We start from the raw sequence: 72,089 nt of genomic DNA, 5'->3' as shown, positions 1-72,089 counted from the left end.
TCTATTTATTTCCACCATATAGTCCATAAATTGCTTGTGTAGTCATATCCTTCAGATTCCATGTAGTTCTATAAAAGAACATACATAATGTAACTGACTGATAACATGTTAAATATCGAACTATGATTAGCTCGTGCCCTTTCTTTAATTTCGGTCCAGAGTTCTTCACAGTGTTGTTCATGAAATTATGCTAGTTCGACGGAAGCAAGTGAAATGTTTCCTCTAAATATGTACTTCCTCCATTCAGTTTTATGTGAAACTTTTCGCATTTCAACATTCAAACAAGTCTATCTTTAACCATAATTTTTCATAGATTCTTTTAACATTTTGATTTATCAATTATGGATACTTATAGTATCTTTTACGTAGTTTACAAATATATAAATTTCATTTCAAAAAACATGAAATTTCATACGCAAATGTTCGGTCAAAGTTAAACTGTTTGACTCGAGAAAAACAAAAAGTACCACATAAAATGGGACAAAGGGAGTTATAGGCAAGGTACTACCAGTATGATGTTATGTCACAAAGCAAGTTTCTGTTGGAACTAGTTTAATAATTTGTGCAGAAAAGTCATGGAGGTGTTCTGATCCAACCTTCTTCAAATAACCAATATAAAATGGTAATTCTTTAGAAAATACAGATGTAAAGGCTTCTGCCACCCTAGAAAATCCAAAAAAATAATGCACTGCACAGTGCTCCTAAAATTGACGCAGTGTTTGTGCAGATGATGTGAAAGAATCTCCACCTTGAGAATGTCATGACCATCAGGTTGTTTATTTTTCTAATATTTGTGTAGTTCAAATAGTCGAGAGTTTTCTTAATTCACATATGGCAGCTCATGTTTATGTAATAAATCTTTTAAGTTTACTTTACTTGTTTTTACAATTAACATCGTTGCCTTCACAGTTAGTGAAAATAACTTCTTGGAAGAGTTAGTATGGCTAGTTTGATTTATTTGCAGAATCAAATAGATGAATTGAGGTTAGACATCAGCCTTGATTATTTTGTCTGTTAACCACATTTTTTTTACCTTTTGTAAAAATGTATAGCTCTTATTAGTTGTATATGCCTTTTGGTCTTCTTCTGTTTTATTTTACTTGATATCCTTTATGCTTGGCTCTAATCTTGTTGACACAGGTTTTAAGTTCTTTGCCTTGTTCCTTGGATAAAATGTTGTAAAAGAAACTACAAGGGAAAAGCATAATAACCAAAACATTATGTAGATCAGGGACAACCCAGAAAAAACTATCAACATCAGCTTTGCAATCATTATCTCTTGAAAAGCTAAGTTGCCACATATAGGGTGTCTTCAGTAAACCTTTGGATAATTACCTAGAATTTGGTTAAAGGCTTGCCTAATTTTACTCTTGCCATTGGTAGCTATAACACCCCTCAAATGATTTAGGTGAAGCTAAACACTAACATGATTTTCATGATGGTCAAAGGTCCTAAAATGATTTATACTGTGATAGAGTTTAGGTGATTTGGAAGTGAAACCTCAAGAGACGACCAAGACGTTTGACGGCTAAGTCACCTATGTGCCTCATATGTGTTTTATGTGACTAATTGTGTATTTCATGTGTTAATAAGTCCTTAAATGATTTATTATGGTGTTTATAGAGTCTATCAATTTTCGTGAAGTTTGGAGGTCAAACGTCCATGACGTTCGAAAGGTTTGCCTTGAAACGACCTTGTCTGTCTTGGCATGTTTCATCAAGTTTTACATGTTTGTTTTGGATGAAATTCATGTGAGAGGTCCTTAACTAGTATACAAACATATTCGGGTTTGAAAAGTTTGGGTGGAAGTCCCGAAGGACCAAACAAGGGTCCTTGAGGAAGGACCCTTTCCTGGAAGCCAAGACTGCCTAGACAGCCCCAAACGACGGAGGCAGTAGAAGGCTCGTGGTCCAGTCGACGCCCCGTCGATGGGTGTCATTGGTCAGTAATTAGTCATGGAGAAGGCCAAGCCAACGACAAGCCTCAGTCCTAAACCACGGACCAACAAATAGTCTGTTGGTTGAGGGACGGTCCATTGGTGGCCATCCATCAATGGTGTTGTCTCGTGCGTGCAGTTCATTGTGAAGTTAGAGGTGAAGTTGTGAATTCACCACAAGTCCAAATAAGATAAAAGGTTGTTACTTAGTGGTCTTTTGGGTATTTTAAAGTCACTTAACACTAAGAAGATTTCATTCTTCAAAATTAAAACCCGAATTCCCTTAAAAATTCTCTAGAACTCTATTGGAGCCAAAACTCAAGGAAGGGCTTGGATTGGAGAATTGAGTGGGCATTATTCATCAAATTGGAGGATTAGCTTTATTGAGGCGCCTAACTTTCAAAGAAATTTTCGAATGTTTTCAAAGATGAATTATCCAATTTCATGATCTATCCATGGGTTCTTGCATTAAAGGTTTTTAAGAATTGCATGTTTATTGAATTGTTGTTAATTAGATGATTTTAACTCAATTAACCTATGAACACATGTACTTGATGAGCCCTAATTTTTGAGTACTTTATGGGTTAAGTGATTTGGACTTAATGCTTATGAATTCTAATATAGATTTCTATGGGCTATTGGTTAATGTAATAATTGAAATGAATTGACATCTAGGTTGTCTTAGATTGATGAATCTATATTGAATTGACCTAGTTTCATTGAGTATCATAGTTTTTATATTGAATTAATGTTCATGGCCATGGGTAAGGGCATTATGGTATTGAATTGGATTATTTGGCATTTGATTGAAGTGCTGAGAATGGAGTGGTGGTACGCTACCCTATTCTCTTTATTTTATGTTAATTAGACTTTAATTATGTTGTGATTGGTATGGTCCACTTATGGTGACAATGTTATGTGTTTTACTTGCAATTGATGTGTCCTTTTCGGTGTTACTTTATGCATTATAATGATCATGGCCTTGTCGGCACTGCTTGAAGTATTATGATTATTTGTGTAGTTGACTTAGGTGAAGTATGAGCATATCCATCTACATGTGAAATAATGTGAGAGTATTTGTTCTTTGTATCTATATTAGGACATCATGTTAGACTATGACTATGTGCTTATGTGCGTAGTCTTAGATGTTGAGGCATGATTGTTCCTACTTGACTATATGAGTTGTGATGGTTCAATTGATGATGATATGGTAACATATAGGATGACATAACGATGATAAGGTTCATTCCTAAATGATTCAAAGAATGATATGCTATGTTGTGATAAAGTAAAGAATGTTGTGTCTTCTTTTGATATACTTGTGTCCATTACTTGATATATGTATGAATAATATGTGGATATGAGATGTGTTGACTAAGTAGGCTTAGTGCACCCTTTTTCATGCATGCATGAATGATATGTGAGACTTTAAACGATGTTAAGAAGGTCATGTACATGGAACCTTAAACCTAGCGCTAAGGTTATGAATGTTAAAGTCGAGAGTTGTAATGGTATCCTTCATGTGAAGGAAGGGTGGACTTAGGGTTGATTGGCTGGAACGACATCATATCATCCTTATGAAAGTCATGATGAGCTATCTATGTCGCCATTGTAAAGTAGCCCTAGTGCACCTCTTTGGTAGGGTAAATGTGATTGAGTTATGAACTACATATGGAACCCCTTTGTATGATCCTTTGATGTCAATTACTGTATGAGAACAAAAGGCTAGCACCAAGTGATTATGTCGTGGGAAGTATCTCTACTTGATAAGGAGACTAGAGTACAATGTAGCGACTTGAGAATGAGACTAGAGTGCATAAAAGCTATTCATATTCCTTAACCATGTGCCTATAGGTTAGAACTCTTGATTCCATGTCTAGCAATCATGGTCTATGTCGGTTATTTCCTATTCTCATCATATGGGATACCTACTAGCATTAGAGAAGTTTTATGAACTTTAGGTGGTGGTATGGGACACTATCTATACATTGTACAATAAACTTTGAAGGTGTAAGTTAAAGTCCCTAGGTCTTGTCAAAGACCATTACTTGAATGTCCTTGTGTCATAAATGACTCTTAAATGAACTAATGAATGTAATGACTTAAGTTAAGAAAGCATGTTAAATTAATAAGTACTTATCTTTAGTAGTTCAGGGTTGTCTAGTTAAGGTGTGAATGGGGCATAGGAATGATCACTTCGTATCTTAGCCCTACTAGCGTAGCAAGTCTGGTCGCTGGTGTGTTGTTCGTTCTAGCGATAGGCTCCAAGCGCGATTCTGATTCTCAATTTACCTAGATAATTCTTATGAATGAATCTAGTTGGGAAGATGGTTGATGATGTGGACATGATATAAGCCTTAGGTAGTCTTAAGCATTATTTAGGTAATCTTGAACATGTCAATCAATGATATTTTTTTTTCTTGATTTACTTAAGTAAGTCTTTTGATAGCCTTTGGAAGGATAATGTCATATCCTTTATATGTTGTTGTATTAAGTGAGAAGGATTCTATCTTAGGAAGTCTATAGGATCTCTTAAGTGTGCCTGTAAGGGACTGTGTGGGCGGTCGCTTTACGACTCATTCATGTGAGATTTAGAATCACCTTTGGTAGGAGAAATCTCATGTTCTTATGTTGGTGTATTATGAGTGTGTGTAACTCATTTAAGGCAGTCTTAAGGATCATTTAGGTGTCCATAGAGAGGTTGTATGGGTGGTCTCTGTTTATATTACTTAAGTGAGTCTTAGGATAGCTTTTAGTGAGGGCATTACATGGTAGAATGTGTCTAAAGTGAAGACAACGCACTTCACTGTACAGTGAAGGAACCTCACTGTAACATTGAAATTGGGTTCACAGTAAAGTGACCTTAAAAATGTATTTGGCTTCTTAAATGTTATCTTATGTGTTTCTAAGGTGTTAAATGTTATTCTTTAGATTATGATATGATATTTAAATCAAAAGACACATATTTCTAATAAATTTCCATTTTCATGATTTTATCCATTATGTCAATACTTAGTACATGTGGTTTTACTAATTCCATGTTTTTATCTATCTCTATAGTGGTTGGTAGGTGAGGAGCATTTGGGAAGCAAGACTTGGATCATAGCATCATTCAAGTGAAGTTGAAGTATATCCTCATTTGACTCGAGGGCATAAATATATTTTATATTCTTATTGAAGTATTGTAATAGACTAAGTATTTCTATATTCGTATTCTATAGGCAGTGTACCAAAGTAATCTTCTGTCAAAGGCTTGATGAAATGAGACTTCGAATTTCTATGAGTTTTATATGAAAGACTTTTTTAAAGACTTATAGAATGTGTATGATAAGTTTTAATTTCATATTACTTTTAATATGTTTATATGCGATGAATGATACAAAAGGGTTTGTACAAGACCTCCGAGAGGTCAAGTATGCGGTTGCACTCCGACAGTGTCATATCTTCTAGGGTATGGTCTCAGGATGTGATAGTAGCATTATGAGATGTTTTTATATTTAATCAACATGTGAGTACTCCCAAAAATTGATATATGTATTTTAAGTTATTAGTTATTCAACTTTCTCTAACTAATTGACCTCAAATTGTTCTTTTAGCAGATGAAGAATTTGAAGATTAAAGAACCTGATGTGGAAGAATTGTTGAGCCTGATCAAAAGATTATTATATTTATATTGGTTTATTGTTGGTACAGCTACTACCATAGTCTGTATACCTATGCTATTATTTAATTTTCTTAATTATTAGGATTGATAAATTTCGATCATATATATTGTATGATAATATGTTGAACATGTATGTTAGTTAGATCTTATGTCTAACATGTATGTGTTTTTAGCAGTTAAATTAATGTAATTTTTTTTCTTTGTTAGCACTCAAATTTTATATCAAATTTTCAATTGCATGTGAAAATATATGAATTGACACTTCTTTATTTTGAACTGCTGTAAAAAATAATTTAAAAAATTGTTATTTTACAAGATTTTAACAACCTGAAACTGCTGGAAAAAAGAAGCACAATTTGTTGTTTTACAACAAAGTTTTAACAACCAAATGACCATCAGTGAAAGGAAATTTGGTCGTTATTAGTAAGTGTAACGATCGGAATAATAGTTGTCATTAAATGATATTTAAGACATGATATGCAATCCGGTCCTTACCCTCTTACGACGGAGCTTTTGACAACCGGTGACGACTAATTTTTTTCCGGTTTTTATTGGCCTTTAGACACCGGATATGGACATTTAACGACTGAATATCCTTTCGCTAAAGGTCATTTTTATCGTAGTGTAACCTACAGTTGAGTGTTTATGAATCGAAGCTAGTAAAGTGACACAACCAAGGGGTGGGTCGTGTCCCAAGGGAGTGGTGGTGAAACTTGTAGCTACTAAGAATTCTGTTCTAAATAGTGATAGCTTAAGACATTTTCGAGTATTAGCACAAAAAATTTTTAATTTCTGACACCTAAGTGTCAAATATAAAGAAAGGGTTTTTTGTCAAAGAGTAGTAAAATTAGTAAAAATAAAGGAGAAAATAAGTATGGGAGAGAGTTCTTGGGATGTGATGGAAATATATGTTGACACAAACTAATAGGTACATGCTTTTGATAAGAAAATTCGCAAGACAATGGTTACTAGGCTAAGCTTTAGGTGAAAGTAAGTTTCCTCGTACACAACTTACCCCATGTAGAATGGGCCAGCCTACGCCTTACCCATACCCTGACCATTTGCTAGAGAGTGCTTGGATATAACCACTCAAGCTTAACTTCATGTAGACTCACTCCTTAGGACATTAGTCTAGTGGTCTTGGTTTTGCGACCTCCCTCTCGGGAATGCCAAAAATACATGGGTGGTTTTGTATTTGAAACTACAAACCCATTAAATTAACCACAACTAGTTGAAATAACCATTGAAATGCATCTAATTTTATCAGCAAGCATCACCCAACAATCATATCAACACATATTTGCTAAATCACACCCCATGAATGGGGTTATATGTTGCCACACATCAAGCAATTATTAAATATACTTAAAATGATTAAGAAATCAAGTAGGTATAAGAGATTAAACCCTAAAAATAACAAAGGAAGGTAAATGGTGAAGACCAATTTCCAAGATTGCAAGAAGAACTTCTTTCTTAATGCTTCCTCCAAAACCTCTCTAAACTTGAGATAAAACATTAATACCGAGTTTCTAAAATAAATTATTTAGTGTATAATGTTTCACTCTATAAATTATTATCTCTAAATAGAAGAAGAGTTTGGTATTTATAGACTTGAAAATTAGTGCTGGTGGATCCATTCGGCTTGTTTAGTCGTGAATCTCCGAGTGTTTCGGAGAATCACCTTTTGTCTTGTTCGTCGCCGTTAGTGCCTTGCCTTTAAATCCATGCATGCTATATCATTGGGGGAAATAACTCTGCTTCACAGAACTATTCGGCAAAGCTCCAATTGCTTCTTCTCATATCGTTTTGATCTATTTTCTTCTGGGCTCACTTGTTGTAATAGAAGGTTGAACTTTGCTATATGACGTATCACTAAGTGTGCTTTGCGATTCACATTTTTAATCTTTAGCTCTTTTCTTCTGTTTGCTTCCATCTTGTGCCTAAGTGTTCATGCTCCTACCAAATCCTCAAATACTTGAAACTTAGAATTTTTTATCAGATATCGAGATAAAATGCAAAATCGAGGACACTGTTTGCATCAAAATAATGCCTTAGATGATCCAAATTGAGGACTAATCAGTGTGTCTATCACTTAGTTTGAGTTAATGACTCAAGTGTTGAGGAACCTTATATTTAGTTCACTTTTAGTCGTAAAAGAGTTTCCAAATGATCTTTCCGGAGTACCTCCTGTGAGAGATAGACTTTAGCATATATCTTCTTCGAGATACTCGTCCTATATCTATTCCACCATATAAAATGACACCAGTAGAGTTGAAAGCGTTAAAAGTTCAATTGAAAGATATTTTAGATAAAGGTTTTATTCGACCAAATGTCTCACCTTGGGGCTTTCCGGTCTTGTTTGTGAGAAAGGAAGAGGGATCCCTTAGGATTTGTATAGACTACAGATCAACTGAAAACACGTGACCGTCAAGAATAAATATCCTCTTCGTAGGATTAAGGATCTTTTGGATCAGCTTCAAGGTGCTTCTTGTTTCTTAAAAATTGACCTCAGATAAGGCTTTCATTAGTTAAGAGTAAGGGAATCTGACGTTCCAAAGAGAACTTCCCGACTAGATATCGGCATTATGGGTTTTTAGTCATGTCTTTTGTTTGTCAAATGGGCAAGAAATATTCATGCATTTTATGAATATTCTTCAAACCTTGTTTAGATGTATTTGTTATCATCTTCATGGATGACATACTAATATATTCAAGGAATGAAGAAGATCATTCTAGTCATCTCATAACATTTCTTCAGAGTTTGAAGGGTAGAGAGTTTTATGCCAAGTTATCTAAGTGTGAATTTTTTCTTGAGTTTGTGGAATTTTTTGGTCACATAGTTTCCGGTGATAGTATTAGAGTTGCTACCCAAAAAATTGAGGGACTGCAAATTGTCAAAGACCCACATCTCCAACTGCTATTAGGAGTTTCTTGGGTTTGACCGGTTACTATAGAAGACATGTAAAAGATTTCTCGTCCATTTTGTATCCTTTGATGAAGTTTACTCATAAAACAATCAAGTTTCAATGATATAAAGCTTGGGAGAAAAGTTTTTAGGAATTGATGAAGAGGTTGACTACTACCCCAGTTTTTACTTTACCGGATGGTACTCAAGCTTTTATGGTGTATTCTGATGCATTTAGACTTGGTTTGGGTTGTGTCCTAATGCGGAATGACAAGGTTATAGCATATGCCTCCAGACAGTTGAAAACTCATAAGAAGAACTACCAAACTCATGGCTTTGAGTTGGTTGCTATAGTTTTTGCCTTGCAACCATGGCATCACTATTTGTGTGGTGTTCATGTTGATGTATTTACTGATCAAGAGCCTAAAATATGTATTCACACAAATAGAGTTTATTCTCAAATAAAGGAAGGGGTTATAATTACTCAAGGATCATCACATGAGTATGTTTTACCAACGAGGTAAGACTAACTTTGTTGCTGATTCCTTAAGAAGGTTGTCTATGGGTATTATCACCCATCTTGAGGAAGAGATGAAAGAACTAGCAAAAGATGTATAGAGACTTGCAGGATTAGGAGTCCAACTAACGGATTCCACAAAAGGAGGAATATTGGTGACGAATGGGGCATAATCATCATTAGTGTCAAAAGCAAAAGAAAAGAGAGATCAAGATCCCATTTTCTTAAATTGAAGGAAAATGTTCATAAGAAAAGTGTATTCACTTCTGAACAAGGGGTGATGGTGTATTGAAATATCAAGGTAAATTGTGTGTACCTATGGTGAATGAACTCCAAAAGAGGATCATGGAGGAAGCTAATAGCTCTAGATATTCCATTCATCCGGGTTCTATAAAGATGTACTGAGATTTGAGAGAAGTATATTGGTTGAATAGTATAAAGAAGGGCATTGTTGAATTTATTGCTAAGGGCCCGAATTTTCAACAAGTTAAAGTAGACCACCAAAGGCCTAGAGGTTTGCCTCATAATGTAGAATTTACAGAATGGAAGTGGGAGATAATTAATATGGATTTCATCACAAGTTTACCTAGATCTTGCAGGCAACATGATTTTATTTGGGTGATTGTTGATAGAATGACAAAATTAACCTAGTTTTTACAGATAAGATTACCTATTCAACAGAGGATTATGCTTGGTTTTACATTCAAGAAATGGGTTTGGGTTCAAAGGTGAACTTATGTACTATATGTCATCCTTAGACTGATGGGCAAATAGAGCACACTATTTAGATCTTAGAAGATGTTTTGAGGGTTTGTGTGATTGATTTCAAGCGGAATTTGGATGATCACCTACCTCCCATTGAGTTTGCTTACAATAGTAATTACTATTCTAGCATCCAAATGGCTCCTTAAGATGATCTTTATGGGAGACGATGCAAATCTCTTATTGGACTGTCTAATGTTTGTGAAACAACGTTGATAGGAACATATTTAGTTCACCAAGCTATGGAGAAGGTGAAGATGATTACATAGAGGTTGAAAAAGGCACAAAGTCATAAAATATCCTAGACTAATGTGAGGAGGAAACCGTTAGAGTTCAAAGTAGATGATTGGATATATTTAAAAGTTCAATCCATGAAGGATTTAATAAGGTTTGGTAAAAAAAGGTAAAATCAGTCCCCGACATATTGGACACTATAAAATATCCAAGAGGATGGGCAATGTATGTTATGAGTCGATGTTACCTCAAGAGTTAGCATCAGTTTATCTGGTATTTCAGATCTTTTTGTTGAAGAAGTGCATGGGCGATCCTTGTTTTATCATACCAACTGAAAATATTGTGATCAAGCTTAACCTATGAAGAGATTTAAGTTGAGATTTTAGATTGTGAAGTTCGCAAGTTAATGACAAAAGAAGTTGCATCAGTCAAAGTCCGTTATAGGAACCAATTTGTTGAAGAAACTACTTGGGAAGCTGAGCAAGATATGAAAAAGAGATATCCACACCTGATGGAATTAATAGAAAATGCAGACCAATGAGTAAGCATGTTGTTTGTTGCATTTTCTTGTTGGGTGTTTAAACTAGATATTACTACCCTTAGCAATGTAAGAGCGACCTCATTCGAGGACGAACATTCCCAAAGGGGAGAAATTGTAACATCTCACAACTAGAAAGAAATAGAAGGAAGTATAAAATTTGGAAATAGTTAATTTTGGAAACTAAGGAAATCTGAAAATTCTAAGTAAAAAGTGATTTTTTTTTATCACTTTCAAATAACCATAACTTCTATCTTGGGATGAGTTAGAAGTACTTCCACATATTCTTGGAAATATCTTGAAATAATCTTTCTAACGTCGCCAAGTTTGAAATTTTGAGTTTTTGTGATTGAGTTCCACCCTTTGAAAGTTGGCTTATTGGATTAAGGAAATGTCCCAATCCAAAGGGTTTAAAGGGTATTTTAGTCTTTTCAGTGTCCTATCATTTTTATTCCTTTTAAGGAGTTTAATAGGGGTCAAGAATTAACTTGGTCAATTTTAGAATATGGAATTTCACGCTAGGGCAAGGAAAAAGGATGAGAGAAGAAAAGAAAAAGAAAAAGGGAAAATTCATCAAGATTGATCAAGATAATTGGGATTTTCTCGAAGGAGTTCTTCCTATGAGGTATGTTAGGCTCTCAAAACGTTGGGATCATTCTCCCACATGCCAAGCATGTTAATTTTAGTTTGGATTCGTCCTAAAAGCATTAGAATATGAATATCTTGATACCCATTCTTGAATTCATGTTTTGTTTTCGAATTAGTCTGAATTGGAACGTTTTGAATTTGTTACGTCAGGTTCTAAGGTGGTTTCTGGTTAGGTTCTTAGGTACACTTGTTTGGTATCTGTATCTAAAATTAATTTAAGGAAAAGAACCGAGCTTGGATGAATTGGGGAAGGAAAACAAAGAAGAAATTTCCACTGGAGAAATTTGGAAACTATAACGCGTCGCGCTACCGGATCCCAAAATTGGAAAGTGTTCTCCGCGTCATGCAGCTGACAGGAGGTGTACTGCCTCAGAAGATATTTTCGAAACCAGAATTTTAATATGCCTCTGCGTCACGGACCCACTTCAACATCTTGATTTTTGGTCTTTTCTCATGTTTAGTTATCTAAATTTACTTCTAAACAACAAGAGATCTTTCCCAACACAAATCTTAATCCTTGAATCCATAACTTCAAATTTAGGGAAAGTTAAGAGCCAAGTCTAGAAAATTCTTAGAGTCTTTTCAAGAAGTCTTTGCAAATGCTTTTCAGTTTTTTTTGAGACTTAAAGATCTGGTTGAGTAAAGAGTACAGATAAGGAGAAGAAATTCATTTCAAATTTTATAAGTCTTTTACAAACTATTTAAAATCGTCTTAAGACTTTTGTTTGAATTCAATTCACTTCAGAATATAGTGAAGTCTTTTCTTCAAAGCAATATATGGGGACTATGTATTCTCAAAGAAGTATAATATATTTTCACATTTAATGAGAACGTAAACTTAGATTTCCAAAGAGCCTTAGGAAAACAGCAATAAATTTCTAAATGAAACAAGCACGGAAACTTAGATTTCCAAGGTAGCCTTTGAGCTAAGTTTTGAGCACTAATCTCAAGCCACAAAAGTAAGAGTGTTTCAAAAACATAAGATCTAATATAATAATATTTTGGACTAGTATTGATCACCAATATGGGTGAAATTCATATAACTCCCAGCACCAAAAATCATTTAGCCACCATGCGTAGAAAAGGCTCATACTTTTTGGATGATTTCTTTAGTGCTTTTTAGCATAGACCAGTCGATCCACTTAGTAGTTCAAGTTCTATACCAATTGAAAGCTATACGATGTCCCTGTCATCAGGAGGAAAAATGTTGTATCATCACTCTAGCTATTAAGTGACTGTTACCGGTTAGAGAAACTTCTACAAAAGTTCAATGTATCTTATATACCCAGTTCATTATATTTTTACATACATCTCAGAGTTATATTGTATAGTTGCATACATGCAGAGTTTACAACATGTTTTGAAACATCTTTTATTTATATTGAACTTGTTTTAAATTGCTCTATATTTAAATGAGTTCAGTCTTGTAGAATTGAATTGAGCCAGGTAAGTTCTTCAGATTCTTCTACGAAGCATATGTTGTATTTTTTAGCATTTCAACTCGCATACTCATACATTCAATGTACTGATGCCAGTTGGCCTGCATCATATTATGATGCAGATGCAACTAACAAGGATCGACATCCAACGCACCATTGATCTAGTAGAGCACTCCAAAGACAGTTGGTGAGCCTCCTTGGATTCCAAACGACATCCTTTATTGCTTTCTAATTAGTTCATTAGGATGTTGTGGGGTTTGTCCCATTATCAATCTCAGTGATGTTATAGTATATATAGACAGTTAGTAGTTCAATAGTCTTTGCATTATCATTCTTAAGTTATAGACTTGGGTTGTAATTTTTGCCAAGTTGAATGTTTAAATCTTTAAAACATTCCAAGTTATTTTGTTATTCAGTTCAGTTAAGTTCTTTAATCATTATAAGCGTGATTTTTGTCTTCCACTAAGTTATGTAAGTCAGGCCAAGGGTCCGCTCGAGGCCAATAATATTCATCAAGTGCAAGTCCCACCTGTGGTGTAGATTTCGGCCATGACAACAAGTTTCAAAAGTTACCTTATTCAGAACCGTTCTCCTATATTTTGATTATTTACTTTGTATCTTTCCACTCGTTTTGAAAGGAAAATGATTGACACTTTTTTGCATGTTATTATAACTGGATTCTTCTTCTATTCGAACAAACTATTAAACTCTTTACCCCTAGAGACAATGTCTTTTCAAATGACTTATACATTCTTCAAATTTAATCACATAAGTATGATCGTCAATTTAGGACGTGGACAGTTTTTGGACTCAAGGTGCTCTTTTTAATTGGCCCAACACGCCTTGGATGTTGTGTTGTCTTCGCTAAATTGAGGGATTTAATTTCACTTTACGCTAGTTGAGTAAGAGTGAGGTTTATTTGAAATGGACAGGTGACTAAAGTTAACAACTTGGGTTTGGGCAGTTAGCCCGTTGCCATCCAGTGAACAACTACATTCCCCAAGGTATCCAGAGAAACAGTTTGGTTAATAAAAGATTGTGGCCTATATAATCGTACTTTAAGAGGAAAATGGAAAATCGTTTGAAAGAGTAAGTGATATGCATGCAATGACGGTTAATATACAATTTTAAATAAGTAAGACAAATGTAAGGCAAAATAATTTAAAAATTATTAACAAATATTCGAAAAGAGTCGAGTCATTATAGTTAGAACCTAATTAAAGTCTCATAAGAGTCTCCATTTCTAATATGTCGAAAAAAAACTTATTTTCAAAAATCAATTAAAATTTTAAAGAAAAATCAATTTTAAAAGAGAGTCACCACTTAATTATTTTATAATAAATTAAGAAAAACTTAATAATTTTCAAAAGACTCAAAGAGAAAAAATCATTTGAAAATAACAAAGGGGTTTAGCATCCAATTTACACTTCATGAAAGTGTTAGACACTTAAAGTGTCCGGTTACGCGTAGTTGACCTACGACTTGCCCAAAATATTTTGACTAACTCTGGATAAACACTCAAAGTATATAATGACAAATAAAAATCACTTGGAAATAAATTAACATAAAGCACTTAAAATAATTTAACAATTTATAAAGAATGTAATTCTTATTACAAAATGATCGGGTAAAGAGATAATAAGATAATTTAAATTATAACAAAGATCTGTAATCTTTAAGGGAATTTAATGAAGTTTATTAACATAATAGTTAGAGTTAAAATAAAATAAAAAATCATTACGATCAAATAATAAAGAGAGGGAAGAAGAATTTGGCCTTTTGGGCCTACTTCTGTGTAGAAACATTGGGCCAAAAAAACTACTGACTTTGGAATATGGCCCAATATTGATTTATGTATATAAAACGTATACTATCTGTAAATCAGTGTATATAAGTCGGTTTTTAACTCTTCAAATCTGTAATTAACTTTAGCCCTATATTCCGTTTCCGCTTCTTGAATGATTAAATTGACTTGATAATAGATCTTAACTAAATGAAATGCAAAGATTAGAGTCCATTGGACTAGACGAATATCATATGTAAACAAAGTAAAGAAAAACGATTAATATAATAAAAGGAATATAACATTCAAGTTTATCAGCAAGAAATTTATTACTACTAGTAAATAAGGGAAGCTGAAAACAAAAACTTAACTTACTCTTAAATAAGGATAGCAACACATGTAACAAATACATCAATTAATCTAGCCACTACCAAGACAAGACAAATCAATTTTTCTTTTATAAAATAAAATACAATCCATTAGATGTAACACAAGATGGACAACAACCGTATCTTAGAGCTTTTGAAAATATGAGAAAATATGGACAATTAATGGAAAAGATGCACCCTCATATATTATAAAGGAATTGAGATTACGTGTTTCACTAAGTAGTCTAAAAATATAATTTCAACTTAAACACAGATTTTACTCAAACATTAAATTCAAATGGAAAAGAAGAAAATTCGATCTGAAGCTACTAAACTTACACTAGAACAGATCAAATGTTCACAAAACCAGACCTGTCAGATGTATAAAGAAAGAATTTAAACTAAACTTGAGCATAAATAAATTGATATATGAGTACCATATTAAAACTCCAATGACTACATGCAGATATGAAAACACAAGAAAATATCTGATTGAAAAATAATGGAACAAAGAAACGAAAAATAGATTCAAAAAAATTCACCCAGACATAATTAAACGAGAAGTTATAAATTCATATGACTTGTTATTCCCAGGAACCAGACTTAACAGGAAAAAAATCAACAATCAACCTTGTAAATAGATCTTTACAACTTTCATGTTTATACTTAAATGGCTACAAATTTCTATAAACTTAATAGGCTATCCATGAGAGATTTAGATAATAATGTTAAAGAAAGAATTAAACCAAACAGTAAATAATGACTAAAGATTTAACTAAAAATGAGACTATGATTGGAGAAACTAATGAAGACTAAATAAAATGCACCTCAAAACACAGTACTTTAGCAGAAAACAAAGGATACAACATTCATAATCTTCAAGTCATATTACAAGGTATGACAAGCTATAAATCAACACTTAAAATTTCAAAGAAAATGGTCGACAGGCAATAACAAAACTACACACACGATTTGCTCATTGTATTGAATGTTTGAAGGAATATCCTTGGATCTTTAGTGGAGAATTAAGTTGGGTTGTGTATTGTAATGGGTCGGCTTTTGATGGATATTGAATTGGCTAGGAATAGTTGGATTTTTGAGGCAAAAAAGACTTGAAAAAAAATCCAAGAATGTAGTTAATTTGACATAAGAAAAATAACCTTGTGAATTGCAATTTCGATCATATTGAGGCACTTAGTTGAATTCAGCCCAAAAAAATAAAATGAATCGTTATTAATCAATTAGTGAACTTCATAATTTTTAAAAATAAAATAATGAACATAATTATAAGTCATTTAATTTAAAATGTACACCATAACTTAAACTAATCTAATTTACAAAATATTTAATTAAATAAAATCCATTAGAGACGATTTTCTAATATTCATGAAAAAAACTCTAATTATATGCATAACAATATAAAACATATATATTATTTAAAGATTATAAAAAAAGTGACAAAATTATTCAAACTAACTCGCAAACTATTTCAATTTTATAAAAACTAATTATTTTAAATCGTATGAAATTGAAGAAGTTTGAGAATTATTTTTTATCCTGGAGGGCCTAAATTGGGTGTCAACATAGTCCATAGGAATTACGAATGGAAGGTCACAACCGTAGGATCAATTCGATTGTTATTTTTAAGAGTATTTGATTTCAAGTCCTAAAACTACCCCCCTTAACTTCATTCCCCTAATTTTCCAAATTCTCTCCTAGTTTGTTCTCCAAAATTCTCTCTCTAGACCAAGGAAGAAGAAGTGAGGGTTCTTCAAGTTCAAATCTCCTTTCTTCATCACTACTTACTACTTCAATTAAGGTATGCAGGGAAACCATCAAGGGTGTAACACCTTGCACATAAAGAGGGATAACAAGCAAGTCCACAACCCCAAAATGAACCATGGACCTTTCAGGAAATCCTAATCGGTTTGTTTAGGGTTCCACAACCTGTTTAAGGGAGGTATCCCAACTTTTTAGGGCTTAAGTCACCTGGATAGGACCCTAGAAGGACCATGGGGACTTATATGACCTGTTTAGGGGTCTTTACAGTCACCCTTCAACTTTTAAGTTAACATCAATTCGTTAAAATATGGGAATGATTTTTTATATGAATTAAGGTCACTAGAATCTCCTGACACAAAATTGAGTTGAAAACTTTCTATACAATTGAGTTTTATTATGAAATTTTACTTGGGTCAAATCCAAATAACCATATCTGTCAGTACATAAAGAATTAGATGGTCCATGACCAATAAAATTAAGCTCTACGAGTCCCCTTTTCAATTGCACAAAGTTTACCCCTTTTTGTGTATGGGGTAAAATGTTATGCTCGTTTTATTAAGGCCCTTTCAAACAGTCAAAGTTTCATAGATGACTATACGACCAGTGATGTATTTCACGGACTGTGGAGCCCTAAAAAATCCATGAAGCCTTCTTGTAGGGGAACTTCATCAGTTTTAAAGTTAGGTTCATTTTGGTCTTTCACCTGTGTGTTTGGTACCGAAACTACTTTGTTCATAAAGCATTTTAAGCATAAACCACGATGTTTTATATCTATTTATGGGCTTATAGCTGGTAACTAGTTCATTTGCGTTCATTAACACTTCATGTCTTTAGAGCAAGGTTCGAAAAGGAGAATAATCTAGGATTTTTAAGCGTTCTTTGAATTTCATCGATTTTCCAAGATTTGTTAAATATAATGCAGGAACTCGAGGTGCTATCCCTTATTTGTTAAATTAATATTAGGAACGATAAGATTTACTTCGCATTTAGTTATAAAAGCATCTTATGTAGATAAACTATTCAAGCACTTTAAAATAGTTGAGTGATAGTGCATGATACTGAGTGAATATGTGTAAATCAAAGTATTTGTAATTCCATAGTAAAAAAAAGTATGTTGTGGGGACACAATCTTTGTGTTTTAATAATGAACTTTACATCTTATCAAGTTTAATTATCTTGCAATCTCCGTTTTAGTTTATACATTATAAATTACAAATTGGCTATAAGTACCTAATAGCTGTTCCCATTGCAAAGTTTAAAAGTTTTCCCATATTTTCTGTGGACTGTATCAAAATTTTATTACTGTTCTTGCATGCTACCACATTACAAAATTTAAAGGTGTATCTTAATCATATGATCAACAATAAGATTGTTGTTGATATGATCCAATGTTGTACTACATATTTCTCATATGAGTTACTTAATCTTGATTTTATCATTTTACTGCTTCGCTATAAATAGAATACATATATATTCTTGAATTTAACTTGACAGAGATAAAAACGTAAGCTATAATGAAGATCAAATAGAGTAGGATCATAAGCCCAGGAATAGGTAAACATTTTCTGTGTCTAGGATAGACGCATACCTTTAAAACCCTACTTGATTATTAATGGAAATTGTAGAAGTATTTCCTTAATTATCAGATGCATAAGAGATATAGGCGTGATATGAACACAAATACCCAATTATCATATGCATAAGAGATATAGGAGTGATATGAACACAAATACCCAATTAGTTATTTTAGAGAATCATATTCATAAGATTCACCCCATAAATTAATAACTCAACAATTGCAAGACAGAAAAGGTCGATAATAAACATGATTACTATATATGTCATAACACTAAAAAAATTCTCACATTATGATTAATAAAACTCTCAAACCTTTGAAACGTATATCAATTATAAAAAGTTCACAGAACTCTTTCTACAAAAAAATTCCGAATTTCATTATATCTCTACAGTCATAAGTCTCAAGGAGTCTAACATCTAATTATTTATACTCACTATAATACATGTGTGATCACGTACACTAACATCTATATTAGATTGAACAAGTGTCATAGTCAAAGAAGTATCATAGTTAAGACACTTTGTACTCAAAAGAAATTGTACCAAAAAAAAGAATTTGTAACATGATGAAATATGTTTGCTCGAAAATTGTAATCATCTCCCGAGTCTCAACCCGAGACATTTCCAAAATAATATATGAACATACGAGAACTCATAAAATAAGAGAATTACTTTTCAAATACTCAAAATTAGAGATGAAAATGTTAATATTACAATAATTGTTGCAACAAATACTTACTAGTAAATAAGGGGAACCTTAATACATCAAACATAAGACACACAATTGTTATTCTTAGAACAAAAGAGAAACTCTTTTTAGAGTCGCTAGAAAATGGTGATTCTATCACCTATAGGTACTTGGGAAATTTGAAGCGTGTATCTGCCTCTAAAAACATATTAAATTCAATGATGTGATGCCTACTTAGTTTCATTGTTTCCATAACACACTCCTCGGGCATAGAAACTGTCCCAAACCACAATTTATTGTCATATAATATTATACAACCCACTTTCACTTATACTAAAATTCTCTCATGGTACTTTTGATAGCTAACTTAGTCTGCATCAATGAAAGGAAAACCAAAACTTCCACTATTGTTATTCTGCAATAGAATAACTAGTTTCGTTCAATCAAGTTTGATTTCAAAAGAATTTAAAGTAACTTTACTTTTTCTTAACTCATTCAAGAGTTCATCACCGGTTGATAATGCCGGAGACTGAATAAAATCAATTTTGTGTCAACATTAGCCATTTTAATAGCTGGCATTCCAATCTTGTATGTATATTGATCACGGTCTATAGTTATAATATGCATAATATTTACACACATAGATCAATCATGTTCTACACATAATTTTGACAATATATTATACACCAATTTTAGTTGTTGTGATGCACTATCCTAGCCATCATCAAGAATTGTAAGGGTAGTAAGGATTAATTGATACATAATGAACACTCAAATTTCAATTGTCTTTTTGGCTTTTGTTATTTTTAAGAGTAATGCGATTTATTGTCTAGCTTCCAGTGAAGTTGCCATTATACACCTGGAATACGCATATTATTTTCCTTATCAGAAATATCCACTTCTACTTCTAAATATCTCTAAAATTCCTTATTTCTTTAATGTATCTGAGCTATATATTTATTTATCCGAGACAGTATTTAATGTATACGAGCTACACATTATACATCCTATTTATTTTATAATGTATCTGAGCTAGTTTTTAATAAATCTGAGCTAGTTTCTAATGTATCCAAGCTATATATTATATATTCAGTTTATATGATAATGTATCTGAGATACTCTTTAATATATCCGAGCTATATATTATGTATCCAATTTGTGTTACTTTTAAAGGATTAATGTAATTACAAACTAAAGAGGGATAGATTGTAAATTCATATTAAAATTATGAGATCTATGTAAAATACACATATTTTATTGAATCATTTTGACTCACTCAATTGCCACCCTTACTATATACTATTCCCTTCGTTTAAAAAAAGACACCTAGTTTGATTTGAAACGTAGATTAATAAAAGAAAGAAGACTTTATAATCTTGTGGTTCTAAATTAATGTTATATCAAATGTATCAAAATACACTTTAATTTTGTGATGGTAAATATGTCACGTGGAAAAACAGAAGTTTAATTGTATTAAAAACAAAAACGGAAATGAATAATTCCTTTTGAAACAAACTAAATATAAATAATTAGACCATTATTTGTAAACAGAGGGAGTACATACTACTATTTTTGTTAGAATGAATTTTTCTATAAAAATTAGGTTTAAGTCATATGCGGCCCTTTAAAGTTTTCTGCCTATTTCAGTTAGACACCTTAACTTAGGTTAGTACCTATAGAACACTTTAAACTTTAACAAATTTGTACCTATTAAACTCAAAATGAAAATGTGGTTAAAGATAGATGTGTTTGTGTCTCAAATACATAATAATAAAATGATGACACGTGACAATTAGATAAAAAGGAATTTAAAAAAATAAGAAATTATTTTCAATCAACCCAGGCCCACCCCTACCCAACCCCCACCCTCTTCTTCTTCGTCTTCGTTGAAATCTTCTTCCATTTCAAAGCTTTTCACCATTTTAGATTTATAATTACTTAATACCATATCTAATAATAGAATAACGACTCCAACTGAAAAAGTAATTAGTTTATATTATTTTTATCAAAAAAATGGAACGTTACTAGAATATTTGAGATTTATATGCATATAATAAAAAATTTTTAAAAATGAAAAAGAAGATAGTGAAGAAGAACATACAACTGTTTCATTTTAATTTTTATTATTTTTTAAAAAAGTTTTAAGTGTATAAGTTGGAAAAGAAAAAGAAAAACATAAAAATATGATTTTTTTTATTTCTATACGTGGTCAAGGAGTGTGGTACACACTTTTTTGTCATGTCCTCATTTTGTGTCTAATAGGAATGATTTTGAATAAATAGGGTGTTCAGTAGGTACAAGCTCAAGTAGAAATGTCCAAGTGATATCTGTGGATAATTTCTAATGGTCATAAATCACATAAGCAAAAAAAATTACTATGAGAAAGTGAAAAACATAAGGTCTTATGTTGGGTTGGAAAATGAAATTTATTCTTTTAAAGAAGATATGTGACAAAAGTATTGGCCTATCTACTGTTTTTTAAGGGTAATGCTAAATGGCCAGAAATAAAAAACAATTATTATATTTTGTTAAACTTTAAAATATAATATCTTTTTTATATTTTCAAATGTATTAAAGTTAAAAGGATAATGTTGAAAAAGTTTAAATAACATAAGTAGAATATCATTATGACTAAATTTAGACCAAATTTTCTGGCCAAAAGAATTTTTCTATTTTTTAACAAAGTGGTTATGAAATATATGTTTTTGATTTAATCAAAAACTACTTTGAGGCTTTACTAAAAAAAATTGGATTGTCATGGGTTAAAGTGATATTTTTTATTGTGAACTATTGAAGTTTATGGCTAAAACGACATTAACAAGATTTTTGTCCGTGAGACCGTGTAGCCTTCTCATTCGAGTTGTCCACTCGGGAACCTTGTGTCTAATATGCCAAAATCTTACAAAACATAAGATAGATTGAAGCCACCCTTTACTTAAGTCATACATGCATATACCTTTGGTAGATCAAACCTGGGTATTGATTCCACATTTAAGAAGCCCACCCTTATGTCGACGGGTTTCACGTACGACCAAACGACCAAAGAGCATGTTTTGTGCAAAGTGATAATATAGTCAGATCCAATCCTAATTTTAGCATAGTGAGTTTGGAAATTATGCGTTCATTTTTTTTATTTGTAGGATGAATTTAGTCCTCAAGTGAAAAACTAGTAATTGCAAGAAGGTAGGGGTGCCTCCCTATACTATTCAAGGTTAACCTAGACAAACATGTGATTAGAGAATTGATTCTGTTTTGTTATCCAAACCGTGTTATATTCGCATTCAAAGACATTGAAATAACACCTATATTGGAGGAAATATATTATTTCACAAGTTTGAAGTATCGAGGAAAGTGTGAAATTATTCCACAGAGTCACTTAGGGAAGAAATTTCTTTGCTACTTAGTACTGAAAAATGAAACAAAACTTCAATTCTTCGAATATAATTGGGTTTCTCTTGATTATTTATATGAAAGGCATGGATGATCGAAATGTTACAATGTGTTCAAGAAAAAATTATCTTGAACTCAAATTCATTGGAAAGCTAGACGTCCTATAACGTTTATTGTGGCTTTACTAGAGACTTTAGTGTTTCCACGAGAACATGGTCATATTAGCAACTGCATATGTTCTTTGCCTCGTGTACTTTATGAAGGTGTTAATGTCAAAGAACTCACTCTAGTTCCCATGATTTTAGTAGTAATATTTCAAGCTATTGGGAAATGTCAAACTTATTTTACAAATGTGGGCAATGGAACATTTTCACAAGCGTTAAAATATTGATGACATATACTTTAGTAACAGAAATCATATTGACAGTTTTTACAACAGGATGAGAAGGTACTAATGACTTGTAACATCTCTTAACTCGTACTATCCTAGAATAAGCAAAGATGACTTGTAACATCTCTTAACTCGTACTATCCTAGAATAAGCAAAGAAACTAAAATTTTTCACTTTTGGAAAGAAAGAGGAAATTCTGAAAAACTTTCCAAGTTAAGAAAGTGAAATTTAGTCATTTTCAAACGGCAATAACTTCTACCGAAAGATTAGTTAATGTTAGTTCTTTATATGATTGGAAAGACCTTAGAAATATCTTTTCAAAGGAGACAAGTTTGCTCGATTTTTATATCCTATGAGTCAAATATGTCTTTCGGAAGTTGGTTTATTGAGATAAGGAAAGTCCAATACAGATTTAAGGAAGGGCAAACTAGTCTTTTTACGCATTTATTTCCTCATTCGTTTTTTGGATTTAATAGGGATAAAATAAGTTTAAGTTCTAACTAAAAAAGTTCTTCCACGCTTAGTGTTTGGGAAAAATAGAAGAGAAGAAGAAGGTAGGAAAATCAAGATTTCATCAAGAACGCCAAAGGATTTTGAGTGGAATTCGTCGGGTGATCCCTATAAAAGTATGTTAGCCCTTTCGTGCTGGGTTAATTCATCCGCACATCAATATTGTTTTGGTTAAGAAGTTTAGAATTTTATTTCATTACCAAAAGTGAGTTCTTGACAATCTCGGCGAGTCCCTTCATGCTTGAATGGATTGAACACCCTTTGATGTTGACCAGTAATTTGCGATATTGTTTTGGTTTTAGATCTGATGGTTGCATTAATGATCCTTGGGGTTTGGAGATGAAACCATGCAGGTTGAGGCATTTAGATCTAGAAAACGAGTTGTAAAATTCGTCAAACACCTGGGAAAGGCACATTCATGTCTAAGATACTTCAACCCTCTTTTTCTTACTCGACTTACTTGTAAATCTTCTAGAATTAAAGGTTCTTTAGCATAATAGATTTCCTTTTCAACCGATCGAGTCAAACTATAAACAGCGTGATTCCTAAGGTTTGAGGATATGTAGGCAGGCTCAATGTTGAATATTCAACTGTATTATGACATTTTTTCTTAAATCTTATTTTCGAGTAATCCGAGCTCTTCATTATTTGATATCGAGATAATTTTTAAACCTTTCAATAATCCTACTTTAAATTAAGCTGTCAAACTACAAGTGACCTTAATTCTAATATAGCTCGTGATATGTAGGAAACATGATACCGAGGTTTATCCATAACGCATAAAGTCAGTACCAAAATCCCTTTCCTAAAGATGAAGATATGCTCTATCAAAATTTGATTTTGTTTAATCAATTCAAGTCAAATGAGGTATAGCTGTTGACACATAATTTTGAACCTCCACATTATAAATTAATCATCGAGCTTCTTCAATTTCAAACGATTTAAAATAATTAGTTGTTTTTCAAAATTCCAAAATAAATAAATAATAAATACAGTTTGAATGTTTTGTCACATTTTTTAATGATTTTTTAAATAATTTATATGTTTAATATAATTAGGTACATAATTAATGTATTTTTGTGAATATTCAAAAATCATCTCAAAAAATATTTTATATTTTAAATATTTTTTTAGTGATGGTTGTAATTTTGAACTAATAAGTTTATGAAACTAAAAGTACTTTCAAGTTATTTTTAAAGTATTTTGTCATTTTGATTAATAAAAATGTATATTTTTAAAATCATATTATATTATAAATATTTGAAAATCATCACAATAGATTTTACACTTTAGTTAACTATTTTTATTAATTTACTGGAAGATATAGTTATAATGAGTTATTAATTTATAATGGATTTATCTATTTTATTTTTATTAAGGTTAAGAATCTCGTTAGTTAATTCTATTAATTTATTTTATTTATGTTTTATCTAATTTATTACTTAAATTCATATTAGCTTAATTTCTTAATCCCAATTGGCTATAATTGAAATTCAAATGGTTATTTTCCTTTTTACAAATTTCCAGCAGCCTAAACTAACAAATTCTCGTCCGTATTTAAATTTCCAGATTACTAGGCCCAAACCCATTCCAATATAACAACATTAAATAGTTGTATAGAATACTAGTACACAACTCGTGCATCTTGTTCTTCTTCACGCACAGTCACATCCGACGAGCTTGCAAACCCAGAATCACACGCAAAGAAACCAGTATCCTCATCAAACTACCTTGAAGAACCCATAACCCTAGAAACCTAATCAATCAAATCGTTGTTCCCTTTCCCCCTTTTAAAGAGATCTTCAAATCTCATTCAGTATTGGGCTTGGAAAGGTGGAAAGAAATTAAAAATTTCTCCAACTGATTTCCCCCTAAATCACCCCTTCATCCCCATAAATAGCCCTCTAATTTCAATGATAAAGAAAAAGGTTTTGAAATAGGATTTTACGAATTTTGAGTTTAGTTTTGAAGAGATAGTTGTTTTACACTTGAAATTTTGAAACGATTCTCTAATCTTAAGTTCCAAGAAGTTCGTCCCTTAGATTCTGCATGAGGATTCATTGTTTGTTGTTCGTATTTAAATTGAGGTGTGGAAAAGAAATCACTACTTTCAAGCTTGTCGCCCCAGTCACTACTATGAAAAAGGTATACTTCTTTATCTTATATTTATTTTCTTTACAATTTTAACCATAATTTGTTGTTTGGTATAATTGATTCGATTTGATACCTCCTTTTCTAGTATTTTAATCTTCTACTTTTAGTACAGGAGTATTTGTCTGTCTTTGTTTTGTTTTCTCATTAGCTCCAGTAGGAAATGATTTTCTCGTTCTCAGTGAACTATTAGCCATTAGTTCCTGACCATGACTAGAATGTGTATATTTTGAATTTTGAAAATTTTGTATGAAGTTATTGATACTCTCATTGATGCTTGATAATAAGATTTACTCATTCGGGATAGGCATCTGAATGTAACCTTTCAGGATGTTCCTTTAAATCTAATTCTTAATTTGTCATTTCGGTGCTGACTGAGTTTAATTATTTAAATCAACGTGTGACGATTTCCAAAGATACTTATCTGCTTTATTCCTCTGTTACTTAGTATATATTCATTAGGTGTTAATTGTTGTTTAAATGGTCCTTAGGTAATCATCGGTCATCATGAAGTTATCCTTTGATTGACTTTCTTTATTCGTTATGGAATTATATATTGGTCATGAAATTTTCTTAGTATTTGTTGGCTCCAAGTCATAATTTTACTTTCCTTATGATTATTACAAAATGTCAAGACAGTAGCTCTTCGATAATAATGTGTTTATTTGTTAAATTGTGGTGAAAGGCAAATTGTTTAAATGATTATCCTTAAATCTTATCAACCAATTTCTCAAAGAATTTGATTATTTACTTATCTTTATCTCCTTTGTTTTTTGATGCATGGATACTTTCCTCAAGACTCTTGGACTCCTCCTTTCTAATTTTCTTCATCGAGTCAGTGCCCCCATATATTCGGTACATGTTTTAGGTTCCAGAGATCCAACATGCTACTGGAAATTAGTTTAAAAGCCTAAGGAATGGGTTGTATACATAATGTAAATAATGTGTATACATTGATATATAGGTTGAGGTGCTCAATATATATATCAAAACTGCGGATATACAGGTCAAAAAATGAAAATACAAGTCTCGAAAGTTTAAAAACAAAGTTATATACACTGATATAGGGACAATATATGGTTGGTATACAAAAATCATAAATGGGCCAAGCCGCAGGAAATTTAGGCAGCTCTTTTTTAGAAGTTGTTCAAAGCCCATCTGATTTTTGGGAAGCCTACAATAGTGAGGACATGGAAATGGGGCCAAAGCCCAAGATCAGAACGACCCAAATCTTCCTCCCTAAATCTCTCTATTCGAATTTATTGACTTGTCTTATCCTTACTAGTTTATTTGCTAATTAATTTGAGGGTTAGCTCAATTGAATTTCCCAAAAGATGAACAATGTTCTTTTATGTAAATACATTTTAACTCTTTTTCGATCAACTCTCATACTTTAATTTTAACTTTTTTTGTCAAATTTCTTTTTTAATTGATTAGAAATTGTTTCATGCTTAAATTAACTAATTAAGCTCAAATTATTATTTAAAATGATTCATAAAAAATAATTCTAATTAAACTAGTTTTGTTAAGTCTTAATCATTTTCAATTTAATTCAATTCTTTCAATTAATATCCTCTTTTCTTAAAAACTAAAATTGTTCCTTGTTTATCTATTTTCTCAAGTTACGTCATTTTCCTAAAAATAGTCGATATATTTAATGTAAGTCATAGGATAACTGCAAGTTAGAGGATGTTTTAAATGCCTTAAAAACCTTCTTGAAGCGTAAATAATAACCTCTTACCCATTTTCTAAATTTATAACACTTAATCTGTTAGAGTCTTTTTGAATTAAGTTTTGTTTATTTCTTTTAAAAAAGTGGCGACTCTTTTCTATGTATTTTTCTCAAATTGCATTATACTTGGAACAATTCGAAAAGTGATTTTCCAAAGATAGTAAAATTACGACATAAAATACATATATAATTTTCCCGAAACTTAAAAGGTGTTCATGCCATCATGTGAGAACGTGGGTCCCCCTCTCAATGACTCCTGTTTTTATTCATTTTTTTATAAATATAAAAAAAAATAAAAAACTTTTGGCTCATTAACAAAAAATAAACTATTAATTTTATAAAATTTCTTTAATAAATTTGTCCTTAAAGACTTGGTAATTATAAAAAAGATTAAGTAAAAAGATGGTGAAAATATAACATAAAATTAAAATTTTAATCATAAAATAATTAATTACTAATCTAGTATGGTCAACAGTTACATTTCTCAAATAAATAAATTTTTAAGTAATCCAAATATCTCCCACACTAAAAACAAGTTTTTACAATTGAAGTGAAGTTAAACTAAGGTAAGATGGTCATTTTCTTTTATTCATCTTCTCCTAAATCACATAAATTTTTTTCTTACTATTAGAATTATTTGTATCGTGTGCTTTCTTTTTCTTCTTTATCTTGTTTGTATAAACTTCCGATTCTTCCTTCTAATTTCCTTCTCCTCCTCTAGCTTGTATCGCTCAATGGAATTTAAATGGATGTCGATATCTTCGATCGGTTCATGTGCTCTGATGATCGCTGACGAGAAGTTGATTTAGTTTCAGCTATTTTTAATGGTAACAAGGTGGAGATAGTTGTTCCATTATAGAAGACATCCGGTGGAAGCGGCGGCGACGGTGTCTATGAGATGAAACTGAGGGTTGAGGTTCCTATTCCAAGGAACTGGTTGGTTCCATGGATAGATCAATTGATCATGCTCAATTGTTGGTTCAAAACAACTTGAATTTCAAGGAGAGTGGGATGTGGGTTAGGATTATGGTTTTCATGGATGGATCGTTGGTGGATTTAGAGAAAAATGCAATGGATGTATTGGTTTCAGATTTTGTGAGTGGGCGAGGCTATAATTGTATCGCAAATGGAAGGGTGTAATTTGATTTTTGATTTTCAAATGATAGAAATCAATTTGGAAAGTAGGAATGATGTTACCCATTGCTTGGTTTGATGTTTATGATAAGGATTTTTACCCTAAAGTCTTCATTAGAGGTTCAGAAAATCTCGATAAAAATGAGGCTAATGTTGATTAAAAGTTAGTATTGAACTTGAGATAAGAAGAATTGAGAGGAACTCTGTGTCATAAAAATTTATTTCCCTACTTTGCCTTCTTGTGAACAATTTGTATTAGAAGTTAAGATCAAAATCATGATCTTTAAGCTAGATTCAGCACCTGTATATCTATAGTAAATCTTTGAAAAACCAAAGTTAAAAAGGGGAAGTCCAAACTTACCTGATAGGATCGATACAAACTTTGGAACTATAGTTTTTTTTGGTGGGGGGAGTGAACTCTGTAGATTTATTAGAATCAATGGTCTATGAACATGTGCACCACCATTCAATCGACCTTTATTTGCAATTGCTTGAATATTTTTTCTTGTGACATTTAAAAGTAACTGAAAGGAATGAATAACGAAAATAAGCAATACTAACCTGACATATGAAATAAGATTTTTAACTAACTTTAAACAAGGGTAGAATGTGGGTGTTCATATTGCTACACCATACCACATGTAAATTTGAATTAATTAAGTCATAAACTCCTGTTTCAAAATTCTCACTTAACGGAATAACTGTTGATATCTTAACTCAACCTTCTTGAATTTTCCCAATATAACTTGACATAATACGATATGCTTTTTATCATTTTCATCTATCTCGCACATCTTTTCACTACACACAACCAATAACAAGTACTAAAAGGGGAAAGACGAGTTAGGAAAGAGGAAGGGGGAAAGTGAAGAAAAAAAAGTGGTAAGGGAAGTAGTCAGTTCATTTAGGAATGTGATAGATCAGTGACTTGTCTCTGCGCCTACTGAATTGCTTCAACCAAAGTTCCCTAGTATAGGGTAATTGGGGAATTTAAGAGGAAAACTATGGAAAGATTTCCTAGGACACTTTGGTTGAAACAATTCAGTAAGCGCAGAGACAACAAGCTGGTCTATCACAAACATGGATGAACTTCCTACTTCCCTCACCACTTCATTTTCCTCACTTTGCCTCTTTTTCTTTCCTAACTCGTCTGTCCCCTTTTGGTACTTGTTATTGTTTGTGTGTGTAGTGAAATAATATGCGAGATAGATGAAAATGATCAAAAACATATCATGTTATGTCCAATTATATTGGGAAATCTAGAGAAGGATGATTGAGGATCTCAAGAGTTGTTTACGTCAAGTGTGAATTTTTATGCTAGAGTTGATGACTTAATCAATCTAAAGTTGCATGTAAACACCCACATTCTAACCTTGTTTATAATAAGTTATAAATTTCATTTTTTTGTCAGATAAGTATTGCTAGTTTTCGTTATTTATTTCTTTCAAATACTTTTAAATGTCACGAGACAAAAGAAACAATCAGGTGCTTATACAGGTCGACTGAGTGGTGGTGCTCATTCTCATAGTTCATTGATTCTAATAAAGCTATAGAAATTACCGCCCCCCTCCACCACCACTACCAAAAAAGCTGGAGTTCCAAAGTTTTTATAGCTCCAATAAGGTAGGTTTGGATTTCCCTTTTTAACTTTGGTTATTCAAGGATTTACTATATATAGGTTGTGAATCTAATTCAATACTTCTATATTCATATTGACTTCTAATACAAAATTTTCATAGGAAGGCATAGTAGGGAAATTTTTTTTCATGACACACTTATGATTTGTTGTTGGTGATGAATTGTTGCATTGAATTATTTAGGAAGTCCATCGCTGAGATGAGGTTCTTTTAATGTCTAATTTTGTTGGGGTGAAATGGGATATTTTCTCATTGATATGTTAAACTTGCATAAAATATGTTGTTATAATGATTTATGAAAAGGCTCAGGATATTTTGTTCCTTTAAATGAAGTAAAACATGTTCAAACAACTAATTGTTTCGCATGTAATATATTTTTTGGTAATCGTCTAGCTATAATGTACATATACTGCTCTCTTTAAGTGAGGAGGCTTGAGTATAGATTCACAGAAACATGATTTGATATGGCTTGAGGGTAGGTATAATGTACACATTGGTGGTTTTGTATTTGCAACTATAACACCATTAGATTAAACCACGACCACTAAGTATAATCACCATTAAAATGTGTCTAATCCTATCAGCAAGCAACATCCAATAATAATATAGACAAATATTTGCTAAATCACACCCCAAGAATGGGGTGTTTCAGACACACATCAAGCAATAATAAAATATACTTAAAATGATAAGGGAATCAAGTGGGTATATAAGATTAAACCATCGAAGTATCAAAGGAAGGTAAATAGTGATGACCCACTTTCAAGATTGGAAGAAGAACTTCTTTCTTCAAGCTTCCTCAAAACATTCTCCAAACTTGAGAGAAAACTTAAGAACCAAGTTCATAAAATAAAATATTAAGTTTATAATGTTTCACTCTCTAAATAATATAAGAGTTCAATATTTCTAGACTTCAGATTTAGTGCTGGTGGATCCATTCAGCGTCTTTAGTCATGAATCACTAAGTGATTCGGCAACTCACCCTTTCTTTTGTTCATCGTTCTTTGTGCCTTGACTTTATATCCATGCAATTTGTAATTTTGGGGGGAATACTTCCACTTCGCGGAACACTTCGGGTAAGCGCTGACTGCTTCTTTTCGTTGCCTTTTGATCCGCTTTCTTCATGTCTCACTTGCTGTAACATAAGGTTGAACTTTTCTATACGACGTATATAACAAACCTCAAATTACACATGCATAGTTCAATTGTATATTCAAAGATTCAAGTTGTCACAAACCATTACCAAAGATTCTCGATCTCACAATACTTTCTACTAATGCAATTTCAAGTTCAACTAAAGTACCTACATGCCCTCACAAAAAGAAAGATTCTATTTTCTCACATATAGATTTATCAACTTAAGATCAGGAATCAAATGCAATGCTCACACTCTCAAAGAGGAACACAATGGATGTTTTCACCCATAGGTTTGCTCATATTTTCTAATTGACGTTCGTTTCGTTCAGTTAAGATCAAAAAGGTCTTTCTAAGGCTTGTAAGAGGATGAGTTCAAAGGTATGGTAATTTATCCTTAGTGACTTTTTCTACAATGAGATGTGATTTCTTTAAGCTATCCCCAGTCTTTTTTTCTTAATCCTTAGTCAAGATCTTCTAGGTCATCTTTTATTTCCCTTTATTGATTGCTCATTTCTTTCTTTTATTTGATGAGTTTTATTTTCAATATCTTTTTCTTCTTCTTTTTTGTATGGACGACTTCCATTTCTTTGAAATACCATAGGTTTGTGAGACTTCTCTGGCATTTCTATTTTCTTATTCCCTTCATACCACACCGAAAATTAGTCTTTTGGCCTATTTTCACTATTTACTTATATCACATCTCGAAAAAGGATTATAGGTGGTGGATAACGTAAGGTTTACATTTCATCAAGGTATTCCCTAGGAAGAGGTAAGTCTCAAAGGATGTTTAAAAGAGTTTGACATACTCATGGGTAGGCCAGAAAAGAGGCATATGTCAAAGTTGTCTCACACTATTAAGAATTGCCTAAGATTATTTCAAGATATTACCTTTCTAAATCAATTAAACTAATTGGGCAAATTCTATGTTGTAAGACCCCAAAAATTACTTAGGTTAAGTAGAGCCTAAAATATTGGTATTGATATTATAAGGTCCTATATAGGTCTGTTATATGGCATTGAGGCAGTGTCTAAGAGTTTAGGTGCATTAAAAGTCAAACGTAAAGGGACGACTAAGACGTTCGACGACTAAGTCACCTATGGGCCTCATATGTAGTTTTATGTGCTTATGTGTGATTAATGAGGTCATAAGGTCCTTAAATAAGTAATTATAGCATATATAGGCAGTGTGTCATGTTTCGTTGAGTTTGGAGGTCAAACATCCAAGAACGTTCATAACATTCGAAAGGTTTGCCTTGAAATGAACTTGTGTGTCTAAACATGCCTCATCCAGTTTTACGTATTTGTTTTTTGATGAAATTCATGTGAGAGGTCTAAAAAACTCATACACGGTAATTTTTGGGTTGGAAACGTCCGGGCAAACATCCCCAAGGACAAACCAAGGGTCCTTGACGGGGGACCCTAACTTGGTGTCAAGGATGCCCCAAGACAGCCCAAACCACGGAGGCAGTCGATGCCCAGTGGGTCAATCAACGCCCCGTTGGATGGGTCTCATCGAATGGGAGTTAGTCGTAGGAGAGGAGAGTCCAAAGACCAGCCTCAGTCCCAGACTACGGACCAACAGGACAGTCTGTTAGTCAAGAGACGGGCAGTCGATGGCCCTTTGGTCTGTGAAGTGTGTTCTGTGCAGGTTCACTGCCAAGTTGATGGGTGAACTTGTAATTTCACCCCACATCCAAATAGAAGGTTTGACGGTTATTAAGGAGTATTTTGTGTATTTTAAACATGTATATATATGTGTTTAACACTTAGAATATTTCATTCATCCAAATCAAAACCTCAAATCTCTTAAAATTTTGGTGTAGATTTCTATGGGCTATCTAATGATGTAATAATTGTATTCAGTTGATATCTAGGTTATATTAGATTGATGAATTTACATTGAATTGACCATGTCCATTGATTATTATAGCTTTTATGTTGATTGATGTTCATGGCCATGGGTAAGGGCCTTATGTTGTTGAATTGGATGATTTTGCATCAAGATGAGGTGTTGAGGATGTTGTGGTGGTAAAAATTCCTATTTCCTTTATTTTGATGTTGTTTATAATTCAATTATGTTGTCATTGGTATGGTCCACTTATGGTGGAGGTGTTATGTGCTTTACTTGCAATTGACGTGGCCTTGTCGCCGTTACTTTATGCAATATGATTATCATGGCCTTTTCGGCAATACTTGAAGTAATGTGGATGTTTGTGTAGTTTATTATGTGAAGTATTATGATCTCTATATACATTTTAAGCAATAAGAAAGAATATGTGTTCTATTGATGTTATGTAGGTGATCATGTTAGACTATGACTTTGACCTTCTGTGTATAGTCTTAGGGTTGAGTCTTGGTTATTCCTAATTGACTATATGAGTCTATGTTGGTCACATTTATGATGTTATTGTAGTGTATAGGATGACTTGAAGATGATATGGTTATATTTATGGGTTTCTAGAATGGCATGTATTATGACTTAAAGTGAAGTATGTGGTGTCTTGTCTTGGTTGGCTTGTGTCCCCTACTTGATGCATATATTATTATGGATATGTGATGTCTTCACTTAGGATGTTAAATCTCTTCGTCTTTAATGTATGAATGACATGTAACCTTATATGAAGTTAGGAGGGTCTTTTATGTGAAACCTTGAACCTCTGAACACGAAAGTGTGCAGTTCCACCCCCTTCTCCCATGCTGAGTCACAGGCAGCGCCTTGAAAAGCACGGGCGAGCCACATACAGGGAAACTTGCACGTGTGGTTCTGGCCGGGGAGTGGTGAGTTTGTGAATATTGAAGTCGTAAGCCATAATGGTATCCTTCTAAGTAATGGAATGATGGCATTAAGGTTAATTGGCTAGAATTGAATCATATCAATCCTTAGGAAATTCATCATGACCTTCTTGTTACCATTGGAAAGTATCCTTAAGAGGACCTCTTTGGCAGGGTAAATGTGATTGGTTTATGAACTTGTTATGGAACCCTTTTATGTGAACCTTATGTGAAAATTACTCTATGAGAAAGAAGTCTATCAGCTAGTGAGTATGGTAAGGGTAGTAGTTCTAGTTAAGAATGAGACTAGATTACAAATCATGCCCTTCATATTCCTTAACCATGTACCTACATGGGATGTGTCTATGTTCTACCATTCGCAAGTAGAACACCCTCATCGGAGTAGGTTAGAACTTTGGATTCCATGTCTTTATATCATGCTCTATGTAAATTATTTCCTATTCTCATCATGTTGGATACTTACTAGTATTAGAGAAGTTCTATAAATTTTAGGTGGTGGTGTTATATTCTATCTTGACATTGCACAATAGGCTTTCAAGGTGTTTGTCAGAGTCTCTAGGTCTTGTCCAAGAACATTACTTGAATGTCCTTTGTGTGTTGAATGTCTCCTAAATGAACTAAATAATGTAATGACTTAAGTTAAGTAAGAAAGTATGTTAATGGAATAAGTACTTATGTAGAGTAGTTAAGGGTTTTCTAGTTAAGGTGTGAAGGGGGCATAGGAATGATCACATCTTATCTTACCTAGATGAGTCTTAAGAATGCACTAGTTAGGGGAGATGTTGATTACGTGGACATGATACAAACGTAAGAAGTCTTAAGGATTATTTAGGTAGTCAATAAGAGGTCAATCATGGACGTTATCTTCTTGATCTACTGAAGTTAGTCTTTTTATAGCCTTTGATGAGGAAATGTGATATTGTCTATGTGTTGATACTTTATTGTCTTGTAAATGTGTATGTGACTTATTATAAGTTTACTTGAGGGTCATTTAAGAATGCTTAGGGAGGTCGTATGGGCGGTCTCTCTTTGTGTTGCTTAAGTGGGTCTTATGATAGGTTTTAGTGAGAAGACTGCACGTTAAGAGGTGTTAAATGGAAGCAGAAGCACTTCACCGTAACAGTGAATTACTTCACTGTACAATGAAAGTAGCTTACTGTAAAGTAAGCTCTAAAATGTGAATAATTGGCTAATTGTCATCTTATGTGTTTCTAAGTTTTTAAATGTTTTCTTATGTGCCTCAATCTCATCAAACTTAAGACACGAGGATACCTGGGAAATGACCCATACACAATACTAGGGTGTGGTTTCGGGATGTGACAAGATTTGTATCAGAGCATAGGTTGTGAAAGCAGTATTAGGAATCGAAAATTCTCATCAAGTCACGTTTAGTAGAGTCTTGACCATCGGTATGAGTCGCGACACATCTATGGGCGAGAGGCTATCAGTCGATAGAGTTTTCCTTCTTTTCTACTTCTACGTTGTGTCGTAGAGAAAAAGTTATGAGTACTTTTTTTTATGAATATGAGGAGGAAACCGGATAGGAGAGTTAAGAAGAATGAGGTGCAAGAGGAGATTCCTCCTAAAGTTGAGGAAGTTGAGCAAGTTCCTCAAGGTTCTCAAGATGATCAAGTCCCTATTGTGGGAGGAGGTGATGAGCCCTCGGAGTTGAGTAATAGGGATTTAGAGAGGCTTTGCTTGATTTAGCCCGAGCCCTGACTACTCAAGTGAATTTGAGCATGATGCCTAGGGTGAATGTTATGGAGAGTACTATGACGTCTAGGTTGAGAAATTTTGTGTGGATTAACCATCCTATTTTTCTTTGATCTATGGTGGGAGAGGATCCCCAAGATTTTCTTGATGGAGTCTACAAGGTGTTGAGTGCTATGGAGTTACATCTAGGGAAAAGGCAGAGTTGGCTTCGTATCAATTGAGGGATGTTTCTCAAATTTGGTACACTCAATGGAACGATAGTAGGATGGAGGAATCGGGTCCTATTAAGTGGGAGGATTTAAGGAAGCTTTTCTTTGTAAGTACTTTCTCCGTGAGAAGAGGGAAGTTAAGGTAGATGAGTTTATCAATCTCAAGTAAGGCAATATGAGTGTTAAGAAATACTCTTTGAAGTTATCAATGTTATCTATATATACCCCTTCTCTTGTGTCCAATCAAAGGGATGAAATGATTTGTTTAGTGACGGGTGTGGCTGACTTAGTGAGGGAGGGATGATGTACCGCTATGCTACATGCTGATATGAACCTAGCTAGACTCATGGTGAATGCACAATGAATTGAAGAGTCTAAACTTAGGAGGATGGATAGAATCTTGAAAAGGAGTGGTGCTAGTGATCAAGGGCAACCTAGGTTTAAGAAGAGGGCCCAAGGTCAAGAAGAACCTAAGAGTGTTAAGGTTAAATTGGAGAGAGGAGGTGGTTCTCAAAATGTCAAGCCTACATGTGTCACTTGTGGCAAGAAGCATTATGATGAGTGTCTATTGGGTACGAGGAGTTTCTACGGTTGTGGTAAGGAAGGACATAAGGTAAGAGATTGTCCTATGATTGTTTCTAGAAGAAGAGAGGGTAAGCAAGTTACTTCTAGTGCTCCAAAGATTGATGCTCCAACAAAGAGGCATTTCTATGCACTCCAGAATAAAAGATCAAAGCCGGATGAGGATGGTCAACATGATCTAAGAGGGGGAGTATGGTCAGCCGATGGGATAGAATGATATAGAAGCATGTTTTATGTGCATGATGTTTAGGAGTTTCATTGAAATTGAAATACAATAACTTCTTGCATTGTGTGTTTTATGAAGCTATGATCATGTTTTAAGATGTCTTTATGTGATGTTACCTTGCATATTAGCATGTTCATATCATGAGTTGCATAAAAGTTGCATTTTTGAAAAAATTTCTCAAAATCACTGTAGCACTAAATTGCTCACTGTAGATTTTGTCAAAATTTGACTAATTGATTCTTTGGTATAAAATTGTTATAACGTGGTTAGAACTGATATATATAGGTAAGATATTAAATAAAAAATGAGTTTTACAATTTGGAATAAAGTGTGTGAGTTTGTAGCATATTGAGTTCTAAAATTGTCTTCTAGTTTCTTGTTGTGTTGTGAATCTCTTAACTATGTGAAATTGTGTTTTCTTCTTTACTATGTGTTTTATGGTATGGTCATGAGATGTAAGTTAAATCTTTATTGTTGGAAGTGTTCGGACAGTGGCAAGTGTCACTCAAGGACGAACATTTTTCAAGTGTGGGGGAATGTAAGATCTCGAAAATGAATTAGGTTAACTAGAGACTAACATGTTGGTCTTGATAATATAATGTACTAAATAGGTCTATCAACTAAGATCTTAGGTGCATTTGAAGTTAAACGTCAAGGGACGACTAAGACGTTCGACGATCAAGTCACCTATGTGCCTAATATGTGGTTTTATGTTCATATGTGTGATTAATGAGGTTATAAGGTTCTTCAATGAGTTATTATAGCATATATAGGCAGTGTTTTCAGTTTCCTGGTGTTTGGAGGTCAAACGTCCAAGAACGTCTATAACGTTCGAAAGGGTTGCCTTGAAATGATCTTGTGTGTCTAAGCATAATTTTTTGAGTTTTACATGTTAGTTTTGGGTGAAATTAATGTGAGAGGTTCTAAACTTGTATACGGTCATTTTTGGGTTGGAAATGTCTGGGCAAACATCCCCAATGACAAACCAAGGGTCCTTGAGAGAGGACCAAAACTTGGTGTCAAGGCTGCCCACGACAACCCAAATCACGGAGGCAGTCGACGCCCAGTGGGTCAATCGATGCCCCGTTGGTAGGGTCTCATTGACTGTGAGTTATTCGTGGGAGAGGAGAGGCCAAATACCAGCCTTAGTCCCAGAACACGGACCAACATGGAGGTACGTTGGTCAAGGGATCCGCCTTCAATGGGCCTTCCGTCTGTGAAGTGTGTTCTGTGTAGGTTCACTTCCAAGTGTAGGGGTGAACTTGTAATTTCTCCGCACTTGCAAATAGAAGGTTTGGCAGTTATTAAGTGGTATGCTGGATATTTTAAACATGTATATAAGTGGTTAACACTTAGAATATTTCATTCTTCCAAATGAAAATCCCAAATCCCTTAGAATTCTCTCTAGGACTCCATTGAAGTTCAAAGTCAAAGAAGATCTTGGTGAGACTAATAGAGTGGATATTCATCAACAAAGTGAATAATTAGCTTCATCAAGGTTTGAATTTTTATCTTTGGAACTCTCTTTATCAAGGAACCCCAATTCAGAAGATGTTTTCTGAAATTTTTAAGGTCAATTGACCAATTTCATGATTCTACCATGGGTTCATGCATTAATGGTTTCTAATCATTGAATAATGATTTTAATTGATATTGTATTTATGATTTTAGCCTGAATTACCTATGAGGCCATGAATTAGATGAACGCTAGTTTTTGACTAAGTTATAGGTTACTCTATATTGACCTAATGTTGTTGAATTATGGTGTAGATTTCTATAAGCTATCTAATGATGTAATAATTGTATTCAATTGAAACCAGGTTGTATTAGATTGATGAATTTACATTTAATTCACCTAGTTCACTGATTATTATAGTTTTTATGTTGAATTGATGTTCATGGCCGTGGGTAAAGGCCTTATGTTATTGTATTGCATGATTTAGCATCAAGATGAGGTGTTGAGGATGTTGGTGGTGTTAAGCAGCCCTATTTCCTTAATTTTTAGGTTATTTATACTTCAATTATGCTTTTATTGGTATGGTCCACTTATGGTGGCGGTGTTATGTGCTTTACTTGCAATTGACGTAGCCTTGTTGGCGTTACTTTATGCAATATGATGATCATGGACTTGTCGACACTACTTGAACTAATGTGGCTATTTGTGTAGTTGATTATGTCAAGTATGATGATATCTATTTACATGTTAAGCAATGAGAAAGTATATGTATCTATTGATGTTATTTAGGTGATCATGTTAGACTATGACTTTGAACTTGTGTTTATAGTCTTAGGGTTGAGTCTTGGTTATTCCTACTTGACTATATAAGTCTATGTTGGTAATATTGATGATGTTATGATAGTGTATAGGATGACTTTAATATGATATGGTTATCTTGATGTGTTTCTAGAATGGCATGTATTATGAGTTAAAGTGAAGTATGTGGTATCTTTTCTTGGTTAACTTGTGTCCCTTGATTGATGTATATACGATTATGGATATGTGATGTCTTAAATTAGGATGTAAAATCTCTTAGTCTTGAATGCATGAATAACATGTGACCTTAAATGAAGTTAAAAGGTTCTTTTATATGAAACCTTGAACTTAGTGGTAAGGTTGTGAATGTTGAAGTCGTAAGTCGTAATGGTATCCTTCAAATTAATGGAATGATGGACTTAAGGTTAATTAGATGGAACGGTATTATTAATTCTTAGGGAAGTGATCATGAGCTTCTTGTCGCTATTGGAAGGTAGCCTAAAGAGGACCTCTTTTGTAGGGTAAATGTGATTGGGTTATGAATTTTTTATGGAACCCTTTTATGTGAACCTTATGTGTAAATTACTCTATGAGAAAGATGTCTAGAATTGAGTGAGTATGGTAAGGGAGGCAGTTATAGTTAAGAATAAGACTAGATTACAAAGCATGCCCTTCATATTCCTTAACCATGTGCCTACATGGGATGTGTCTAAGTTCTACCATTGGCAAGTAGAACACCCTCATCGGAGTAAATTAGAACATCTGATTCCATGTCTTTCTATCATTGTCTATGTCGGTTATTGCCTATTCTTATCATATGCAATACTTACTATCATTAGAGAAGTTCTATTAAGTTTAGGTGGTTGTATGGGACACCATCTATACATTCCACAATAGGTTTTGAAGGTGTTAGTTAGAGTCCCTAGGTATTGTCCAAGATCATTACTTGAATGTCCTTTATGTGTTGAATGTCTTTTAGATGAACTAATGAATGTAATGACTTAAGTAAATAAGAATGTATTTTAATGTATTAAGTACTTATCTAGAGTAGTTATGGGTTTTCTAGTTAAGGTGTTAATGGGGCATAGGAATGGTCACTACGTATCTTACCTAAATGAGTGTTAAGAATGATTTTACTTAGGGAAGATGTTGATTATGTGGACATGATCCAAACATAGAAACTCGTAAGGATTATTTTGGTAGTCTATAAGAGGTCAATCATGGACATTATCGTCTTGATCTACTTAAGTAAGTCTTTTGATAGTCTTTAATGAGAAAATGTCATATTATCTATGTGTTGATACTTTGATGTCTTCTAAATGTGTATATGACTTATTATATGTGTTCTTGAGGGTCATTTAGGTATGCTTAGGGAGGTTGTATGGGCGTTCTCTCTTTGTGTTGCTTAAGTGGGTCTTAGGATATCTTTTAGTGATCAGACTACATGCTAAGAGGTGTTAAAACTGAAAAAGGAAGCACTTCACTGTAACAATGAAGAACTTCACTATACAGTAAAATAACTTACTGTAAAGTGCACTCGAAAATGTGAATAATTGGCTAAATGTTATCTTATGTGTTTCTAAGTTGTTAAATGTTGGTCTTGTGATTATAATGTTTTTTTAAAATCAAACGATTCATCTTTCTAATAATATCCGTTTTCATGATTTTTATGCATTATGCCATACTTAGTACATATGGTTGTACTAATCCATGCTTCTATGTACCTCTATAGTTGTTGGTAGGTGAGGAGAATTTGGAAAGTGAAGACTTGGACCGTAGCATCGTTCAAGAGAAGTTGAAGTATGTCCTCATTTGACTCTAGGGTATATATGACTTTTATGTTTCCATTGAAGTATTGTAATAGACTAAGTATTTCTATACTAGTATTGTGTATGGGCCGTGTCCCAAATATCCTCATGTCTTAAGTTTGATGAGATTGAGACTTGGTATTTCCTATGACTTTATATGAAAAAAGATTTTTAAAGAGTATGATATGTTTTGTGAAAAGTTTTAATTCCACACTAAATTTCACTATGTTAATGCGATGAACGATTTGGAAGGGCTAGTATGAAACTCTGAGAGGTCAAGTACGCTGGTTGCAATCCGAGATTGCCCCTAACTTCTAGGGTGTGGTTTCGAGATGTGACATATGTTTATTCATGCAAGGCTCAAAGAAATCTCATCGCACAAGGCAGTGACACTTAAGTCAAACAAGACAACATACTTTTGCTAGTGTGTAATGGTTATTGAAAAAGAATCAATTAGATAATTTGCTAATCACAATGAGATGCCAAGAGTTGCAATATTTACTATATAACTTCATTCATTCTCGCTGTAGCTTCATATTAATGTTTGTTTGATTGAGTGCAGTTTTTAAGTCATCGGTATTGATCAAAACTGAGATTTAAATTTGTACAAGAATATCCACTTTCAATACAAGAGGTTGCGAAATTTTCAAAAGATAATATTTTTTGGAAGGGTCAAAATTATTATGGAATTAGGACCCAAAATAAAACCATAAGCTTAACATTTGCGAAAGAAATTTTAAAACACAATTTAAACAGATAACCTCGTATAACAATTCTCTTATTATGATTAAAAACACACTCAACACTTTGAAACATATATCAATTATAAGAAGTTCACAAAACTCTTTGTACAAAACCTTTTTGAATTTCATTATATCTTTATAGTCATAAGTCTAAAAGAGTCTAACATCTATTATTCATACTCACTATAATACATGTATTATCACGTATACTCACAGGTAAATTGGATTGATCAAGTGTAATAGTCAAAGAAGTATCACAGTTTAGACACTTTGTTCGCCAAAGAAGTTGCACCAAGAAAAAGGAATTTGTAAGATGATGAAATATGTGTGCTGAATAATCATATCCATCTCTCGAGTCTCAATTTGAGACTTTCCCTCAATACTGTATGAACATATGAGAACTCTTAAAACAAAGAGTTACTTTTCAAATACACAAAATAAGAGATGAAAATTTCATTGTACAATAATTGTTGCAACAACAACTTACTAGTAAAATAAAGTAAACCTTTATACATCATACACAAGGCATAGAAATGTTATTCCTAGATCAAAAGAGCAACTCTTTTTAGAATCTGCAGCAAATGGTGATTCCATCACCTATAGGGACTTAGGAAATTTGAACGCGAGTATCCATGGCTAAAAACTTATTAAATTCAATGATGTGATGACTATTTGTATCATTGTTTCCTTAACACACTCCTCTGGCATACCAACTGTCCCAAACCATAGTGTATAGTCATATACTATTATACAACCCACTTTCACAAATTTTAACATTCTATCATGGTAAATTTGATAGATAACTTTGTTTGCGTCAATGAAAGAAAAATTAAAACTTCCTCTATTGTCATTTTGCAACAGAAATAACTAGCTAGTCCCGTTCAATCAACTTGGCTATCAATAGAATTTAAAGTAAGTTTACTATGTCTTACCTCATTCAAGAGTTCATCAAGGGATGATAATGTCGGAGACTGAATAAAATTGATTTTACGCTCATCATTAGTCTTTTTAATAACAAGCAATCCCATCTCATATTTATCTTGATCAAGGTTTATAGTTGTACTATGCATAATATTTACAAACTGTAACATTCCGGAAAATTTTACGTCTAGTGAAGAGCCCAATAGGTCTTTAAGAATGCGCACTGGGGATACATAGACATTCCAATGCCAATATTGAAAATATTGTGCATAGAATAGAAAATGGTTAAGGGGTGTTAGCCAATTTTTATATAATACCCAAATAAGCAAAATATTGGGCATATTAGAAAATATTGTCATAAAGGGTGTTAGCCATATATCTAAGTATTAATGAGGTTGTTTAGGAATTGTACATGCAATGAAGACCTTAAAATGAAATTCTTTTTCCTTTAAATCACAAAAAGGTATGAGGCATCCAAGTGTCAAGCCTAGATACCATGTCACATGATCAATTAAAATGATCATGTAGATTAAGTAGTGCCCAAGGACATAGTGACGATCCTTGGGACTATAAGTAAACATTCCCAAAGGAACCATAAATAATAGTTAGTTAGTAAATTACAACAAACCCATGTGCAAGCACATGTGCATGACATGTGAAAAAGCACCAGAGGAGGGGACCACTCTAACCGAATTCGGTTAGGGTAGTTAAGGGGCAAAACGTGCATAAGGGACTACTCCATGTGGGGACTAACTTCCTAAAAAATTTTAGACTCTAACATACTGCTACAAATAGCTAACTAACCTAGGACTAACCGAAATGGACCCACTGGTGCACCCCACAACCTAGGACCGAAATAGGGTTGATACTAACCTAGGATGGTCCAAAAGGTTAGTTATGATCCTATAAACTTAAGGTTACTTTAAAAATTACCATAGGTTACCTAATTAACTAATTTAGAAAATTACTTAATTAATTTAAAAGGTCTAAAAGCAAAACTACAAAGCAAATTTTCAGTTTTGGTTAAGTCAAGAAAGGGACAACCTAGTACCTAACCTAGGATAGTCCAAAGAGTTAGTTAAGTTCCTAAAAACATAGGGATATTTTAGTAAATACCTAGGCTACTTAATTAATTAATTTATAATCTTAATTAAATAATTTAAAGGGTCAAAACCTAAATCACAAAGAAGTTTCAAGATTTCGGTTGAGAAAAGAAAAAGACAACCTAGTATTTAACCTAGGATGGTCCAAAGTATGAGTTATAGTTATAAAGACTTAAGGGTACTGTAGTAATTACCTTAGATCACTTAATTTATTAAATTCGCCATTTGACTAATTAAATTAAAGGGGTAAAACCGAAATTCTTATGGTAACCTAGAATAATTCAAGAAACATCCTAGTACTTAACCTAAGATGATCTTAGAGGGTTTATTATGGTTCCAATGACTTAGGTGTACTTTAGTAATTACCCTAGGTCCCTAAATTAATTAAGTTAAGGATTTAATTAATTAATATAAATTCAAAATATTGACCTAAACCATAGTCAACACCAAAATATAAGATTTTAGGTCAAGTCAACATTATCCTATGTTTAGTCAACTTAGGAGTATTTTTTTTAGTAATTAGTTAATTAATTTATTTATTTAACTTAGTAAGCCCTAAGTTTAATAAGTCAAGGTCAGTTCCTAAACCTAAAAATCACGTTCAAACTAAAACAAATACACGACTAAAAACAGAAAACAAGCGTGAGAAAAAACAGTGAACAAAATGCAGGAAAAAAAAAGAAAATTTCTTAGACGATCTTCAAGGTTTCTTCAAGGTTCGTTCAAGGTTGTATTCGTAGATTAAGTTCTACTTAAGGTATGGGTTTATCTCCAGAAATTCTTTCTACAAGATTATTTTCCTTCGAACGATTCACAAGATCTTGAAAACTAGGGTTGTTCTCGTCGAACTTCCCTTCCCTAGTATCCTTTTCGATCTCAATGTTTAATAGGTTAGAGATCATGTTGTTGGTATGTGGTGCTGTCTGTTATTAACATGTATTGTTCTTCAATGATGAGTATTGAATGAACTTACGAAACTTGTAATTGCGTAATGTTAATCTTATCATGATAATAAAGGATCAATAATATGCTAAGTTAAGTCCGTGATGTGTTAGGTGAATATGTGTCTTTGGATGAATGTTGACTTGTTGTTGTTGTGATGTTATGAAGATGTTAAAGCCATAAAATTTTAATATAATGCTGTCCAATATGTTCTTAAGATTTTACACTAAAATCCATAAACTAAGAATTGGCTCAAAGACATCTATGAAATCATATCTTGAATAAAGTGACTATCTGGTTCCAATAAAGTTGGCTAACTCTATTTTGTCAAAATTAATATATGATAATGGCTAGGAACCTATGTAAATAATTAAAAGAATTTCTAAGGTTTCATAGATATGGCAATTTAAATATGAACATACATAAAAATTGGCTTATGCCAAAAAAGATGAATTTGCTAGTCTAACATCCCAAATCTTTAGCCAATACTAATCAAATGCCAATTCTTGTGTAGTAAGAGTATAAAATATATATTAATCACTTCTAAAGTAATATAAATGAAGCCATAACCAAGGGCATGACATTAATTGGTACAACTCCCAACATGCTCCACAAGAATGAACTAGGAACACATGAAACTCATTGAATGAAGTGCTCATCGTCCATAAACGGTGATATGAAGCTACTACACTAAAGTAAGTAAGTAACGTGAGTTATAACATAATTAAAGGGGTTTAAATTAAGTAAGTTACCAGAATGGGGTGTTAAAGGAAATGAGACAAGTTTACTAACACCAAAGCTAATTTGTTAAAAGAATACTCACGAATGAAGGTGTTAGAATGCGTGAAACTAGTATCATTAACACCTAAGGATGATATGTAAGGACAATTCACATTCATAAATGTAAATTAAGGATGATATGACAGAACAATTCACATTTCATCAATTTAAAGTCAGGATGACCAGTCATTAATAGAGTAAGTAATTCTCAATCTAGAAGCAAGCCTCCATAATGCTTGAGTCAACACTAAAAGATGATGAAATGAACATTCACTTAAAAAAGGATGAGTAACTAAGATGTATGTCATAAAATTATGAAACCCTAGAAGGTTTAAGTAAACGTGTGAAATACACTAAATGGCCAAGTGCATTGGCATATGATGAAATGAATATTCACGTAGAATGGATGAGTAATTATGAATAGAAAATGTGCTAATGCTAATGAATGCGGTGACAATATGATTAGAGGCTAATGTTAAAGATGAGAGCAATCTCAAATGAGCCTAAGTTAATGCTACAAAAACGTACTCACCTATGAGAGTGTAAAGATAATGAAGAGACCAGTCTCTATATACACTCTATTGAAGGTATTGAGACTGATGTATACTTAATACTAATTATGAGATGAGAAATCATCTATTGAGATATGATGTCCCCATACTAGAAGCCAGCTTCCATGACGTATGAGTTGAATGAAATGGAACTTTATACTGAGCACCGATAGGCTAGCTATGAGCGGTGATGCCTTCTTTCGAGAAGGGCGGAGGTTCACCTTACTCTCATGAGATAAGACTGTTTGGCATGCTGGGTATTGCTCTCCTTTTATCTCCTAGTATTTGAATCTATACTGCTAATATAGGGATTTGGCTGGGTTCAATTCCCACGTACGCTAGCATGTTTTGGGTCACTTTGGCAGGTGATTCCACCGCTTTTCGGTGTGGCGTAGACACTGGATTTCATGATGCACACATGATCTATGTAGGTTAAGGTTGGAGTTCATAAAAGTATGAAAGATAATGAAATGGATGATATCGAAGGTGTTTGTGCAAGACAATCAGGAGGTGAAAATAGATTCAAGTAATGACATTACGTCATTCTTGGTCATTGAACTTCACGATCCAGATGAGAGTCTTAAACTTCCTCCTCGGTATAACTTGTGTTTACATTAGCCTATGAATAAATGAAAGGAATAATGTGAAATACGAATTAACGAATGAAGTAGACTCTATATTTGCTAAAGAAGACACGCGAGTTGAGGTCCCATACGTTGGCATTCACTTGTGATGTCTTGATGCTAGATCTACGATTCCAAGGTATTGTAAATATGATATTTATAATATATAAAACATGTTGTTGGTTCACTATAGATATGAGACACTCTTTTCGGTGTGGAGTGAACACCTGAGATGGATTCGCCATTGGCTGGGAATCACCCCTTCTTAGTGTGTGGCAGAGACTAGATTTCATGAATAGCTCACGTGATATAGATTCATTTTAATCGGTGAATAACCTCTTTTAAGTGTGGGGAAGACAGTGGATTTCATGGTAGCTCGCATGATCTTATTCCTAAGTATGTCTCTATGAAAGTAAGAATGAATGATGATGGAACATATGTTCAAACTGAGCTATGAAGAAAAGCTTAAGAATGTCAATTGCCAATATCACACTCATGAAGTTTCAGCAAATAATGGGCAAAGCCAAATAGGAATGGCTTATAATGACTTGTTTTATAATGCCAATAAAGGGGAGTAGAAACATAACAACCAAAAACCTGATAACTTCCCTAACATGAAACTAATGAAATAAATGGTATGATCAATAGAGAATAGCTTATGAAATGTAATGAATATATAAATATATAGTGTAAAGAATGACTCACTATACGGTAGGGAAATTATTCCTTAGTAATCGGATTACTTATATCGATTCATTATGGGAATGGGACTACAATGAACCATTGCAATTGTAATTAAAACATATGACAAAAAGAATTACTGAACTACACAACAATAAGAAGAAAAATAAACTAAGTGTTCAAGAGCTCTAGGCCTAAGAGGGTCAAAATCTATGTTTTTTGCCCGAGTTGTCCTAAAATGATGTTGATGATACTAATGTATTGTAATCATGTAGAAAATGATTTGTGTGCTTTGAATGCATTAGAATACATCATAGTCATACCACAATTCACAACTAACGAATTATGATAGTCTAATGACCAGGCTTTCCAGAAATGGCATGTTGTTTAGGAAGAGCTTTCATTGGTCATGCATAGCTTTATGTGTATATGTGCATACACCCATACTTAATCTCTACTATTTACTATTGTATAGATCCAGGTAAAAAACACAGATTGACGACTCTTACAACGGTTTGGACATCAACGTTTCTCAAGACCTTATAGTAGGTCCTCTTGATTTTGAGGATGCTACAATTTTGGTCTAGCCTTAGTTTTAGACATAACTAGTGGATTTTGCCCCTAGCGTTTCTTTCGTACTTTCATTTCGAAGCTTTTGTAATAAGGTCATGGTTGACAAACGTATTTATGATATATTCTTATCCTGTTTCGATTTAATTCTTATAATAGATGGTTGTTAAATTAATGTTGAGCTTAGTATATGATGTAAATATGAAATAACTATTCATACATATAAATTTTTTTAAACTTTCCGCTAAAATTCACCATATGAATGTTATGAATGCAAGAAGAGGCTTTTCTGCGACCTCTGAGAGGTCAACGACGCTGGTCTCGATCCGGTTTCCAGAAAACGGGTCGTGACAGAAACATAGATCAATCATGTTATACACATCAATTATAAAATATATTATAAACCAATCTTAGTTGTGATGCACTAGCCTTTCCATTATTAGGAATTGTAAGGGAAATAATGAGTAAGGAATATCCAGTGAACACTTTAATTTCAATAGTCTTTTTGGCATTTATTAGTTTAAAGAACAATGTAATGTTTTTCCCATCTTCTGGTGCAATTACCATTATACACCTAGAATACATGTCTTATTTTCCCTTTTTACCAATATCCCCTTTTATTTCTAAATATGTCTAAAATTCCTTATATCTTTAATGTATTCGAGCTACATAGTAATGTATGTTATATGTTTAATGTATCAGGCTACACATTATTGTATCTGAGACAGTATTTAATGTATATAAGATACATATTATGCATCCAGTTTATTTCATAATGTATCTAAGCAACATGATGTGTATTCGGTTTATATTATAATGTATCCGAGATACTCTTTAATTTGTCCGAGCCATATATTATGTATCTAATTTGTGTTACTTTTTAAGGGATTAATGTAATTACGAACTAAAGATTGATAGATTGTAATTTCATATTAAAAGTATGAGATCTATAAAAAATGTAGATATTTTATTTACTCATTTTTACCCGCAGAATTGCCACCCCTGCCAAATACTACATCCTTCATTTAAAAAAAGACACCTAATTTGATTTGAAAGGAAGATCAAGAAAAGAAAGAAGAATTTTTAATCTTGTGATTATAAATTAGAGTTACGTCAAATGCATCAAAATACTCTTTAATTTTGTGGTCTTAAGAAGTCACGTGGAAAATTGAAGTTTAAATGTTGCAAAAAAAAGAGGAAATGAATCATTCTTTTTAAAACAAACTAAAAACAAATAAATTAGACCATTCTTTTAAAATGGAGGTAGTACATATTACTCTTTTCGTTAGAAAGAATTTTTCAATAAGAATTAGGCTTAAGTCATATGCTTCCCATTAAAGTTGTCACATGTTTGAGCTAGACATCTTAACTTAGGTTAGTACCTATTGAACACTTCAATCCTATACAAATTTATACCTATTAAACACAAAATGAAAATCTGGTGAAAGATAGAAGTGCGTGCGTCTCTAACACAAAAACAATAAAATGATGACACGTGGCAACCAAATAAAAAAGAATTTAAGAAAAAAACAAATTATTGAAAAAAAATTATTTTCAATCAACCCAAGCCCACCCCTACATTGCCCCGTCCCCCACCCCTCTTTTTCTTCTTCTTATTTTTCTTCTTCGTCGTCGAAACCTTCAGTCATTTCAAAGCTATTCACAATTTTGGATTTATAATTATTTACTAACATATCTAATAAATAAACTCTGGCTGTTAAAAACAATCACTTAATATTGTTCTAAAGAGAGAGAGGCAGACGTACTTAAGAGGATTGTGCAGTGAAGAAGAAGATAGTACTTTTTTATTTTGTTTTTTACTATTTTTTAAAAAATTTATGTATATAAGTTGGAAAAAAAAATGAAAAAGAAAAAATATGATTTTTTCATTTCTATACGATCTCAAGGAGTGTGGAAACACATTTTGTTGCCATGTCCGCATTTTGTTTCTTATAGGAATGATTTTTGAATAAATAAGGTGTTCAATAGGTACAAGCGCAAGTTGAAATGTCTAATTGAAATATGTGGATAATTTTAAGTGGTCGTAAATCACTTAAGCCAAAAGATTAGGATGAATAAGTGAACGGTATGAGGTGTTATATTGGGTTGGAAAATACAATCTATTCTTTTAAAGAAGTCATGTGAAAAAGGTATTGCAAATCTACTAGTTTTTAGGGGCAATGGTAAATTGTAAAAATTTGGCCAGAAATTCCAAATAATAATAATATTTTTTAAAAATTTAAATATGTTAAGTTTTTTAATCAAAATTTATTAAAGTTACAAGGTTAATGATCAAAAAGGTAAAATAACATAAGAAAAATATCATCTAACTAAATTTAGACCAAATTTTCTGGCCAACAGATTTTTTTTCTATTTTTTTAAAAGAGGTTTAGTAATTTAGTTTTTTCACTTAATGAAAAAATACTTTGAGGCTTTATACTATAAAAACTTGAATGGTAATGGGTGAAACTAATATTTTTTATTGTGCACTATTGAAGTTTATGGCTAAAACGACATTAAAAAGATCCTTTTCTGTCAGACCGTGTAGCCTTATCACTCGAGTTGTCCACTCGGTAACCTTGTGTATAGTAAGCCGAATATTAGAAAACCTAAGATAGAGCATGTTTTGTGTAACGTGGGTATCAATTCCACATTTAAGAAGCCTACCCTTATGTGGACAGGTTTCACGGCCGAATGACTAAAGAGCATGTTTTGTGCAATGTGATAATGATAGGCATATCCAAGCCTAATTTTAGCATAGTGAGTTTGGAAATTATTTGTTCATTTTATTTTTATTTGTTTGATGGATATACTCCCGAAATTTCCCAAAATTTGGATGGTCAAGGGTTGCCCGTACATATTAAAGGCCTGGTTGGAAAATTTCACTCCAAGTGAAAAACTAACAATTGCAAGAAGGTAGGGTTGCCTCCCTGTGCTATTCAAGGTTAACCTCGACAAATGTGATTAGAGCATCGATTTAGTTTTGGGATCCATACCTTGTTGTGTTAAGTTCAATGACTTCGAACTAACACCTACGTTGGAGAAAATCTATTATTTCACGAGTTTGAAGTATCGAGTAAAAGGTCAAATTATTCCACAAAGTCAATCACGGAAGAAACTGCATCGCTACTTAGGACAGAAAAATCAAAGAATACTTTGATGCTTCGAACGTAATTGAGTTTCTCTGAAATGCCTAAATGAAAGTTATGAACACCCAAATAGTTACAATGTGTTCATGAAAAAATTCTCTTGCACTCATGTTCATTGGAAAGTTACACGTCCTATCACATTTAAGTGATTTTGTTAGGGACTTTAGTGTTTCCACGAGACCATGGTCATATTAGGACCTGCATATGTTTTGTGGCTCGTGTACTTTTGAAGGTGTTAATGCTAAAGAACTCACTTTAGTTATCAGGATTTTAGTAGAAATATTTTGACTCCTAGGAAATCTAAAAGAGGGGAAGCAAACTTCTTTGAAAGTTGCAATCTTAGTTTACTAATGTGGCCAATGGAAAATTTTCACAAGCGTAAAAGTATGGATGCCATATGCCTTAGTAACGCAAATCATATTGGCAGTTTTTACGACCAAACGAGATGGTTGTGTCTCTGATTGGTACTTATGACTCATATGGTTATCTTGCCTCCCGCACTAGTAACCAAATTCAGTGGTAATATCCATTACTCTCAGATTCTTGGAATATATCAGATGTAGGATGTTCTACTATATCGAGCTTATTGACTTGAAAGGTTTCCAAACATATGCTCCTGTGCGCATGCTTCAGTAGTCTGGTCAACCACAAGTAATCTCTCTTCTAGCAAACATGAGGGTCTTTGAAATTCCCTTCAGACAAAACTTCAAAGTTTAAATAGCGAGAGAGATTCTTCATGAATGGAACAATATTCTCATGATGGATATAGGAAATGGTACAAAAAAAGAAATTCTAGTATATTAGTTGTGGCCTCAAAAGATCACAATAGCACGTGTCGAGAAACCAAACACGATTTTGAGGATGTTGGGACGAAAATCTTGATTATTCAATCTATTATTGGAACCAAAGGGGTTACTCCTAAAATATAGGATCAAATGGGCACTATAATGCAATATTTGGATAATGCGATAGCAGGGCCTAGCAATGTGGGAACGGTACCGCCACTTCCTCTACCAGCGTGATTTATAACAACATTTAGACTGATTCTTAAATTTGTCTTTATTTTGTGTCATTTTTATGCTTTTTTAGTTTATTCTCTCTTTTTTGTTCAATATTTTGGGTATTTAATGAATATCTGGTCTTTGTTTGTCAAACTCATTTCAGAAATTAATGTCTTGGATCAATTTATCATAGTAACGTTATTTTTGATGTTTACTCCTACCTTTGGCATAAGAAAGTCACAAATCTTGGACGCAATATAAATTGTTTGTGTGCTTCTTGATAGAATTGCTATGTGTTGTGATGTGTCATTTTTCTAAAGAAGAATTAATCCATTCTTGTTTTTAGAGCACTCTAAGCATATATTAAAATTCAGAACAACAAAGTCCGTCCAAATTATTCTTTAATTGTCGTTCAAGTTTCTCAAAAATATCTTAATCCTTTACTCCAAAAATCTCCTAATTTTTTATTCATCCATCAGAGGATGGTCGATTTGCTAGAATGTCTTAAAAAGACATCAACACACCAATCCCACCCATTGCTTTAGTTAGTTACGGGGAAACTAAAGAGTTGATGTTCAAAAAATTTATCTAGACTAAAGAGAGGATAGCTGTAGCTAAAAGGAGAATTGAAATACTAGACAAAATATAATGGACGCTACGAGAGAGAATTATTGAGAATGACATGGAAACAACCTCACAGAAAAGAAAGATTGCAAAAATCAATCAAGATATAATTAATATAATTAATGCGTCCACAAGGATACCCAAAATTGAATCGTTCATTAAGAAGCTAAATTTTGGGAAAACTTCCTCCATGTGGAGAAAAGGGAAAACAAAAGAAGGTTCAGATGATGAGAGCACTAGATTGTCACCCTATGGTTGAAAAGGAAAGAAAGATGTTTTGGGAAGGAGGGGGTATATTTAGGTTCATGTAACACATTTCTTATGTTCGTATTTTTTTTAAAGATTATTTGTAATCAAGAACAAAGTGAGACTTGAGCTAATAGGGGGTACGTATGAAGCTCTTTCCGAGCCTGCTCCCTCTCAATTTCGCGAAGGGTGTGTTTAAGTTATCTTATGTAATTCAAAGTACGTCAGGACTGATTTGCTTTGCGGATATGTAGGAAGCCTGCTTAAGGCTCGGTTCCTGTCTTTTTTATTTTCATACTCCCGTATCATGAGTGAAAGATTCTGACAAATTTCACCCACAAAATTTACGAGTGGAAGAAATTAACATTATTCTATGCAAGTCGACTACCCTAATTCAATCACAGATATATTTGTTTCCATTTGATTCCTCCCGTTCACCGAATTGAGAATTAATCTGCTGGAAGGAAAGTGACACTTCTGTGTTTGTCTAAATGCCAACTTATTTGCATATCTCGTTAAAGACTGATCTGTGTTGAAATCAAACTGGCAAACCATCCCTACTTTACAAGATATGGAGAAACCATACCATCCTTTCTTGATCATTCTTTGTATAAAGGCAAAAACAAAATGACTGGTACTTCTAAAGAAACAAAAATAGTTGATGTGACCGTCAAAAAAGCTGAACCCATTGATCAGAGTGAGTTGATCTCTCGGCTAATGAACCGAATTCCAAACAAGCACGAAGAGCATCAACATATCAAAGATCTGTCCAAATTGGCTATTGCATCGAATGAACCCCCCTAGAAACTAGGAGACTTCCTCCTCCTTTTCCGTCATTAAGTTATGAATTACCCAATATTTCCCTACCCACTTCACAAGACCCATCAGTTCCATTCCTAGTCCTCATACCATTGACTTAACTGTATCCAATGCTCCTTACGCCATCACTTCCTACCAAACACCACGGCTATTACAAAATGTATACCAAACACCTAATATTAACCACTACCTAAACCTCACACAAACCTACCAAACCCCACCCCAGTCTCTAATAACCCACTTGTTTTGCCTAGCAAGCCTACTCACCCTTCCGTAATATTCAAAACTCCACCAGCCTATACAATCCCTGAACCATATCGTAGTTTTCCCGCTCAACCAGAGCAAGATCACTATGAAGAAATGGAGAAGGCATGGAGATTGAGAGAAGAAAAAGGTGAAAAAGAAATGAATGTGATGAAGGAGTCAATCTCAGAAGCATTTAAAAGTGTTGAATCTTCAAGGAAAATCACATGACTTTAGTATGAGGACCTTTGCATGCACGTTAACATTGAAATACCTTTACAAAATTCCATAATTTGAAACCTTGAATGGTATTGGGACCCATGGCTCACTTACAAGCTTACTGTGATAATCTCGTAGGTATTGGAAAAAAAGATGATTAATTATAAGGTTGTTTAATTGAAGCCTCTACGGGAAGGGTTTAGAATGGTTCACATCTCAAGAACTCCTTTAGTGGTCTACATGGGGGGCTCTGGACAAAGAATTTTTGGAAGGATTCCAATTTATGGTTTAAACTGTCCTTGATCGATATTATATGGAAAAATCAAACAAAAGACCATGGAGGACTATCATGATTACGTGTGCGGCTGGAGAAAAGAAGCTGCAAAGGTACAACCTCTGATGATTGAAAGTGAAATAACCTCTGATTTTATTTGATCTTAGGAGCTCGAGTTTTTTGAAAGGATGTTGCCCATTTGGGACAAATGTTTTTGGAGCATGATAAGAATGGAAGATTTCATAGAGGATTGCCTCAAATGTCGAAAGATTACAACTCCTACTGCTTTACAAGTCGCCAACGAATCCTCACCATCCATGGCCGCAATATATACAAGGAAATAGAAAGAGGATATCTCTGTTGTATCTTTTAGCCAAAGGTCAAGGCCACAAAAGTATTTTGGGATTGGTTCTATGATTAAAAATTGATCTTAGGCATATTTGTACGGCTAAAACCATTTTACCCAATTTAAAAAGACAAGTTTGAGGGCATTTTTGGTGTTGTAGTTAGCGGTTAAGAGACTTTTGATTCTTCTTATTTTAATCAATATGATTAGATTTTTCAAGTTGAAAAGCAATGAAAATGACCTAAAATAGGACACCTGAACAAAGGTCGGAACAGAGAAGACGAAGTAGTGGAGATAAAGAAGCAAAAAGCTGGGAATGGTATTACACAGGAGCACATCCGTGTCGCGGTGCCAGTCTACCCATGTAGGAAAGGAAATCATCATAATAGAGGAGACCGCGATATGGAGCGAGTTGTTGAGTCGTTTCAGCTATGTGCATATATGTGCGAAAGAACAAGTCTGCGTCGCGGACGTGGACACCGAAATTAGTCCACATATTTTATTATAAACTATAAATAGTTTAAGTTTCATTTCATTACACATTGAATTCCCAAAAATGAAGTGCTCTACAGTAAAAATGATTTTTCTCCCATTTCTAGGGTTTTCTTTCCTCTTCTCCATCTTGGTAAAGTCTAGTATGATTCTAAACAATTTTATCTTGATATTTTTTGTTATAAGTACCTAAAACCCCTTATTCTATGGTTGTAGCTCTTGTTGATGATTTAATATGATCTTGTGTTTATTCTAGCGTGAATTCTAGTTTGTTTTGTGTATAAGATGACATTATACCTATATACCGCCCTTGGATGTAACAATGTAGTTAGGTTGTCAATGATAGTAGAATATTAGAGGTTGGAGGATCGTTATCATAAGATTAACCTTGGTAACCCACAATGAAGCTTATCGCTTGAATAATAGAATAAATCCATATTGTACCGGAAATAGATTTATGCTAAAGCCCTAGGATACCTTTCCGAATTGTGTGAACTTTTCATGTTTGAAATTGCTTGGCTAAAGTAATTAATTCTTGTTAGTGTTTAATTACTAGTCTAAAAAATTTCCCAAATTACTTACTGCTTTAGTTAATTTATTGGACATTAGGGATTTATATTTGTTTATTAGAAGTCTCTTGGGTATGAAAATTTGGCTCAAAAGAGCGGCTTTACTACAAGAGCGACCACGTGCACTTGCGTGTGATTTTGGACGCAATAAGTTTTTGGCCTCGCTATCGGGGATTTCTTTATCGGCAGATATCTAATTTGTAAGTGTCTAAATTATTCCTATAGGTGTTGGAGACTTGATCTTGGCAATTCATTTCCTAGGTTGTGTTAGGTTTTCGCAGTGGAAGACGATAACGAATTTGTAGATCCTCTACCTGAACCGAAAAGACTTTTTCACTACTGGAGAAGGCAAAGAGGATCAAACCATCCTTATTCCCGTGCGGTGAGGGAACCAGAGACTCTAAAAGAAGGAGGGATCAAAACTCACTTACAGGGATGGCAGAAAGTGAGAGATGTGGAAATCCCACAAACTACAAATGTTACCTCAAGTATTCATAAACATGCACCGAGTGTGAGGTTTGAATTGAAGAAGAACATTGTGAAATTGTTGCACATAAACTAGCAAGTCACTAAACTATCTCATGAGGATCCATGAATGGATATATAGAATTTCCTTGAGATTAGTGGCGAACACACTCTAGTAGGAGTGAAATCTAGTTATGTGAGGCTCACATTATTTCCCTCTTCTCTACTATGGGAAGCAATAAGATTGCTAAACTCTGAGTCCGCAACTTCCATAACATCTTTATATGATCTTGACCAAAAGTTTTTGATAAGCTTTTTTCTGTACGGTAAAATAGCCAAGTTGAGAAGAGACATATTGAGCTTCCGACAGAAAGGAGGAGAGAACTTGTACAAGTCTTAGGTGAGGATTATGTTCATGCTGCTATGTTTTCAACATAACCATCAAGCTAAAGAAGTTTTGGTCTATTCCTTAATTGAAGGGTTGGAACCAAAAACAAAAATTTTAGTGGATTCAGCTGCAGGTGGAAAAGCTTTATATAAGACATATGATGAGTAGTTTACATTGCTTAAATAATTTCACAATGTAAACCCGAGTGGAATGTCAAAGGAGCTAAACCTGTCGTCCACAAGACTGCTGGAATGTTAGAAATGGATTCAGCGACAACTTTTTCTACATAGATCACATCAATGTAAAATATAATGACTACTCATTTCAACAAAATGTAACTAGGGCAACAACTAGCTCAAGTAAATTGTGTTACATCAACCACAAGATTGGTGTGGAGTATGTGGAGGTGGAGATCACATTGCAGAGGTATGTGGAGCAAACCCATAATCTGTTAATTTTGTAGATAATGCACAGTGAGGAGGAAATAACATGAGCTATTGAAATACCTACAAGTCATGTTGGTGGAACAATCCAAACTACCAAACCCATAATCTGTTAATTTTTTAGATAATGCTCAGCGAGGAAGAAATAACATGAGCTATTGAAATACCTACAAGTCATGTTGGTGGAACAATCCAAACTATTCATGAGGTTGTAATAAAAACTAACATCAAGGAAAAAACCATTACAAACCATAGAGTAGTAGACAAAAGTATCATCAGCAAAACCATGGTAGTCAATAGGCTTCCTAGCAGAGTGATATGTTTTTGGAGGACATACAAAATAAATCTTGCTGGATAAATTTAAATTTGCGGCAGATGTTCCAAATAATTAATTTGTGACGCAAAATTTGGTGAAGTAGTTTGGGCAGTTTTCTAGTGCCTAAAACTTCTCACCACAAAAGGGGTTTGCCGGGAAATGCTCACCCAAATCCAAAAAAGGTAAATTTTGTAAGTACTCGGAGTGGTCGACCATTGTAAGAGTTGAAGCCAAAGGTAAAAGTCATTGAAGAGATAGGAAAACATGTAGGCAGAACCAAGTGAACAAAGGGTAAATGACGAACCCAAAGAAAAACCACCTCCTCCATTTCCACAGGAATTCAAGAAGAAAAAGGAGGAGGAATGTGTCGGCAATTTCAAAGAATTTCTCAAGCATGTACATGTTAACTTTCCTCTTATTGAGGTGTTGCAGGTTATTTTTCACACCCTGAGAGAAACCCTAGAAGATATGACAAGCGCGACATACCGTACTTGACCTTGCAATATTGTTCAATCCCTTTTACATCATTTATTGTATACATGTATGAATTTAAGTAAAGAATGAAAACTTTTAACACAAAAATTTTTAAAACATCTTTCATATTATATAGAGGAAATAAAGAGTCTCGACATATGTGTAAGATCCCAAAAAAGACTTAGGTTAACTAGAGCCTAACATGTTTTTAAAGATTTTCTAAGGTCCTGAAGAGGTTTATAATATGGTATTGAGACATTGTTTAAGATTTTAGGTGCATTAGAAGTCAAACGTCAAGGGACGACTATGACGTTTGATGACTAAGTCACCTACGTGCCTCATATGGGGTTTTATGTTTTTATGTGTGATTCATGAACTTATAAAGTCCTTGTGTGAGTTATTATAGTATATATAGGCATTGTGTCAAGTTTCGTGTAGTTTGGAGGTCAAACGTCCAAGAACGATCATGACGTTGAAAAGGTTTGCATTGAAACGACCTTGCGTGTCTAGGCATATTTCATCAAATTTTACGTCTTCGTTTTGGATGAAATTCATGTGAGGGGCCCTAAGATCGTATACGAGAATGTTTGGGTTGGAAACATTTGGGAAAAGATTCCCAAAGACCATCCAAGGGTCCTTGAGGAAGGACCCTTCAATAGTGTCCAAGACTTTCCAAGACATCCTAAACCACGGTGGCAATCAACGCCCAGTGGGTCAGTCGACGCCCCGTTGGTAGGGTATCGTCTATTGAGACTTTGTATTGGGAGTAAGATACTAGTGTTGAGTCTCTAAACCAATTGACGGATGGACAGGATGGTCCGTTTGTGGACAAACGGTCCGTCGGCTGCTAATTGTCGATGGGCAATGTCCCTGCGTTAAGTTCACTCCCATGTGAGGGGTGAACTTGTAAATTAACCCCACTTCATAATAAGTGTATTGGAGGTTCCTTAAGGGTATTTTGTGTATTTTAAATGTGTTTATAAGACTAAAACACTTAGAATATTTCATTCTTCAAAATAAAAACCCAAATTCCCTTAGAATTTCCCTAGATTTCCAATGGACCAAAAACTCAAGGAAGGGCTTGGATTGGAAAAATGAGTGGACATTTTTCATCAAATTGAATAATTAGCTTCATTGAGGTACGATTTTTAATCCTTGTAGCTCTATTTATCAAGGAGACCAACTTTAAAAGATGTTTTCTAATGTTTTCAAGGTTGAATAGTTTAATTTCATGATCTATGCATGGGTTCTTAAATAAATGGTTTCTAACCATTTATTACTGATTGAATTGTTATTAATTAGATGATTTTTAATTAAATTAACCTATGAACACATGAACTTGATGAACCCTTACATGATACTAAGCTAATGTTTATGAATCCTAGTGTTGTTTTCTGTGGACTATTAATTGATGTAATAATAGTAGTAAATTGATATTTAGGTTGTATGAGATTGATGAATACGTAGTGAATTAGCTTAGTTTCATTTATTATTGTTATAATTGCATAGGAATACTGTTCATGGCCATTGGTAAGGGCCTTATGATATTGAATTGGATGATTTAACATCGAATTAAAGTGTTGAGGATGGAGTGGTGGTACACTCCCATATTTTTTTTTGTTAATTAGACTTAAATTATGTTGTGATTGGTGTGGTCCACTTATGGTGTCGGTGTTATGTGTTTCACTTGCAAATGATGTGGCCTTGTCGGTGTTATTTTAAGTAATATGATAATCATGGCCTTTTCGGTAACTACTTGAAGTAATGTATTTATTTGTGTAGTTCATTATGTTGAATTATTAAAATATCTATCTACATAATAAGTAATGTGAAAGTATATTGTTCTTCTATTAATGTTATTTAGGTAATCATGTTAGACAATGACTTTGGCTTTATGTGTATACTGTTAGGATTGATATATGGTTATCCCTACTTGACTATATGAGTCTATGGTGGTCATATTGATAATGATATTATATTTTAAAGGATGACATGAAGAGGATATGGTTATGTCTATGTGTTTTTAGAATGAGATGTAATATGTATTAAAGTGAAGTAGGTTGTGTCTTCTCTTGGTTGACTTGTGTCCCTTACTTTATGCATGTATGAATGTAAATATGTGATGTCTTGACTTAGGATGCTAAAGTCTCTTAGTATTGAATGTATTAATTATATGTGACCTTAAATGTTGTTAAGAGGACCTGTTATGTGAAACCTTGAACCTAGTGGTAAGGTTATGAATGTGGAAGTCGAAAGATGTAATGGTATCCTTCAAGTAAAGGAATGATAGACATAAGGTTAATTGGCTGGAATTAAATCATATAAATCCTTAGGAAATTCATGATGATCTTGTTGTAACTATTGTGAGGTAGCCCTAGTGGACCTTTATTTGGTAGGGTAAATGTGATTCGGTTATGAACTTGATATGGAACCCTTTTATATGAACCTTATGTGTAAATTGTTCTATATGAACGAAGTTTACCACAGAGTGAGTATGGTAAGAGAAGTAGTTCTAGTTAAAGAATGAGACTAGATTATAAAGCATGTCCTTCATATTCCTTAACTATGTGCTTACATGGGATGTGTCAAAGTTCTACCATTGGCAGGTCGAAAACCCTCATCGGAGCAGGTCAGAACATCGAATTCCATGGTTTGGTATAATGTCATGTCGGTTATAGCCTATTCTCATCATATGGAATACCTACTAGCATTAGATAAGTTCTATGAAGTTTAGCTTGTTGTATGGGACACTATCTAGACATTGCACAATAGGCTTTGAAGGTGTTAATTGGAGTTCCTAGGTCATGTCCAAGACCATTCCTTGAATGTCGTTTATGTGATGAATATCTTCTAAATGAACTAATAAATATAATGACTTAAGTAAGAAAGAATGTTAAATGAATAAGTAGTTACCTATAGGAGTTAAGGGTTGTTTAGTTAAGGTGTGAAGGGGGCATAGGAATGATCACTTCTTATCTTACCTAGATAAGTCTTAATAATGACTATAGTTGAGGAAGATGTTTGATTATGTGGAAATAATGTGAACTTAGGTATTCTTAAGAATTATTTAGGTAGTTTTGAAGAGGTCAATCATAATTGTTATCTTTTTAATTCACTTAAGTAATTATTTTCATAGCCTTGGTTAGGGAAATGTCATGTTATACATGTTATGTGTTTTGGTGTCTTGAAGTGTGTATGTGTCTTATTATAAGTAATCTTAAGGATCATTTATGCTTTTTTAGAGAGGGTGTATGGGAGGTCATTCTTTGTGTTTCTTAAGTGAGTCTTAGGATAGCTTTTAGTGGGATAATAACATGCTAGGAAGTGTCAAAAGGGAAGAGAAAGAACTTCACTGTAACAGTCAATGTAGCTCACTGTTAAGTTGGTTCCAAAATGTATTAAATTGTCTAAATTTTATCTTATGTGATTCTAAGGTGTTAGTTGTTATTTTTATGAGTAAAATATGATTTTTAAATGAAAAGATGCATAATTTTAATAAATGTCCATTTTCATGATTTTTATGCATAAGCCATACTTAGTACATATGGTTGTAGTAATTCCATGCTTTTATCTATCTCTGTAGTTGTTTGTAGGTGAGGAGCATTTAGGAAGCAAGACTTGGATTATAGCATCATTCAAATGAAGTTGAAGTATGTCCTTAATTGACTTGAGGGCTTATATGGATGTCTTTTATGTCTTTGTTACGAAGTATTCTTAAGTATTTCAATATTTTCAAGTATGGCCGTGTCCCAAGTTTTCTCATTTCTTAACTTTGATGAGATTGAGAGTTAGTATTTCTTATGATTTTACATGAAAGATATTTAAAAACTATGAAATGTTTATGAATAGTTTTAATTCTGCACTACTTTTCATTATTTATATGTGATGAATGATACGTATGGGCTTGGACAAGACCTCCGAGAGGTCAGGTACCCCGATTGCAATCCGATATTGACCCTATATTCTAGGGTGTGGTTTCGGGATGTGACAATATGTCAATCTTAGATTCAAGAATACTTGGGACATAGCCCCTACAATACGAATATAGAACTACTTAGTCTATTACAATACTTTGAATAAAAGAAGTCTAAAGATAGTTATTCCCTCAAATTAAGTGAGGACATACTTCAACTTGCTTGAAAGAATCCTAGTTTCCAAGGTTTTCTTCAAGACGCTTTTCACCTTCCACCTACACCTATAGACATAACAAAATGTATGGAATTAGTACAATGCATGTAGTGAGTATGGCATAATGCATAAAATCATGAGAACGAACATTTATGAGAAATATGCTCTTTTTTATTAAAACATCACATAAAAAGTATAAGAACGACATTTAAGCACCAAACATCACATTTAAAGCACAATACAAGTCATAGGAAATTTATATCAATTTAATAGACCATACAGTGAGGTAACAGTGAACTTAACAGTAACATCCAATAAAATACACACCTTACAATATAGCATCAACAACACCCACCAATCATATAAACATTATATCCTCCTACCAAATGTAATTCTAAGGATCATTTGAGTGAGCTATGAAGCTACCACCCATAGAATTCCTTCACACACACCTAAGAGATCCATTAGACTACCTATGATGAGATCATTCTCACATCACATAATAACATATATATGAAATTTTCTTCCCAAAGGTTATCAAAAGATGTACTTAAGTAATGCAAAAAGATAACGGCCATACCCCCTCTCCAAGATTACCTAAATAGTCCTTAAGACTCCCTAAGTCTAGATCATGTCTACTTTATCAATTTTCTTTCCCTATCTTGAGTTATTCTTAAGATTTCTTTAGGTGAGACATTTAGTGACCATTCCTATGCCCCCTTCATACTTTAACTAATCAATACTTGAACTACTCAAGGTAAGTACTTATTGATTAACATGCTTTCCAAGTTAAGTCATTATCTTATTAGTTCATTAAGATACATTCATCACATAAGGACATTCAAGTAATGCTATTGGAGAAAACCTAGGGACTCATACACTAACATCTACAAAGCCTAATCGTGCAATGTCTAGATAGCGTGCCATACCACCACCTGAACTTCATACAACTTCTCCAATAAAAGTAGGTATCCCATATAATGAGAATATACAATAACCGACATAGACCAAACTAGCTATGCATGGAATCCGAAGTCATAAACCTACTACGATGGAGGGTGTTCTACCATCAACCGTTAGAACTAGGACAGAACCCATGCATGCACATGGTTAAGGAATATGAAGGGTTTTATTGTACTCTATCTTTATCCTTAGCTAGAGCTGCTCCCCAAACCATACTCACTGGATGCTAGCCTTTGTTCTCATAGCGTATTTTAATAAATGAGTATATGAAGAGGTTCCGTACCTAGTTCACAACCCAATAACATTAAACATTACCATAGAGGGTCCACTAAGGCAACCTACTATCGTCATGAGGATAACTCAATGAATTTCCTTAGGATGATTTTATGTCGTTCTAGCAAATCAACCCTAAGTCCAGCATTCACACAAGAAGGATACCATTACGACATTCAACTTCAAGGATATCATAACCTTCCATCAAGGATGAATTTTCCACATAATGGACCTTCTTAACATTATTTAAGGTCATATGTCAATCACACATACAAGAGTAGGAAGCTTTACCACACTAAGTTAGAAACTCATATTCACATTGTGCATCTATCAAGTAAGGGACACAAGACTACGAAAACAGGACACACATATACTCCACATATAACATATCATTCAAGAAGTAAATAGGTGTAACCAATATCATCTATAGGTCATCTTATTCACTACTATAGTATCATCAATCTAAGTATCACAAGTATCATATAATCTATCAAGAACATCATACTTTAACATCAAGTAATGCACCTAATGACTACATTATAGTCCACTAGATACACATCATAAACAAGAAGGAATCACTCTTTGACTTCACATAAACACATAAGTAATCTAGATTCTCACAACACTCACATATCAAGTTATAACATTCTAATATCACAGTTCATAAGGTATTGCTGACGAGGCCACATAATTCACAATCATAGCACAAAAGCACCGCTACCATAAGTGGACCATAATAAAAATCATCATCATATGAGAACTAGACTATACAATATTAAGAAATTTAGTTCAACATACGATTATTCCAACCTCACCACTCCAATCCATAGTCAACTCCACCAACACAATAATAAAATGCCCTTACCAATGAACATAATCAACAATTTAATCTCATAATTACAATATACAGTGAACCAAAGATAATAACACATGAATTTATATATTTCGGGAATCCTACTAACAACTTTAGATTTATTGTTTCATAATTCAATAGCCCTAGTAAAACTACACAAGAATTAAATAGCATAATGACATAATCAAATCAACTACAAAGTAGTCAAATCTAGGGTTGCAGAAATTGCATGGGTTCATAGAGTTTTTAGGTTTAAATCTTCAAATTAACATCGATTCAATCAATATTCAATGATTCAAAGTGTTTTATGCAAGAACCCATGGCTAGATATCAAAATAGGACAAGTTTATCTTTGAAAGACTTTGGATTTAATGTTTGGCTCCTTGACAGAAGAAAGATTCAAGGATGAAGGCCATACCTCAATTTATGATACACCACTAATTTGATGAAGAGTTGATGAATAATCACCAAAGAATCTTCAATCTTATCTCTATCTTGAGTTTTGGCTCCAATGGAGTTCTAGTGAGTTCTTTAGGGAGTTTGAGTTTTGATTTTGTAAAGTGAATTAATCTAAGTGTTTAATACTTATAAACCCACTTTAAATACCCAAAATACCCATAGGAAACCTCCCAATCAATTATTATTATTCTAGGGGACTTACCTTAGTACCCCTAGCATTGACCGAAACTTTATACTGAAATGCAGGCCCATCGACGGCCAGCTCACATACGCCCTGTCACCAAACCAATAGACCGTCCTGCTGCTCCGTGGTTTGGGTCAGAGGCTAGACCAAATAGAGAACAGGATTCCACGACTAAGTGTCAATGTACGCCCCTCACCTACAGGGCATCGACTAGCCTACTGTGCGTCAACTGCCTTCCGTATGTTAGGCTGGTTTGGCAATTTTTGGCTCACACAGGGGTCCTTCCTCAAGGACCCTTGGTTTGTCCTTGAGGATTTTTACCTGGGTGTTTCAAACCCGAATTTTTTCGTATACGACTTAGGATCTCTATCATCAATTTCAACCAAAACAAACACGTAAAACTCAATGAAAAACACTAAGGTATAGAAGAATGATTCAAGGAAAACTCGTATGTCATGGACGTTCTTGGATGTGTGACCTCCAAACTTCATGAATCTTTAAACACTGCCTCATAATTTTAATATAACCCATTTTAGGACTTCAAAAGACCACGAAGCTAGTGTTAGGATCTAACTACATCTAAGTCGTCTTAGAGGTGTTAGAGTATTCCTATGTATGCCAAATATGTAAAAGATGTGGTAGCCAACAAGAGTCGATTGGCTGAGTATTATACAGTTGCACTCATTGAGGAGTGCAGTTCTAGAATTAAACATAGGCTCCCAACCATGTTGAAAGATACGGAGAGTTTAACTGTTTAGATAACAATTGGCAAATGTTAGAGGCAACGGGTTTGTACGATTTAGGCGCAGGTATTAATTTGATGACGACTTCCATGTTCCTCAAATTGGGACTAGGAAGGAGCAACCCATAACTATTTTGTTGAAATTAGTTTATCATTAGGTTTCAAGTCTAGATGATGTTACTGAATATGTCTTTGTTTAGGTGGGAACTCTGATTTTCCCCATAGAATTTATCATTTTAGATTTTGAGCTTGACCCCGAGGTCAAATATATTGTAGGATGGCTATTCATACCAACAGGAGGTGCATTAATTAATGTAGTGGTTGACAAGATAACAATGAGAACCCGTGACAAGGTTGAGGTGTTTGATGTTTACAAAGCAAAGAAGTTGCCCGCAATATATGAGGAGTTGTCGACAACTATAGTTATTGAAAACCAAATATGTTGAAGCCAACGACCCTTTAGAGAAAGTGCTGATTGGGAAAGCCATTGAGGGATATGTTAAAGATCAAGAGATGGTCTGTGTGCTAAATATCTCAAATATAAATATTCTTTGTAAGTTTGTGGATCCATTGAACAGAGTCTTGGGACTACCTCCCAAGACTTAGATTGAGGAAGAACCAGTTAAAGGATCTCCCTTCGCATTTCAGGTGTGATTCTTAGGTGGCAATGAATCTTTACCTATAATACTATCTTCTACTTTGTCGGAATAACAGGTTGAAGCATCTATTAAAATATTTAGGACGAGACAAAAACGATAGGCTGGCAGATGGCTGACAGAGAGGACATAAGTCAAGGTTTAAGCATGCGCCTAATATTCGTAAAGGTAGGGCACAACTAAATTGTGCAACCGCAGCGCAGGATAAATCAAGTGATAAAATATGCGGTGTGCAAAGAGGTGATCAAATGTCTAGATGCGGGTATTTGTTTCCCAATTTCAGACAACAAGTAGGTTAGCCCATTTCACTGTGAACCTTAAAAGGGAGGCATGAAGGTGATCACCAATGAAATAGATGAGTTAATTCCAACCCAGACACTGATAATGTGGCAAATATTAAGGGATTAGAGAAAAGTGAATGAAGCCACAAGAAAGGATCATCATCTTGTTCCTTTTATTTATCAGATGTTGGACGGGCTAGCTAAGCAAGGATATTATTTTTTCCTTCATAGCTATTAAGTATACAACCAAATTGTGATTGCACTAGAGACCTAGGAGAAAAACATATTCATTTGTCCGTATGGGACATTTGCTTTCAAGATAATGTCATTTGGGTTATGCAATGCTCCGTCCACTTTCAATAGATGCATAATAAATATCATTCATGACATGGTTAAATATTTTTTGGAGTTATTCATGGATGACTTCTATGTTTTTGGGGAGTCTTTTGACAAGTGGTTTGAGAATTTAGACAGGGTGATTGCTAGATGCGAGGAAACCAATCTTGTCTGAAATTGGGAAATTCTAGTGAAGGAAGGGATAGTGTTAGTCTATAAGGTTTAAAAGAAAGGGTTGGAAGTTGATCGTGCCAAAGTTGAAGTAATTGAGGACTTTCCTCCTCCAATTTCTGTGAAAGGGGGTGAAGTTTTATAAGTCATGCTCGTTTCTACCAGATATTCATCAAAGATTTCCCTAATATTGCAAGACACATATGCAATCTCCTTTAGAAGGATATTAAGTTTGTATTTGATGAGAAATGCGTGAAAGAATTCGCGTTTTTGAAGAAGAAGCTCATTGAAGCCGCAATCTTAACTTCCCCAAATTGGGAGCTTCTTTTGAGCTAATGTGTGATGTAAGTGATGTAAATGTGGGAGCAGTATGGGGGAGGTATATTATGCTAGCAAAAAATTGGATGTATCCTAAACCTTTACACAATGAGCTAAAAAGAAATGCTATTCTTGGTCTATGCCTTTGACAAGTTTAGATTTTATATAGTAGTTACTAATGTTTTTGTTTATACTGATCATGCAACTATCAGGTACTTGTTCAAAAAGAAGGATACAAAGCCATGACTAATCAGGTGGATTCTATTGTTGCAAGAGTTTGACATCGAGATTAAGGATCAAAAAGGTTCTGAAAACCTGATTGTAGATCACCTGTCAAGATTGGTGATTTCTTCACATATGCGAGAGTAAAAAAAAATTATGGAGGAATTCCCCGATGAGCAACTATAAGAACAAGAGGTGACCGAACTACAATGGTCTGAACTATATTGTTAGTGAATTATTTCCACCATGTGCAACTTCACATCAAAGGAAGAAGTTAATTCATGATGCTGGGTTCTACATATCGGATGAACCTTATTTCTACAAGGGTTTAAAAAATTATGAGGAGGTGTGTTCTTGAGTTTGAGATCAGACAAGTGATGGACAGTTTCCACTCGTCTTCATATGGAGGTCATCATGGAGGTGAGCCCACTGTGAACAAGGTGCTTAAATCAGGTTTTTTCTGGCCTACTTTATTAAGAGATGATGCATGTTATGTGAAAGGTTGTTATCAATGTCAAAGGATGGGGTCTATTTCCAGTCGACATGAGATTGCGTTGCACAACATTTTTCAGGTTGAACTATTTGATGTTTTAGGGATCAACTTCATCGGGCTATTCCCTCCATATAGTGGAAATCAACACATATTTGTGGTTTTGGACTATTTGTCAAAGTGGGTTGAGGAAGTTGAGGTAGTGGCGTTGCAAACAAAGGATGCTAAAGTGGTGTTGAAATTCCTAAAAAACATCTTTACTCAGTTTGAACTCCTAGAGCAATATTAGTGATGGAGGTACTCACTTAATAAATTAATTGGTAGAAATTTTTTTAGCTAAATATAAAGTCACAAGGTTACTGCATCATACCACCCTCAAACCAATGGTGAATTAGAAGTGTCGAATCGAGACGCAAAGCAAATTCTACAGAAATCGATGAATGCCTAGAAAAAAGACTGGGCAGTGAAGCTTGATGATGCATTATGGGCGTATGGGACCACTTATAAGACACATATAGGACTTCTCCCAATGACTTGGTGTTTGGCAAAGCATGTCACTTACAAGTTGAATTCGAAATAAAGCGCCTTGGCTTGTAAAGAAGTTGAACCTTGACCCAAAACTAGACAAAAGGAGAGAATGGTCAGTTACATGAGTTGAAAGAATTTTTACTCCATGCCTATGAAAATGCCAAGCTCAATAAAGAGAAGACAACACGATGACATGATATGCATAATGTATTTAACTCTAGATTAAGGTTGTTTACATGTAAGTTGAAGTCAAAATAGAGTGGACCATTTGAGGTGGTGTGTATGGAAAACCACAGCGCTGTAGAGCTATTGAATGAATGGAAGCAATCCACCTTCATTGTGAATGGACAAAGCGTGAAACATTATTTTGGACAAGAGTTTGATTGAGAAGAAGAAACAATGGAGTTAAGCGATGAATGAGGAAAATATGAGTTGTGATGCGACTTAAAGAGGCACTACACGTGAGGCAACCCGAGACTTTGTGATTTCAAAATTTTAGCTTTATGTTTTATTTAAATAGCCTGGTCTAGTTTAATTTCAGTTATAGTAATTTGCATTTTTCTCGATATTTGTCCACACTCCACAGATTTGTTCCCAAAACATATTAGGCGCCAAAAACAAAAAGTGCAACGAAATTCTAGAGGAGTCCGCGATAGCTCTGCGTTGCCAAAGTAGTTCATTTTGAACTAAAAGCAAAAGGTTAAATTTCTGGAGGAGTCTACAGCAGCTCCATGTCATGAAGATATCTCCTTCATGCATTGTTTCTTCCGGGCCCATAAATCTACAATTGACAAGTTAGCTTTTACCTTGATAATTGGGTAAAAACCCAAAATCCATTCCCTTTTAACTTTAAATTTCTCCCCTTTAACCCTAATTCCCCATTTCAATCGGTTTCTTCTCTTTTTATCTTCAACCCTAACACTTTCGAAGAACAACTCTGTGTCATGACAACTCTGTGTCCTGAAGTGGCAATTCTTCCCCAAGTTTATCAATTTGTGTGGTTCTAAACAAACAAGGTACGTGGCCTACTCTTTTGATTCTTTCATTGGGATGATGTACGAAAGTTAGAGGTTATTTTTATGTAGGTAGTGGATGAGTTGTCGTATGGTGTTTTAATTGTTGGTTTATTTGTGATTTTATGCTTATATGTGGCTATGGTTTCTTTACAATTCTGTTGGGTGTTGCTAGGTTGAGGTCAATTAGGAATTTGTTTTTGTGTGGGACGTTACTAAGTGGAGGTTGTGAATTCTTGAGTATAAATTCGGGGAAGGTTGATTGAAATGCTTGGAATAACATATTTGTATGTTAGTTTGAAGTCTTGAGTAGAACCTAAAGTGTTTGGGTTGTCTATTTAGGCAGGGGTGAATGGTGTGAATTATATGCTATAAATGACATTGGGAATAATGAATTTCTTGTTGTTTATGAAGTAGGGCTCGAAAGTAAGTGTGGGTTGCCCTCAATTTTGTGTCTCCATAGTTGATATGAAGTATGTCTTATAGTAGGTTACCATATCTAGTTCACAAAAAACAGGCAAGGAGGTGGTGTCTACTTTGCATAAGAGAGTCAAGACAGGAACCACTATTTCCAGGCACCCGCAGTCCAAAGAGCACGAACTAAATGTTATAGGGCTGAAGCAGTCATAACGAAGGGCAGAAAATAGTACAAATCCAAAATTGAAGCTCAATATTTCTCCAATGTGGTGCTTGGGATGTAAGTTTGGAGACACATTTCCCACACATTAGAGTCTTCTACTCGAGCTGCACATGAGTTTCTTTTTTCAAGAACCATATAAGTGCAATGTCAGCGTAGTGCGGGAATTCAATGCCAATTGGAAGACTGATGCGTGTTCTCATTAAGTCATAGTGTGGGTCGTGGAGGTCCCTCTTACATCGGTAGTGTTGAACCAAATAGTAAGGACCGGAGATTCCCCTTTTGATTTTCTCTGGGATCAACATCATTCTCCTATATCAAGAAATTCTTCATGCTCTCTGTGGGGTCCAATCCACTGCCAAATGGATTTGGCATGGGCATCATGGCTATCATCAGTCCTACCCTTATCCCTAAATGAATAGGGAGGCCCGGGTATGGTTGAAGATCTTCATGAATTGGTTGATATCCGGGATGAACTTTACCGAGGTGAGACAAGACCGGGTTTCATGGTCTATGCACTGATGAAGAACCTACCTATCAACATAAGAGTAGTGCTAATATTGACAATGCTAAAGGTAGGAGTTCACTGAGGGAGAAAGTATGCTTTTGGTGGACTAATCATTCGATTTTGAAGGCAGGCGGTGTCTAAGAGGAGAAAATAGATTACATTGCGCCACCATTCACCACATCCCTCAATCTTACAAAAACAAAGGGGCCGAAAACTCTAAATGGACCCACTCATACAATAGTAGACCATACTAGAAGGGATGACATCATTACAATATATATGTATATCTTGGAAATGTTATGTAATAAAAATGGTGTCGAACTTCCTCTCAAAAATAGTTAGATGAGGTGGCAGCAAAGTACCCTTTGAATAAACATGTGAAGACAATGCTGGGACTAGGACTTGAATTATTGGAGTCGGTATGGGATGATTTCCCAACCGATGAGGACAACATCAGATAGTGAATCAAATTCTGATGAGCAAGAGGGAGATCTCTTGGCTCATGAGGACGCCAGCGGTGATGCTGATATGGATGACTTATTAGGGAAGTCCACCCACCTTACTTTGCTTTCTTTTTGAATTATGCCACAATGGGGACAATGTTGAATATTAAGTCTGGGATGGGGTTTATGTCATTGTAAATAGTTGTTTGTTGGATATTTACTATTCCAATTTTTGGTTTTTGTTGTGTTTGTTAGTTTGTTTGGGCTCCTTGGTAGTTATTTTCGATTCTTTTGCGAATAAAAGTCCCATTGAAACTTACAAAAGAAAAACAAATGGTTTATTCTTAGGATTGAGTTGGTGTCATAGTTGAGTCAAGGCACCCTATGATAGATAGATGACGACCGTGTTAAGGGTTTGTTTTTTTAATTAAGTCTATTGGGTTGTTTTTATGCTCAGGCAACATAATTTCATTGAATTAGACTGACAATTTTAAACATTGGATAACTTTGTGCTGGGACATCTAGGATCGTTTATATGAATCTTTTGAAGTGTTTGTACTAAAATGAATTTATGTCAGTAATTGAGAAATATACATTTATGAATTTCGAGTCGAATGTGTGCCAAGTGTGTAGGATTTGTGCATTCCTTGATGTTTATTGATGTTTAGAACCTTCTAAGTATGTCTGCATGATGAAAAATGAGGCGATCAAATTTGGGAAGTGATATAGGAAATTCTTTGATAGGCCTAAGTGTGCCTCCCCGAACCCACCTTGATGTATATCTCTAGTAAGCCCCTTCGAGCCTTGAACCTATTGTTTGGTAGCCTATTGTGAAACTTTACCTGTTTCTTCTTTTGCCTAAAAACATGATCCAAAACATCTGTAAGAGCTTGGTGTGAACAATAAATAAGGAAGCGGAAGTTGAGTGTCTCTCCCCAACCTAAGATGTGGCTCGCTTAGTATAAAATTATATATATAAGATCAAGTAATCTATAGATATGTATATATATCTTAAAGGAAAAGAAAATAAACATGGTGGGGCCAAATGGTTGAATTGAGAACCAAAAAAGAAAAAAGAGGTAAATTTGCTGCAAGGGGCCAAATGGTTCCAAAATAAGAAGCGTAAGTTGGGATTATCAGAAGAAGGTTCGAAATTGAAGTGTTTTGCCCTAAAGCACTTGGGAATGCAGTCACCGTTTATATCTTAAAATTACTTCCTACAGTTCCCGTAACCTGCATTTCAAACTTTAGAAGACCTTATTGATATTGTATTTCCGTATCCTCAAAAGTAGTGATGTAGTACACCAAGGGCAAGCGTATGGTCGGTTGGTTGTAGTGGGTGAATTCTCGGAAGTTTGTGAGCGTAACCTGTTTCCTACACCGGTTTTGTGTA

At 33.9% G+C, this 72,089-nt stretch overlaps 3 pseudogenes; 1 reads left to right on the top strand and 2 right to left on the bottom strand.

Moving 5' to 3' along the window:
- Positions 1–18,979: 18,979 nt before the first annotated feature.
- On the bottom strand, positions 18,980–19,694 carry LOC107019561 (annotated as a pseudogene).
- Positions 19,695–27,765: 8,071 nt separating this feature from the next.
- LOC107019560 lies at positions 27,766–29,131 on the top strand (annotated as a pseudogene).
- Positions 29,132–41,817: 12,686 nt separating this feature from the next.
- On the bottom strand, positions 41,818–47,990 carry LOC107020211 (annotated as a pseudogene).
- Positions 47,991–72,089: the final 24,099 nt, after the last annotated feature.

This window comes from Solanum pennellii, chromosome 5 (genome assembly GCF_001406875.1).
Source record: "Solanum pennellii chromosome 5, SPENNV200".
Taxonomy (NCBI): domain Eukaryota; kingdom Viridiplantae; phylum Streptophyta; class Magnoliopsida; order Solanales; family Solanaceae; genus Solanum; species Solanum pennellii.
The sequence above is the reverse complement of the archived record's forward strand: the minus strand, read 5'-3'. Positions and strand labels throughout refer to the sequence as shown.